Raw genomic sequence first — 72,089 nt, forward strand, 5'->3', positions numbered from 1 at the left:
CACCTTGGTGGTTTATGTAGGCTACCACTGTGGTATTGTCTGTCCAGACCAGCACATGTTTGTGCGCTAATTGCTGGCGAAAATGAGATAACACCAGATTCACTGTTTGAAGCTCTTGGGCATTTATGTGTGCTTGCTGCCAAAGTCCCTTCCACTGACCTCTTATTCATCTCCCATTCCAGATAGCTCACCAGCCCAGGTTGGAGGCGTCTGTAGTGATCACTTCCCTTCTGTGAGGGGATCCGAGGGGAGATCCGAGGCGCAGATTGCCAGGACGATTTGCCCAGGCTTGAAGCGGACGCAGCCCTAGTGGAAGGATTCTCGAGGCAGCTGCCATCAGCCCAAACAAACTTTGATATATTTTGACCTGTAGGAGAGTGTCCTCTCTGAATAAGGAGAGCATGGCCTACAACGACCAAAACCTGTCTTCTGACAGTGAGGCAAGCATGCTCACAGAGTTCAGTTTGATCCCGAGGAACACTGTGGACTGAGACTGTATGATGTTGCTCTTCTGTTGATGTACTGAGAGCCTTAACTTCGTCACATGATCTATGACCTATTTTGTGTGCGCCTCTGCACGTGCTTTGGAATGCACGCAAACTAGCCAATCGTCCAGATAGTTCAGGATCAGTGGAGCCAGTGCTGCATCTATGCACTTTGAAAATGTGTGGGGCTCCCGCGAGAGGCCAAATGACAGCACTCAGAATTCGTACGCGTACGCGTTCTATGCACGGGACCTCGTGTAGTGAAAGAGAGCAATGGCCGCTTACCAATCTCAACCAAGAGGGGACACCAGTTCTAGTCAGTAAGTGACGCGAGAATTAGATAGAAGCACTCGCAGAAATGCTCGAAAGTGTGATTCTACCATGGATAAATTCAATTTGATGGTATTAAACTGACAAATTCGGATAAAGAAAGCACAAATCAATCTGTGACCTGTCTCAGCGAAGTGAGAGAGAAAATGGCAATATGTTACTGAGAGGATGTCCCTCTTCAACAGGAGGTGGGAGGGCCTTCCCCATCACAGAAGGGCCCTGATAGGGCAGCTTTTTGATATACGCTCAGTGATTGACGGTCAGAGAGGGCTCTTTCCCATTCGATAATGGTTGTCATGCCATTGAAAGGGAACTCAATGTCATTGTTCCGCTGTCCGCTGTTTTCTTTTTATCAAACAGATTACTCATACAGCTCTATAAAAATTAGAAAACTCCAGCGAGAGAATGTTTATTTCCTTAGAAATGATTACTACACTGTGTGTAATGCAATTCACAATATTTGTATTACCCATTATTAGTATAATGGTACAGTCCGCTACTTTCTGAAGCCTTGCAAGGAAACAATTGTCTGACTTTTAAAGCGGCAGCAACAGCAGATTGATAATCTAGTGAAACCATTATACAACTGTTACACTAGGCAAAAAACTGTTTACATTTGGATAAAAAAGCAAAGGATCAGTATCATCCCTATTTCCCCCAGAAGTAAGAAATACTAATTTAATTGGCAATTTCCCCACTACAAGTCCTGATACAATTCTTTGAGACACATTTATCTCACCAACAGGGGATGCAAACGTAGTTTTAGACAATTTTTTTCATGCCACTTTGATTTCAGAGGACCAGCTCCAACTGAGCCTGCTAAAGATGCAAACCCTCTAAACCATTATGCATTTGCTGCTTCAACATATTCAAATACACAGCTAACTGCTGCGGATTTCTAGAAACACCATTAATTGCTTCTCTCATTACACTCTGCAATTTCTGATTATTAACCTATGCTTCTTGCTGTACTTCTAACTGTAATTGCTGTACATTCCATTGTACCACTTCTCTAGTTTTTTTGTTCCTTTATCAATCAGACCTTTATTATTCAAAAGATCCCTATTACCTTGCTCCACAAAAGCCAAAGTATCAATTGAAGACTGCGGTCTTAAACTTTCCAACTGCTGTTTGACCTCCTGTGAACAGGCTGGCTGTAAGGTGATGTCAGGCCAGAAAGGAGTACACATGCATACAGGCAGTACTGGTAGGTGAAAATTGTCCTGGAAGAAAACTTGCTTCCTTCTGCTCTGACAATGTTCCCCAACTCTGAGGATTGGTTTTTCCAGCAGGACAATGCTCCATGCCACACAGCCAGGTCAATCAAGGTGTGGATAGAGGACCACCAGATCAAGACCCTGTCATGGCCAGCCCAATCTCCAGACCTGAACCCCATTGAATACCTCTGGAATGTGATCAAGAGGAAACGGATGGTCACAAGCCATCAAACAAAGCCGAGCTGCTTGAATTTTTGCGCCAGGAGTGGCATAAAGTCACCCAACATCAATGTGAAAGACTGGTGGAGAGCATGCCAAGATGCATGAAAGCTGTACTCAAAAATCAGGGTTATTCCACCAAATATTGATTTCTGAACTCTTCCTAAGTTAAAACATTAGTATTGTGTTGTTTAAAAATGAATCTGAACTTATTTTCTTTGTATTATTCAAGGTCTGACAACACTGCATCGTTATTTTGACCAGTTGTCATTTTCTGCAAATAAATGCTCTAAATGACAATATTTTTATATGGAATTTGGGAGAAGTGTTGTCAGTAGTTTATAGGATAAAACAAAAATGTTCATTTTACCCAAACACACACCTATAAATAGTAAAACCAGAGAAACTGATAATTTTGCAGTGGTCTCTTAATTTTTTCCAGAGCTGTATATGAACTATCAATTTGCAAGCCAGTCAGCAAAACCAAGTACCGTAGCACCCCTTTAAATAGTCTGTGCACAGCTATTTAGTAATAATAGTGAAGTCAGTTTGATAATATATTTGACAATAGAACAGCATCTCAAAACACAATCACAAAGAGGAAGGAGAGCAAGGAGAAAATTATGAAGCGCCGTTAGGGACATAATCACAGAAATACCTTGTGCTCTACACACTGAAATACCTCGCACTCTACACACTGAAACACCTTGCGCTCTACACATTGAAACACCTCACACTCTACACACTGAAATACCTCGCACTCTACACACTGAAACACCATGCGCTCTACACACTGATATACCTCACACTCTACACACTGAAACACCTCACACTCTACACACTGATATACCTCACACTGTACACACTGATATACCTCACAATGTACACATTGCTCTACCTCACACTCTACACACTGAAATACCTCACATTGTACACACTTTTATATACCTCAAACACTACACACTGAAACACCTAACACTGTACATTGATATACCTCACATCTTACACACTGAAACTCCTCACACTCTACACACTGATATACCTTACACTCTACACACTGAAACAGTTCACACTCTACACACTGATATACCTCACACTGTACACACTTTTATATACCTCAAACTGCACATACTGAAACACCACATACTCTACACCCTGAAACACCTCACACTGTACACACTGATACGCCTCACACTGTACACACTGAAGCACCTCATACTCTACACACTGAAACACCTCACACTGTACACACTGAAACTCCTAGCACTCTACACACTGATATACCTCACACTGTACACACTGAAGCAACTCAAACTCTACATACTGAAACACCACACACTCTACACACTGATATACCTCACACTCTACACCCTGAAACACCTCTCACTCTACACATTGATATACCTCACACTGTACACACTGATGTACCTCACACTCTACACACTGAATCACCTCACACTCTACACACAGATATACCTCACACTGTACACACTGAAACACCTCACACTCTACATACTGATATACCTCACATTCTACACCCTGAAACACCTCACACTCTACACAGTGATATACCTCACACTCTACACACTGAAACACCTCACACTGTACACACTGATATACCTCACACTCTACACCCTGAAACACCTCGCTCTCTACACGCTGAAACACCTTTTACTCTACACACTGATCTACACACTGAAATATCTTGCTCTCTACACACTGAAATTGAGTAGTCCCGCCTTGCGCCCTGTGTCTGCCGGGTTAGGCTTTGACTCACCGTGACCATGTAAAAAGATTAAGCAGTTAATGATATTCCTTGTTTTTATAATTGGCTGATTACTTTTTAAATGCAAAAAGAAAATCTATGTTGATGTATATAAAACGATCTTAAACAAAATGTGCTTACAATTTTGTAATTGGGTATAACTTAATTAATCTAAATTCAAGTTCAATATAAAGAAAGTTTCAAAGTTTAAAAAAAAAAAAAAAACTTTAATTATAAAACAGGTGTGCTTAATTTGAAAAAAAAAAATTGGCTCATATATTCTAAATGGTTTTATTATCAAATGCAAATTTGTTACATTTAAAGATAATGGGAGAGCAATCTTTTATTGAAACTTTTACAGCTGGTTTGACAGACCTCAATTAGCACTAGTCATGGACTTCCTTACCTAAATTAATATTGAGTAGTCCAGGATTAGCACCAATCCAGGTCTGTGAAACCAGCCATTAAACTTTTTTTTTTTCTATCTCATCTTTATACCTACCTGGTGTGCTGAAAGAGTATACTTTCCTTATATTGACAAAGTGTTCAAAGTGTTTTTGCATTTGTGTTGCATAAAACTTATTTTAGAAAACTTAAATAGAGTGGAATTGTTAATGTAAACTAAATTAATGCATTCTGTAAAAAATGTTTTTTATATTTATGTATAAAATGTTTACATTTTGTTAGGTGGGTGACATACAGTCAGAAGGCATGTCATATGCAGACAGGCTAAAATAATTGAATCTGTTCAGTCTTGAACAAAGAAGACTAGGCGGCGACCTAATTCAAGCATTCAAAATTCTAATTCTATTGACAGTGTCGACCCAAGGGACTTTTTTGACCTGAAAAAAGAAACAAGGAGATTAGACAAAGGGGCATTCAGAACAGAAAATAAGAGGCACTTTTTTACACAGAGAATTGTGAGGGTCTGGAATCAACTCCTCAGTAATGTTGTTGAAGCTGACACCCTGGGATCTTTCAAGAAGCTGCTTGATGTGATTCTGGGATCAATAAGCTACTAACAACAAAACGAGCAAGATGGGCCGAATGGCTTCCTCTCATTTGTAAACTTTCTTATGTTCTTATGTTGTTATGTTCTTAAGATGATGAAAAGAACCAGAAAATCTGAAGGTTTCCATTGAAGATGAACCTAATGCTCTAATACTGATGGAAGATGCTGAAATAAACTTTGAAGAAAAACAAGTAATTGAAATAATAATGAATTAAACTGCAAATATTTTGCTAGTAGTCTAAAAAAATATATATATATATATATATATTCATATATATTAATAATTTATATATTAAATTAAACTAATATATTGACGTTTTATAAAATCTGTCTTGTCATAATTCATATATATAATATTTATATATATATATATATATAGTTATACATATATATTTATCATATATAATAATTATACTGTTAGTGACAATACAACTAAGTAATATTCACATTGTACAAATACACATGTGTAGCAACTCGTCATGACATTACATGTAAAGTACAACTTACAGACAAATAATTAAAACATTTTGAAAACCCGTTAAGTCAAATCTTTACGTACATGTAACAATTATTGTTATTATTTCATTTAAATAATCTTAATATCACAGATTATTATATATGAAATAGTATTATATATTATATATTATTATACATTTTCAGATATCCAAATCATTATACAGAATTGTATTTATTACATTTCAGAAACCTTTTTTTTTTCCTGTGGTGGTTGATCCAAATATCTCGTATCTAATTCAGGTAAAAACTGACAAGACTTGAAAGATGCGTCTGACAGATAGAAGAGAGAAGCAGCGACGGCAAATCCAATATGGATGCAAGAAGGTATTAGGTAAAACACCAGAAAAGGCAAGCCCGAAATCAAAGGTACTATAAGGGACATAAAGAACAGCATGCACAGAAACAAAAAGAGATTTAAAAAAACAACAACACAAAACATGGGCAGACAAAGCACTGGATAGCAGGGCACTACTACAACTGCTCTACGTAGGAAGACAAGAACAGCAGTGGAGAATTATACTTTACAACAGTTTGGCATTTCAAAGCAATACATCAAAAGGCATTTGCTGCCAGTATAGTGACAAGGATTATGCTCTGTGAAAAGAAAAAAAAAAATGTCTCTGATCCAAAGAAAGCTGTCACTTTCAAGATTAGTAGTAAAAGTACTAGTTATTAGAAAAGACTATTTATGCATTTAAAGAAAGAAATTATTGATTTGGTAAAGTTTATTTCACAGGTAATGGAAAAACTTGGTAGCCATAATAATGTTAGTACAGACAATTTCTGTACCATAATTGGTGGTGAATGGCTCCATACAAATGGAATGAAGGAATACTTTTGGGAGGAGAGCTATTATGTGTTGTCTGGCACAACAGTAGCAATAGATGAGAGTGGGTTGATACATCACATATTACAAGTTACACCTACTGAACACCTGAACAATGAAATACCACCAGAAGATATGGTGCAGGGAGGCAGGATTTCAAGAGAACAATGGCAATGCCATCCTCTCTATAACATTAAAGAGGAATCATTAAGAGCAGTAGTGCAATTCTTATGAAAGTTCAGCTGTTGTAGTTTACAACAACACATTAAATTGCTACAGAGAATGGACACATGTCCAGTTCGGGAACTTTCCCAGTTACAGCGACATTCAATGGCTTTTTTGGGAGCCTGCAGGTGCAACAGTAGTTTTCACCACTTCCACATGATAGCAGTGCACAACACGTGCATGAGAAACATAGTACGTCAACTTTAAAGTGTCAAGTCACCAGCCCTTGCATTAGAACAATTTGAAAACATTTTATGTACTGAAACTGGCTGGGATTATAACATTTTCCCAAAGAGTAGAGTCAAAATACCTTACAGAAATTATTAACCACAGATATGCCACTCGTTATTCTTGGTTGTGGTATTGAACATTCAGAGGAGAAAATAATACAAATACATGGAAAAGAAATTGCCAAGTTTGAACTTGCAAAACAAGAAAGAGCCAACCATATGTGCCATTCCTGTCACCAGATGTTCTACAAACATAAGTGCGACACAAGGATGGCATTGGAGATTAATTTGGACTGCATTCTGGCCAAAATGCATGGTACACGTGAGTACTGGTACAGGTGAAATTCTGATGTCATGTGCTTGTTGCATAACTTTGGACCTCCAACAGCTGGGAAGAACTGATTGAGCTGTTGAAATGGGCAAACAATTATCTTCTAGGATTAGCTCACGTGACAGTTGGAGAATTTTGCTCTATGAATCCTGTCACTGAGGCCAAGAATTTCCATTACAGATTTCATGCAATACTGAAATGTATTCGGTGCAAGAACAATCCCCCACCTTGGAGAGGTGGTTCAATTCTTCTGGAGAATAGAGCATCAGTGTCGTGGTGCACCACACATTCACATGCTCCTATGGGTGAAAGATGTTTCAAAACTAAATTTGTCAGACAATGCAACCGTCCTGGCTTTCATCACGAAGTATGTGACATGCTCCATACCCAGTGAGACAGAGAGTCCAAATTTACAGTCTCCGGTAGATTCATTCTAAACTCGCAAATGCAACAAATACTGCCGCCACACTGTGAAGAGCCGTGACAAGTTCTACACCAGATCTCGCTTTGGTTTCCCAAGGAAGGTGAGCAAAACAGGACATGTGAATGACCTGTTCTCTGCAATTAGGCACCATCTGAAGGCCAAGTCCTCTAAACATGTATATGAGTTGCCACATACAAAAGAGGAACAATACATACTATGGTAAATCATGCTCTGTGAACTACCTTAATATCAACTTAAAAAAAATAGGCAAGGAGTGATGAAAGCTTATACTGACATAGAATTGTTGGCAGAGAACAATCCAGACAGTACTGATCTGTTAAAAAACAATCTCATTGACTCCTATTATCCCAAAAGATCAGCATACTTGGAAGACTTAAGTCTATACGATATGGCACAGTGGTTTGACTACAGCTTAACAGCCCAGCCTGATCCAAGCAAAGGAAAGTATGAGGTTAATGGATGTGGTGAGTGTCTGGTGCGGCGATCAAAATCATTGCTAATTAATCATGCAAAACTCACTTGTCGGAACCCAGAAAAAAAGAACAGTTTTACTTTGCCCTGCTTCTCCTTTTCAAACCATGGAGGAATGAGAACTCTTTGATAGGTGAGTTTGCATCCTATGAGGACAGCTTTCAATCAAGTTCATCTGCTATAACCAACAACAAATTCAAAGATTATTTAGATATGCTGGAAATAGGGAAATAGAGCAAGAGGAAAATATAGCTGCTGAAGTAGCAAAGGATACTCCAGAGGGAAGCCAGTGATCTAATGAGGATATTGCATGTCCCATTGGTGATTCATTGATGGTCAATGAGGCAGAATTAGCAACGGCAGATGTGATAGCAGCAATGGACCAAGCAGATGACACCATATTGCAGCTACCCGAACTTGTTGCACAGCTGAACAGTGATCAGCTAGATGTATACAAACTGATTATTTCTCACGGAATTCAGCATGAACAGAAAGCCTGCACATGCAAAGATTACAAACCATTACTGCTGTACTTGAGTGGTCAAGCAGGGATAGGAAAGAGCTTTTTGATTAAAGTAATCTCAAAATTAACATTTCAACAGTTCCAATCATCCTTATCATGTATAATTTGTGCTCCTACTGGAATTGCTGCTTATAATGTATGTGGCATGACACTGCATCACCTACTTATGCTTCCTGTTGAGCATGGTAAAAAAAATAGATTATAGAGCACTTAATGGGGAAGCTGCCATAGAATTGCATAGTGTTTTTCAGAAAGTGCAGGTTCTTGTTGTGGACGAGGTCAGCATGGTATCCAGTCTTATGTTTGCATTCATCCACCTACAACTTGAGGAGGTCCAATGTACTGATGATGATGTCCTATTTGGAGGAAATCACATAATTGTCTTGGGAGATCTCTTGCAACTCACACCAGTACAAGAGAAACCAGTGTTTTCAACACTTACAAGTGCAGAAGCCAGGAAGACAATTGGCTGTATTAGCAATGCCAATTTGTGGCGTACACAAAGCTACAAGGAGCTAACACAGAACATACTGCAAGCAAAGTATGAGGAGTATGGTAAAACCCTTGATGAGATACAGATCGGTGTGGTTACGGAAGCTTCTCTATCAAGGCTGAGTGAAAGACTAATAGCGAATGGCTGTGCCCTTTCTTTGAGCCCTGCTGAACAGTTTGAGCAGTTATCAGCAAAAGGATTATCTCTGGTGTGTTTAATGTCAACACTGGCTGCTTTTGAGGCTTTCAACACAGAGATGCTTAGGAAACAAGGACAGGAAATAATTTATTTACCAGCAATAGACAAACTGGATGGGACAAACCTAACAACAAAAATTCTCCAGGGGGCAGCTGGCAGGAGAAATTGGCTCACATGCAACACAAAATATCACAAACAGCAGGTCTGGAGAGTACATTAAAACTATGTAAAAATAGCAGAGTAATGTTGCGCGGTAACATTGCAGTTGAGTATGGCCTTGTTAATGGTGCCATGGGAACAGTTTTAAATTTTGTCATAGACTCTCTTACAAACATTGTAGCTGAAGTGGTGGTGAAGTTTGACAAGATTGACAAAGCTCAGCCCGTTACCATAAGTACGGTTACATTTAAATTGTTCAAAGACATCTATGTATGCAAACAGCAGTTCCCACTGTGTGCTGCATATGCTGTTACAATTCACAAATCGTAGGGCTGAGTCTTGATGTAGGACTTGTGGATATTGGAGAAAACATCTTAAAGGAGGAAATGACTTATGTAGCACTCTCGTGTACATACTTTGAATGGCCTGTATCTGACTGATCTATGCGCAAAAAAAATAAACGCAGACAAAGGTTGTATAACAGAGTACAACAGACTTCATTCTACCTTTGCATCACATTTGCCACAAATTCCAATGTTTATAAAACGTATTAAAAAGACAAGAGGAAAACCAACATGCCAACCAAAAAAGGATACATGAGCAACCAATTACAGGTATTGCACAGCTAGTGTGTACTTCTAGTAGTGCAATACATTTAAATGCCCCCCTGGGTTTCTAGAAGTCCACTGGTGTGAATTGCTATGCCAGTGCTGTCGTACAAGCAATACTAAGTATGCTTAGATTATCTTCCATATTAAAACTAGGATCTGATCACCTTGTACGAAAGACTATTTCTGATATACTACACTGTGTGAGTGAATATGCAGGACAAGTGCATTCTTGCACTAAACTACTTGCAGGATGGACAGCCACACCGGAGTGCCAATGTAGTCTCTAGCAACAGGATGCCTCTGAATTCTTCATGCAGCTAATTAATTGCCTACAAGAAGATGGTGCACCCACAAGATCTTTGTTTGGACAAACAAATGTGCTTCTTGTCAGGCTTCACATAGTAGCAGAAAAACTATCATCAAAAAAAGCCAATCAAATATCGATCATTTTGCACATCCCTGTTGTCCAGAGTGTGAAGTTTATAGAATTGTACTCTGGAACAGCCATGCAGGACACATGCACACTTTGTGGTGGACTTCAGAAATCCACTATAACAATAGACCTATCTCCACGGTATCTGGTTGTCGTTTTGTCTAGGTTCAATTGTGATGGTGGAAAAAATTAATACAGCACTTGTCAATTTCAAGTATGACAGAGTTGTAATTGATAGGAAGATATTTTCAGCTCGGGCAATTGTGTTCCACAAAGGGAAAACCATCAGACATGGTCACAATGTTGCTTGGGTGCGAAAAGATGAGCAATGGTTTGAATGTCATACATCATATTTCTAGAAAGAGTGGATAGAGCCACACAACATGAAGAATAACTGCTCCCCGGCAGTACAGTTCAAATAATGTCATCAGCTCTTCAGCCTCAGGTACAGCCCTTGCTTTCCCCACCTCTCCAGCCTCAGATAGAGCCTTTGCTGTCCCCACCTCTCCAACCTCAGGTACAGTCCTTGCTGTCGCCATATCTGCAACCTCTCTGGCAGCCGTTGCTGTCAAAACCTCTCCAGCCTCATGTATAACCATTGCTGCTTCCAACTCTTCAGCCTCCAAGGCAGCGGTTGCTGTCCCCACCTTTCCAGCCTCATGTACAGCCATTGCTGCTTCCACGTCCTCAGCCTCAGGTACAGTTCTTGCTGTCCCCACCTTTCCAGCCACCAGGGCAGCCATTTCTGTCCCCACCTCTCCAGCCTCCAGGGATAGTCTGCTTTCCCCCCTCCTTTAGCCTCGGGGGCAGGGATTAACAACATTTGATTTTGCATCAATAAAATTGGCTTTTAAAAAAAATCTTTACATACTTGTTATTGGTTGTTTGATTTTCCAAGATGCCTTCTGCAAAACTATTGAAATTCAATGCCAAAAACTTAGTTAAAGTAACGTTAAGGTTTGTTTAGAAATGTCCAAAAGGTTAGGAAATTGCAAGTTAAGGTAGCCACGCAACCTTAACTCTGCACCCTTATGTTTATGTTTCCTGTCACACCTAACATCACATATGACATCATCAATGACATGGGCAATGACATCACTAGCACATGACAAATTTCCAAAGACTGGCCATACGGACTTTAACCAACAGCAGATTTCCATCTACTCAGAAATGTGTAATTCATGTTGAGGTGCAGTACTGTGCAAAAGTTTTAGGCAGGTGTGAAAAAATGCTGTAAAGTAAGAATGTAAAGTCCTATGATTTTTGTTCCCATCTCTTCCGGCCAAGTTCTAATTAATTTTTGTGATATATATAGAGAAATGTTTATTTTAATATAAACTCCTGTTATCCGAAAGGTACTGTTATCTGAAAGACCACTCATTTAGAAAGCATTTTGGCTGTCAGAAAAAATCGTTGCTATCAGCCAAAGTAATGACTCATCTATAGAAATGTTTATTTTAATATAAACTCCTGTTATCCGAAAGGTACTTCGTTTGTTAATATTAACAAGACCACTCATTATAGAAAGGATTTTGGCTGACCATCAGAAAAAATCGTTGCTTCATCAGCCAAAACCAATGAGTCATCTTCAGCACTGCCTGTACTACAAACATTTAAGAACAAGGTTCCAACATTAGTTGTATTTCTTCAGCAAATTTATTGTTAAAGTTACAGTTTATACTATTTTTATTGTAATATATATATCTATATTTATATATTATATATATATATAGATTATATATATATATCTATATATATATATATATCCATATATATATATATATATAGTTGTCGAAAGAGGTCTTTGAACTGATCTGGATACCCTTTCTGAGTAGTATGATCTTACACGATTGCGAAAAGGACCGTGAATTAAGTTTCTAAACGGAAGTAGATATGTGTAACGGTTCTCCAAGAGTAGGACTGGCCTTGGACGTACGCAAAAGTACAGTCTGACACGTGAGACTGCACATAACAGCTACCTAATATTTTCTACTGGGTATACAGGTCTATCGAAAAGAGTACATACAGTATTACTATAATTACTGACAGCAAAACAATTCATGTTTAACAAATCTGCACATTCCCAACAAGATTCGAACTCTGCTCCAGGCTCAGCTCGGACTAGTTCTGCAAACACCACGAAAGGCCTTTTCATCCAGTTCCTTACATTGCTAATGTGGGCAACCAGAGTCTTTACTTGATACCTGCAAGACACTTGTACACATTTGGCAGGAACACCCTCCTCGCATTCTAGCTTACCTAAAAGAGCCCATGTCACTGGACGACCACTGTCAAAACCCACACATTCAATTCTCTTTACATCCCGTGGGTCTACATTCATGTGTGAAAATAACATCCCTTCAGGACTATTACATTCAAACAGAGTTATGCAGTGTCTGACTAAGTGACTACATACAGGCTGGGCAGGGTTTGGACCTGGTCAGTGGTGATTCACCTCAGCACTTATCACATCCACACATTAAAAAAAAGGATTGTTTTCAAATGTTCTGCTCAGAGTCAGTTCTGTCCTATTAACAATAGTCCTGGATCTATAACTATTTCCTTGAATCATTTCATATTGTTCACAGAGGAATCCAAAATCCAAATCCAAAATACAGGAGTGGTCCAGAATTCACTATTTTTCACATCACTTGGTTGCCAACCTTTTTTCTCTTGCATATCATCAGTGGGCAGACTCATTGTAACTGAATCTGGATCCATTATAGAACCGATCACCCTAGCAACTGAGACCTGCCATGCAAAGGGTTCCAGTGACTTATAGCACAAAAGGTCTATGCCAAGGCTACGTGTGACAGTAGGCTACTATTTACATTTACCCTATCCAAATGGTGCAATATATTGCCTCAATATAGGTTGAACAATTTTGCTATTCCTGTAATGTGTGTTTGTGTGTTATTAGCCATTAAGTGAAAAAAGAAGTGATATCAGAAACAAAAACACTGGAAAAACCATCAAGTTATCAAAAGTCCCCAGCCATTTAAAGTGGAGATATCAAAAACACAAGCCAAGTTTCAAGAAACCATTAGGGCAACCTTGCCCAGCACAAAGCAAATAGACACAACTATAATATCGATGGGGGCCACAGTTGCCCCAATTGTTTCTATTAACTTGGCTAGTATATTTTTCAGGCACAATAAAAGCGGATTAAACTTCCATAAAAAAATACAAGCCAAGTTAGTAGACATCGAAGGAGAGGAGATGGTTAACCCCTTCACAGAACAGAAAATTGAGCAAGTAATAAAAACACTTAAAAATAATAAAACACCTGGTACAGATGGCTACCCAAATAAGTTTTACAACATATTTACATCTGATCTGGTCCCCCTTTTACTAAATGTTTACCAACACTCATTACCAGAGGGAAAGATACTGTACACATGGTCTGAGGCAATCATTTCAATTATTCATAAAGGGTTTTTCCCTTCTTTAAACTGTGCATTGTTCAGACCAATTTCACTTTTGACTCTGATGTTAAGATTAATGGCAAATACAATTATTAATAAATTAATCCATCCTGATCAAACTGGATTCATGCCTGGAACAAACAATATTAGAAGAGTCTTAAATATAATCTCCTTGTCCCAGAGAAACAAAAACCCCTTAATGCTTCTCAGCCTTGATGCTGAGAAAGCTTTTGGTAGGGTATGTTGGACTTTTCTGTGACAAGTCCTAGAGAATGAGGGATTTCATGTCTAATTCATAAGTGGATAGAAATGTTATATTCAAACCCTATATCCAGAGTAAGGGTGAATGGCGGTGTATTAAGTTTTTTTCATTTAAAAAGAGGCACCAGACAGAGATGCCCATTACGTCCCCTGCTATTTGCAATTAGCATTGAACCACTAGCAGAGCTTATTAGAACACATCCTAATATAAGGGGCATGTCCTCTGAGATACATAAAATCTCTCTTTAGGCAGATGACATTATGCTATACATCAATGAACCCATAACCTCGATCCCAGTGTTAAAACAGTTCTTAAATGATTTTGGGGAGATCTCAGGATATAAAGTAAATGAACCAAAATCACAGGCGATGATGCTGTCGGGGGAATTGCCTTCTGCGCTAAACAAATCTGCAACTTTTAACTGTTCAGAAAGGGGTTTCAGGTGTCTTGGTGTACGGTTACCCCAGTTATGTCAAATCTATTTAGAGCAATAAATGTTATAAAGATGATTTGGATAGATGGAATCTTCTGCCTTTGTCTCTACTTGGTAGAACAGAAACTGTGCATATGAATATCTTGCCTAGACTCTATTTCTGTTCCATTGTCTTCCCATTACAGTCCCTCAGACCACATTTGAAATATTATATAAATTAATCTCGATTGATATGACAAGGCAAAAAAAAAAAGACCCAGAATAAGATACAAACTTCTGCAAACCTCTAAAGACAAGGGTGGTTTAAATATACCAAATCTTAAATTATACTATTGGGCAAACCAATTAAATTTCATGGTGTCATGATTACAGAATAATAATGATACAGGATGGACACAGATAGAACAAGAGACAAGTTTCCCTACTACCCTTGATATTTTACCATTTACAAAAATAAACAATACTGGAAAAATCAAGATTAAAAATAGAGGGCTAGCTTATACACTCAAAGTCTGGTCTGAAATAAGAACAAAACTAGCACTACCTCAGAATATATCAAGAGTAATAAAAATTGCAACAAATAAAAACTTCTCCCCCAAACGTTTTAACCCCTTGAGTAGTATGAACGTACCGGTAAGTTTTGCAACTTTAAACTTGAATTACTGAGCCTATAAAACTCCTGATAACATGATATTGTAACACTAGATTTCTGTAACACCTTTTATTGGTCTCTTGCACCCTCTCCCAGATATTGACTGAATTACATACAATAAACCGTCACAAAAATGTCAACAATATCCGTAAACCAGTGTTTGTTTTAGTTAACTGTAACGATAACGAAAATGTCTATTAACGAACATAAATAGTATCTGTTAATAGTAACTATAACTATAGCAAAAAAAAATTATGTAGAACGATAAAGAAAAACCCAAAACATTTTGTTATAGTTAGGCTTGCTACTTTTCAATTGTAATCGGTAAAGCTTGTTAAACATCGAATTTCCCCAAAAAACATGATTTTGACTGAAATAAATGTATACAGGATAAATGTGTGTAAAAACACTCACTACTTTTTATTTTCTTACCAAAAATAATCATTTAGAAATCATCTCTAGTTTGTGTAGTTTTTATACTTGCTGTCTGTCCCATCTCCGTTCTGCTCTGAATGGCTGGATGTTGCCGTCAGTCAACGTCAGTGATCCCTTAATAGTCTACTGTAGTTTCACTGTCAGTCATTTCATCCTGTTATGTAGAAATTAGCGGGTTAAGGTGTAGATAAGCTTTTGCTATAGGTATATGGTAACAGTTTGTTTTGAAAATGGGGCGCAAGAGAAAAATACTTAACAGAGGCGTAGCATACATTGAGACAGCAGAGGTGGCGGCCTCTGTAAAAATCAGCATTACATTAAACAAAAAAAGTACAAAAATATATAAAGATTTTTATTTTTAAATAATGTGCCCACTTAAATTTTTAAGACTGGCATACAATCAACATGTTTTCGTATTGTTATTTTTTATTTGTCATTTCTTCGTAACATTATTGAGATCTTAGGCTGTATAGAAATTTGACAGCCGGGGTATTGAAACCTCTCGCCAAACAGACATTTCTGCTTCTCATTCTCATTGGTCGGTTTACCTAGTTACACCGCGTGCATTTCCAGAATTGGATCCAACATCTCTTTATGATCCAACGAATTCAGACCCGACCCCGATTTTTGTTCTCGTTAGCAGCGGGTGGTCCCGTATATTATGTTATTTAGTGGATGGTTCAGTACTGTGCATACTCAAAGATGAAACACATAAACCAATCTGTAATGTATTTCTTTCAGAAGAATCCAACTCTGGGTACGAATGTTTAGTGATTGTATAATATTGTTTTTCTGATAACAGTCCTGTGCAATGTGATGTTTAGCTGCGATACGTTTTCACAAATCTGTGTTTGTCTTGCACAATGGCAACGCCTCTCCCGATATAACGATTCATAGCTGTAGTACTTTTCATGTATTGTATTTGATGTCTGACCTAAAAAAATTGGAGGTAATTCTATTTATAAATTCACTGTTTGCCCCGCACCAGGTGTAAGACAAAAAATTATCCTACAGCATAGAGACAATCCATCTTTTCCACAGCAAACAGATTCCTAAGGTCCCTGTTCATGACGAGAAAGAGTTTGAGTGCATCCTTTCAGTATGTTTGATTCGTCTCACAGCAGTATGGGTACAAATAGAATGAATGGCCTTGCCCTGCTCTGCTATATGACCACAGAGACATGTCCCAGGAAGAAATGTTACAGTGTTTCGATAGATCAGACCATAGGAGGATTGGCAAACTCTTTAAAGTAAAGCCTTCTAAATCAGTGTTTTTAATCATGGCATCATACAGTCTCAGCCGTCTGATCAGTCTTAGCACTAGTATCAGAAATCTTACCAGTCCCAGCAATGGCAGTACCAATCTTACCAGTCTCAGCAGTAGCAGCACCAGTCTTACCAGTTCCAGTTGTAGCATGTGCTGTGTCACCAGTTTCAGCATTAATTTCAGTAGCAGTGAACCAAACGCATGTCTCAATGAAGGTATAAACCCCTCTACTTATACATATTTATAAGTTAGATTTTTCTTTTCCTTTTAATATCACATATTTCTAACAGTGTGAATAGAGTAATTTTAGGTTGGTGTTGTTTTTGCTGGGATATTTGTTTAAAAAAATGTGTTTTTTAAAATGTCAAACATCATCCAAGGTGGGTCACTATGTAAAAAGAGTTAGCAACTTATATTGCTTTGCAGTTTGCATTAATAGTCTCCAGGCTTTGTGAACAGGATATGCCTGGTAAAAATCTATTCTTAGCCACGCCATTGCTTAATGAGTATTGTGCCCAATACCTTGACCGACGGGTGAAGTCTCTATGGCAGGATGAAGCAGGCCCTTCTGCCTTGCTTGCAGTGACTCTGAGTCCAGCTGTGCTGAAGCAGGAGAGGGGCACACCTCAGTCTGAATAATAAGTGCAAGTTAGTTCTGTTCAATTATCTCTAGTTTTGTTCTATACATATTATTTTTACATATAAATGTATGCTGCAAACATTTGCATAAAACTGTGGTTTCTGCGGTTTGAGACCATTTTTAAATGTGTATAGGATCTTTATCTATATATATATATATATATATATATATATATATATATATATATATATATATATATATATATATATATATATATATATATATATATATATATATATCCATATATATAGCTCCACTGTGACCAAACGTTATTTCAATTAGAATATGGTAACCATGGTTTTCTTGCATGTTGAATATGATAAAGGGGTTTTGCTAAATTAGACATTTCTGAATGGCATAAAAAGTCCGTTTTTTTTAAAGCATAAAGGTTGATTTCACCCATTCTCTGCTTGAATGGAAAAAATAAAGATTGAAAAAAACCTGGTAAATTCTTTAATCAAAGTTAATCAAACAAAACGAGTGGTATATTACATGTATGGAATGAACATTTATCTTGCAAAAAAGATGTTATCAGAATATGGAATGGTAATGTAAGCCTGTAGAACATGTACAAAACTAAGCATTTGAACTGCCTATAGGGACTGTTAAATTAGCACATGAAAGATTTATCTGACACAACAACTTAAGTGTTATTTTCCAATAAGGAAAAAAAGTAAATACTTTATAAATATGGCCCTACTGTATGTTTTCTCTATATCTCTTAGAAAGCCTGTGAGCCAGGAACGTTTTGTATTGTACAAAAAAAGGCAAATGTTTTATTTTTATTTTTTATTCCCTTTTTTTTTTTTTTTTTTTTTTTACCATTGACTCAGGCAAGGTGCTTATATATTTAACCCCTCTAATGCCTTCTTTTCTTCAGGTTCTACTTAAACATTTACAACTGCTAATTAAATGGTTTAATTATTTTTCCTCAAGTTAGTTTAATGTAAAAATCTAAATATAGCTTTTGTAAATTGTTAAGTAAAAATCAAGCTGAAATAAACTGCCTGCTTTTTACTACTTGTTTCCAGCACACAGAATCTATCTAGTATCAAAGTGTGTGGAGGGCTGTACAGCAAGACTTGGATAATAAATGTCTCTGATCAATATATTTTTGTGAATGGCAATCCTAAGGAATGTACTGTGAAGAGGTGTAGAGCGTGGCATTACACAAGTTATTTTTACATCGACAGATTTCAAGGCCATCACCACTCTCTTAAGAGTAATAATAGCTAAAAAATAACAAATATTTAGTTAACTGTAATAATAACTTTAACTAAAACTAAACTAATAACTATAACTAACTATAACTATAACTAAAACGTAACTAAACGTAACTAAAAAAACACTGCTGTAAACTGGCGAAAATTGCTCAGTTAGAAAGTATTAGAAATACTACTGAATTCAGATTCCGATTTTTGAATTAAAATACATACAATTCTTCCACTGAATCAGATGAAGACATATGAATATTTACCATCAACATCAAGTGACAGGTGTCCAGCAAAGAGGAGGCGCCAAGCTCTGTCGTTGCTCGATGCTTCAAGGAATATCGTATGCTGGTTACCCAGATATGATTTAGCCGTGTCTCTCTCTTGCTCTCTTTTTTGTTAAGATATGTTGTTGTGGTTGTTTCACTCTGTTGTTTATTGTTTATTGCCTACCTGTTATTTTTTAGTCAAAACCTTTCCCTATGACAAAATTAAAAAAAGTATTTGTTTTATTTATTTATGGTAAAAATTATTTGTCTGTATTTTCTCAGTATTCATTACATATATACAAGCAATATACCTCTCAGCTTGTTTGTACGCTGTACTCCAAATAATCAAGCGCATGCAGAAAACAAGCATTTTAGAACTCACTACTCAAAGGGTTAACACTAGTTATAAAAGGGGCCAAACATAGCCTAATTACAATAAACCAACTATTTCAAGGAGGGGAACTGAAATCATTCCAACAGTTACAAAAATAATTTGATTTACCCACAAGCGATTCTTTTAGGTTTTTGCAACTAACACATTATTTGTCAATGCTTACTGACTGGCAGTTAATAAAGAACAAGCCATCCATGTTAGATAAGTACTTAATTGATGTCATTGAGAAACAAACACCTGGAAGAGCAATCTGACGTCTTTACAATATTCTACAACAATCTGCAATGTGTGGCTCCTATGACATTAAGGGGAAATGGGAATTAGAATTAAACATAATTATTACAGATGAGTCATGGGATCATACATGGAAGGAGTTTAATTGGAAAGTAATTATGTCACCCTCAATCCAAAAACACACCAATAGAGAAGCTTCTACTAAATGTTGGAGGAAGTGTGGAATGGTGGGGGATCACACATTTGAAAAATACTGTGGTGGCAGCATGTTACTTTGGTTACTTTGGCGCTGAAAAGGCCATTTATTCAGAGAATGGATTGGCACTTATAAGGATCGTTGGTTTAGAGAATGGATTGGCGCTTATAAGTGACGTTTATTTAGCTGAAGAAATGGTCTTTAGCTCCTGCTGTGGTCCTCTCTCAGCACGCTCTGCTGTCAGCGCGTAGGTTGTGGCTTTATATAATGCACATCACTGGCCATATCGAATAATTAGAAGAAGAAAACACAGGCACCCCATCTGTGTAAAAAGTAAGAGTCATATTAAGGCCATTATTTTGAATCTGCTGTAGTCTAGTGTTGTTGTACATGCTGCCTGAAGCAACATCACAAGACACGGTCTTTTCAGGCCCAAAATACTTAGCTACATCAATATTATCAAAAATATCTCTCAACTGGGGGGTGAGTGGCATAGTCAGGATATAGTTCTGATCTTTAAGATACTGATCCCTGTTAAAAAGAGTTCCCCAATCAGAACAGGTATCATCAGGATGGTCTCCAAAGTATGAAGTCCACCCCTTACAATAAAAATGGAGAACATTTTTTTTGAAAGATTGAAAAGAAAAGCTTGTCTATTTAATATCTAGTTGTGGGAACACAACCAGACACTACAGTATTTAACAAGGTTAGTAAGTCTGACAGACAAACACCGCTGATATGATGGCCTAGTGCAGTGTTTCCCAACCGGGGGTACGCGTACCCCTAGGAGTACATGGGCAGTCCCCAGGGGGTAGGTGGGAAGATTTTCCAAAATGTGCAAAAAAAAAAAATAAAATATTGGGAAAAATATTTCCAAACATTTCATATGTTCAATTTATTTCAATCTCAACAGGCAGGAAAACATTTATTGAGGTCACTGGTGTGAAATCTCTAGTTTATTTTGTATTTATAGGACAATTTTTTGCTTTAGTTTCGGTGTGTATTTTTTATTCACCCTGGCTACTTCCCACCAGTTGACCCATGGCTCGCTCCTCCGCATCCACGCGCCAGAGTCACTCACGATTTCAGGTAACAGGCAGCTAGCTTTGAGTAGAATAAAGACACTAGCTATGGATCAATGGCTGAAAAAACACACTGTTCCAAGCAGCAGCAATGCTAGCGACAGGTCACGTGAACACGTGGAGAAAAGAAAGAAAGTTGACAAGTCAAAGTACCGTCAATTTCATGAACAGTATGTCCTCTTCAGTTTCACATCCACACCTACGGAGCCGCCTCAGCCACTGTGTTTCCTCTGCGGCGATGTGCTCTCAAATAATAGCATGAAACCAGTCCATTTACAACAGCACCTCAGTAACAAGCATCTTTCCTGTGTGGGTAAGACAGCAGAGTTTTTCCATAGAAAGCTGTCGGAATTTAAGGGAAGTCAAGAGAAATTAAAAAAAAGCAACTGCAGTATCAACCAAAGCATTGGAAGCCTCATATACTATGTCGCTACTTGTGGCTAAGTCCAAAAAGCTGTTTACTATAGCTGAGGAGCTAATTTTGCCTGCTGCTGTTATTCTCGCAGAAACAATGATTGATAAGAAAGCAGCTGATGCACTGAAGACTGTACCATTGTCAAATAACATGGTGTGCTGCTGGATCGATGACATGGGCATTGATATTGTTGATCAATTGGTGGAAAAGTTAAAACATTCTGGTTCATTTGCTCTGCAGTTGGATGAATCGACCGAAGTCAGCGGGGAAGCCCAGTTGATTCCATTTGTGCGATACAGAGACATTTCGGAAATTAATGAGCACATTCTGTCATGCAAGAAACTAACGAGGAGAACTCCGTGTGAGGATGTGTTTCACATTATTGACAGCTTTTTCTCAGAGCACAATCTGGATTGGAAATCCTGTAATCATTTGAGCACGGATGGTGCGGCATCAATGACTGGGAGGGTGAAAGGATTATTTGCCCAAATAAAGAAGGTCAACCCCGATGTTGAGTGGAATCACTGTATCATTCACAGGAAGGTACTGGCCAGCAAGAGAATGAGTCCTGAGTTACATGATGTTTTGAATGACACAGTGAAAGTGATTAACTTTATCTGAGTCCAGGCCTCTGAATCACAGACTGTTTAAAAGGCTCTGTCATGACAGTGGGACTGAGCACCAGCAGCTACTGCTTCACACCGACGTACGCTGGCTATCGAGATGGAAAACACTACAGAGCCTTTTTAAGCTGCATGACAAAGTGTTTTTCTGCCAGAGCACTCACACATCCTTGTGGTTGTGTTCGAGGACACAGACTGGGTAGCCCGCCTTGCCTATCTTGCTGATGTGTTCAGCAAACTGAACAACCTGAATCTAACTCTGCAAGGTAAAGACACACACATTCTAAACATGTATGACAAAGTGTGTTGATTCATGAAGAAGATCAAACTCTGGGAGAGGAAATGTGAAGATGGGGACATAAGTTGTTTCCAGCAGCTTGACACCTACCTTGCTACAGGTGATGTTTGATGAGCTCCTATGGTGCAACTAGTAAGCACACATTTATCCAAACTCAACAATGAATTCAACTCCTAATTCCCTGACATTGAAAACAAGTCTGCCAAACCTGATGGCATGCGTAATCCTTTCATGACTGAAAGTACAAACAACAAAGTTCCTACCAGACTGCAGGAAAATCTGCTGGATGTGTCCTCAGACCGTGGCTTGAAGATGAGGTACTCAGAGACAACACTGTCACAGTTCTGGTATGATGTGGAGAAGGAATATCCCGATTTGGGGAAACATGCACTGAATGAACTGCTGCCATTTGGATCTACATATTTATGTGAAGTGACATTTTCATCCATGACCATAATCAAGACCAAGCACAGGAACAGACTCAACTTGGAGAAAAGCCTGATAAATGCTGTTGCCACACTGTTCCTGAGACTGACAAAGCTTAGGAGTGAGAGCCAGGGTCAAGTTTCTTATTGATTGGTGAGTCCTCATGTGTGATACACAAGTCTATACATATGGGTGATATTGAGAGTAGGCTGCTACTATGTGTATAAAATTTGATCTTTGTTTTTGTATAACTGGTCTGGACTCTTGAAGATGAGTGTGTATAAAATATTAAACTGCTAAAAGTATGAGTATTATTATAGTAATACATTATCATTATTCACAGGTAAATGACAGACAGACAAATAATATTGATATTAAACCTAATTTAGTCAAATTTACACCTAATCTAGGAATCACACTGGTCACACACGCATAAGGGGGTACTTCAGGCAGGTGAAAGTGTTTTGGGGGTACAGTACCCAAAAAAGGTTGGGAACCACTGGCCTAGTGTAAATGCCATGACCAGAGCCAAGGCTCAAGCTTTGTCCACCCTTGATCCTGGGTAGATCCCGTCACTTACGCCACTTCTGGGATGAAATGGACAACATGTGTTAATATCAAGTGTAACATGTTTTTTATTTATTAAATTAATTAGAAATGAGATTTCTCTTCTGCCTTTTTTCTATCATATTTCTGAACTGTCCTATTTAGTCTGCTTGTATGTTTTTCTTTTTTTCAATTTTATTTGTTTACTTATTTGCTGTACTTTAGTGTTCACTCTTGTGTGTGTCTGAGTTTGTTATAGTGAAGTTGAGGTTGTTATGCTGTAAGTGTTTTTATAGTACATTGTATTTTATTGTTTGACAGACCCTGTAAGTCGCCTTGGATAAAGGTGTCTGCTAAATAATAATAATAATAATATAATAATAATAGTCAGACTTCTTCTGACTCAAGGACCATGTTGTCTTTCGTATCCACACCTGGGTTTTCATCCTACAAGAACAAATGTATGAACATTAATAGAAAATATTTAATAGAACAATATACATGTTATTATTAACAATTTTTTCTGATGCCTTTGTTTACGGTGACACAGTTAAAGCAAAATGTCATCATATTTAGGCCTATGATGTCAGGTACATTAAACTATAATAAATGTTCACCATTTGTTGTTGTTGTTGCTGTTTTTAGATGTATGGATATAACTCCTTAACACAAGGGGTGACATGCAAGTGCTTTATATCAAATGAAAAGGCACAACATGTGATTTCATTTTAAAAATATAACTCTAGACTGAAAGTTTATGTGTTTGTTTTTAAAGTATTCGAGGCATTTTAGCTGTCACCGCGAGCTGTTTGTGAAACTCAGAAGTAGTGTATGAAACTACGAGGGGTAACACCAGCTAAAGAAGGACCATATTACAAAAGGCAGTAGACTCGAATTCAACTGTTTTTTTTCTAAAGCCGAGGGGACACTTGTCTACATGTTGCTAGAAGATGTAGAATTAAATCTGTTGCTTCTACATTGTTGCTTCAGATTTCGGGACACTATTTTACAGTATGATATTTCCTATCAAAGAGTGTATTAGTGTTTTTTAGTGTCCACATAATTTTCAGCAACATTTCAATACAATAAAATAAACTTTATTCTTAAATATGCATGCCGACTAGTTTCCCCTCGGCTCACAACTTACTCGGCTGTGAACGCAAAAACAGGGTTTAACCGAGCACAGTATGTCATAAAAAAATTGGGCAGAGACCACAAGTAAAGCAAAACACTGTACAGGATGCACATATTCACCAGTATATTGTACAACACTCACCAAGTCTGTTCTTTCCTCCTCCATTCTTAACTCCTCGTTGCTGGCCGTATGGTCCTCTTTTAAAGCCCATGACAAGATAGTCATCTGAGGGATATCTACATTTTCATCTTGTAGATATCGTTTGTATGTGCCTCTTGAATTTCTTCTCCCATCTCCACCACTTTTGTAAGCCATGTTATCAAACTCAATTTTCCAACTGTCAGTACTACAGTTTCAAGATTAATGTTTGTGAAGTCGCTTAGAATCTTCAACATAGGCAAAAAAGGTTTTATTTTTAATTCCCAAATTGGTTTGAGGTAAATAAACCACACATAACTACATAGCTATTTAAATAAAGAAGGAAACTTTTTCACTTCATTAAATTGAAAAAACTGCTTCATTACATAATAAATAATACCCCCTACATAAAGTGGAATACTCCCTTTTTTAATTTAATTTGCTCGCGTGCTGACCGTTGAGTGTGAGGTATTACCGGTTATTTTGACTACAGAAAGTTATAGATTCTAGTAGATAGCTCATTATTTTTTTTATTTTTTTTGTATTAAAATAAGATGGAGGAAGGTGGCCTTGAAAGCCCTGAATTATAGGTGAGCCAATGTACATCACATTTGTGTGGCAAATTAAGCATGTGATTAAATAACAAAAGTTTATTTCTGTATTTATTTATTTAAAAAATGAATTGTTCCTCGACCTACGGGTCTACTGTGTACTGGAAAAAACTGTCTGAAGTCTATTCAAAGAAATACATTTTTGGAGATTACCTGGGGTTAGGGTTAAGGTTAAGGGAAGAAATGGGCAAGGTTTAAATTCAGTCAGCTGTACTAACCAATCAGAATGCAAATTTAAATTATATCCATTGTAATATATTAATATGGTTAAATGTATCGAAGATGGATATAATTCACAGGTGCTTGTTAGATGGCCAGTTTTGAAGGAAGGGAGGTTGAAGAAAGGCTACAAAAAGTAGTTGCTAAAATATTGCAAGTGGGAGATAATCATACTTATTCATCGCTTCATAATACTAAAAAATAAATCCATGTTTGGTATATCATCAGACATGAAATGTTGTAGTAAATTACAAAAAAATATGTATGCAAATAATGTATTGACTCAAAAAAAAAAAATTATAGCTAAATAATTGTAGATAAATAATTGCATTCATGTGTAAAGATACATTTACAAGTAAAGCAGTATATCTGTGTAATGTAGACATAAGTGATGTTTTGCTGTTGCGTATAGAAAATGAAATTGTCCTTTGTATGTAGATGATGAGAAAGTCCTAGGAGAAGTAATGAATCAAATCCAGGAGGGAATATCCATAAGTGAGGCAATGAAGACCCCAGACCGGGACAGGGGATGCAGAAAAATCAAGCCCCCAAGGAGTCTAATGAATATAGAGGAAGATGAAGACCTTGATGAAGATATGGAGCCAGCAGAGACAAGTATATCCCTTCCATTTTGTAGTACACGAGATGTTACTAAACCAGAAGACATTACAATTTTGAGAAACATTGCTTTGCTATATGTTTAATTTAATTTTTTTTATTTTTTTTTTTATTTTTTAAGTGAATCTTTTTGTTTTTGCAAAAAACACTCAACCTGTCTTGGTGTTCCTTTTAATTTTGTCAACAATTTTACAATTATACTCATTTTATGGATTTCAGTTGATTTTTTGGCAAAAAACACATAATCTGTCTTGTTGTTCCTTTGGCAGCAATTTTACAATTATACTTGTTTTATTGATTTTAGTCTAATTACTTTAATACTAGTGGAACACTATGTTCTTGTTATACAAATTGTTACTATAATGTGACATATTCATTTTGGTACATGTAGGCAGATGCTTCACATAAACGAAAAATGGCTGGACGCGGTATAAAAAAAAACAAAAAAAAAACAAGAAAACCTGCTGTGTCTGCTTGTCAATAAAATAGGTACAGTATGTCTGTTAAGAAACGCATAATAGCAAATCAAAGCAGTGTGTTTTGTACGCTACTGAACATTTGGTCCTTCATCGAAAATATACTCTTGTTGAAATACAAAGTCAAAGTTTGAATTGTTGAAATATGTGTACAAAAAAAATGCCACTTAGTCAAGTTGAAAAGCAGTTTGTTTTTTTGTTTTTTTAAATCATAATATTAAAGTAGGACATTATATGTATTGTAAATTGCCATGCATGTTTTATCTGTATTTATGAATTAAATTGAGCATAAAAGTATATATATAAAGTAATGTTAACATATTTGATTTACTTTTAGAATAATTATAACTTGACATTATATTAATAGAAGATTATGAGTTAAACATCTTTTTTTAAAAAAAAATTATCACAGGACCACAAAAGTGAGGAGACTGCGACATGCACCATCATTATGGAAGAGAAGTTGGCAGCTCTTGACAGTGAATATTTTTTGTAACGTGTGCAATGCATACTTGATTTAGGGACAACTGCTCAAAAAAAAAAGAAAATACAATATTAGGGAATAGTGTTATGTAGTAACATTTAAATACACATTTTGACCAACAGATGGGCTGGTGATATAGCACAGAGAAGGTTGTTAACCAACTGGAATTGCAGGCAAATAATCAGGAGCCAGTTAAGCCAGTAACAATCAGGCCAACCTTCTCTGGTCTTGCCAACCCTGCCCAGCACCCCCAACCACCCAAATAGGAAGGCATCTGCCACAAAGTCCAACACCCCTGTAGCAGATCCAAGCTGTGGCAGCAAGGTAAGTTCTCCCAAAAAATGGTATATATAATTCACATTTTGATAATGAAGTTTAATATATATAGACATAAATATAAATAGGTCATATTCTGATATATATATATATATATATATATATATATATATATATATATATATATATATATATATCTATATATATATATGTGTGTGTGTGTGTGTGTATAACACCCACTCCCACACAATGACTGGACACTAACGTATTAAGACAGCTCAGTGGGTCCTAATGAATATGTTTGTAGTGTATTTTATTTATTCATTTTTAATAAAACATTACTGACACAAAGTAATTTACTTAATATTAATGTTTTAATTAAGCACTAGGTTGGAAAACTGAGGTCCCAAAAGGTCCCATTTGACCAAATAGATCAACAGTCAATGAAGTCTCAAATTTAGTTTACCTGGATATGGCAAAGGGCATACCCACTCCCTATATCCTTTTGTTAAAATAGAAAACATTTTTATAGCACAATTTAAATTAACTATGGGGCCTTTAGTGTCATTTCACATCCCATATTATACATTTTGCTGGAAAAACTTGTTATCTGTTTATGACTATGAACCACAGGGCTGGGAGTTTGGATCCCCCCCCCCCCCCCCCCCCCCCCTCCCCCCCTATTTTATTATTATTATTATTATTATTATTATTATTATTATTATTATTATTATTATTATTATTATTATATTGTATTATAATAATAATAATAATAATAATAATAATAATAATAATAATAATAATAGAATAATAATTCTTGATTATAATAATTAGTAAATGTTAATATCTATGATATACTGTGACTTGGAGAAATGTAACATTGTTCATTATGAGGAGCCAAATTGTTTTCAGGTAGATGGGATAGTATGATTTAAAATAATGCCTTAATATATAATATAGTTATTTTAATAAATCCATTTTGACATTTACACAGGTTATACCAGCCCATGTGCTGCAAAGGTCTAGGGGGAGTACAACTCGCAAACTGGTAAATGATTTACTGCATGGCTTGTATTCTGAAGAATACCTTACTTGCCATGCAGTATGGCAGTGCAACCAAAGAAACCTTTCCTGCTGAGGTGATAGCAGAAATCATTTTGTAAATACATTTTATAATCTGTGATATTCATTTCTGGCCTTGGAGGGTTGCAGTCCTGACAGTTTTATAGATAACTTTTTTTTATATATAATTTAAAATCCTCAATGACTAAATACCTCAAAATATTGGTAATTTAGACTGATTAATTCAATAATTGGTTCAATTAAGTCATTAAGAGCTTTGGTGGAGTAAAATCCAGAAGACTGTGCGGCCCTCCAAGACCACGAGTTAATATTATTGGTTTATATAATTGGGGTCACAGATGCAACAGTCTAAGGCTATTATAATTATTTAGCAGATAATATAGTATATTTTATGTTTTTGCTAACATGACAACTATGTTCTTCTGTAGGTTTTGATATTTCTATTTATTTGCAAATGTATAATTTTATTGTTAAAAAATAAACTTAATCAACGGTGACTTACTATATTGTCTTAATGCTGGATCTGAGGATCAGCACTTAACCACATCAGCAGACAAAACTGAATGTACTGGACTATTGGTTTTAATCAAGTTTATTAATTTCTGTTGGGTCCCTCTAGCATATGTTTTAAGCCTATTAACAAGAATCCTACTGGCACACTATGTGCAAATTGTTAATCATTTCAGATAATGATTTTATTTATATTATACATACAGTACAAGTAGCTGTCAAGTAATTCTTCACTACTTATTCTACTCAGCTTTTTGTCCAGGCCTTGTCTATGTCCAACTCTCTTCTGGCTGGCCTTGTGCTTCTACCATTCGCCTTCTGCAGCTTATGCAAAATTCTGCTGCTCGCCTTATATTTTCTCTGCCTCACTTCTCTAATGCTACTTCTCTGTTTCATGTGCTATACTGGCTTCCTGTCCCTGCCCGTATCCAGTTTAAGACCCTTGTCCTTACCCACCGCTCTCTTCACTGTTCCTGCGCCTTCCTACCTCCAAACACTTCTCTCCCTATGTCCCCTCTCGCCCTCTCCATTCCTCCTCTGCAGACCAACTCATCATGCCTTCCCTTAGGTATTCTACTGCCAGTGCTCTCCTTTTTCTCTCTTGCCCCCTAATGGTGGAACCAGCTGCCTGTGAGCATCAGGACTACATTCCGACGCCTCAAAACTCACTTGTTTAGATTACTCTTATAGATCCTGCAAAACTTCCCTTCTCACTTCGCAAGTGCTTATAAGTTAATCATTTTTACGATTCTGCAGCTGAAACACCGTATGGTTATTTAATTCAAATATTTAGTAACACTTATGCACGGACATGCATGAGATATTCACATAAGCAGAGATATTTAAATTTGAATTGCAAAAGCCGTTCAAAAAGCGGCTATGGCGGTGCTAGTGTTAAGGTAAAGCAAATATATTAAGTCTAACAAAACCAAACTAAAACTGGTTAATAATGCAGTAATTTTAGCCAACTGTGAATGTGTTAGAAATATCTAGTAGAATTACTTTAACATTAAAGTTCTAATTCAGGAATAAACTTGTTTTTACCTAAAGACTGATTGCTGTAAGGGCAGTGAGAAAACATCAAGTTTCACAGTCTCTTCATCCATCAGTCTGATTAGACTTGGCAGTCTCATTAAATGAATAGTGCCTTTGCGCGTTAGGAATAAGATAACAACAGGACTGTTGTATAACACACAGGATATTGCCAATGTAATGGTAATCATTTTCTGCAATTAACTGAACCATCCAACAGACTTAATTGGGTGGTATTCAGCAAGTTATTTATGTTAACTTGCCAATTAAATTAAATTTTAACTGTTATTAGTTTTATGATAAGAAAAATTGAATACTTAAAGGAATAGCAAGGAAAATCAAATTCTTTCATATGCATGAGTATTTTTAATATATTGTCTCAGTGTGATGATCTTCCTTGTGCATGTAAATTGACTGAGGGCTGATGATTATTATTTTTTTTTTTTTTCAAACCTTATCTATATTATCCTGGTGCCTGTTTTGTCATTGTTCTCAGAGGAGACACAGGGACAGTCTAAACTAGCATATTCTTACTTGAACCCCTGTATTTATAACTGTTTAGAAGAAGAAGAAGAAGAAGAAGAAGAAGAAGAAGAAGAAGAAGAAGAAGAAGAAGAAGAATGGTAACCCCCTTTTATTTCGTGTTTGGTCTAAAATGTGTTAGATGTTCTTAATGTTTCTTAATTATAGCATATGAGTAAATAAAACTTTATCACAGCAGCTTTGCGTTTCACAGTAATTTATTCAGAATGTTAATATGTACTCCTGTGGATTGGAGAAGCTGTACGTATAAGTATATGTATTACCATTACAGTTCCTGGGAGACCAACTAGTGTGTCATATTCAGTGTTACACTAATTAATGCAACTTGTAAAATGATTTTATGAATAGCAAATAAGATTATGTTGAAAAGAATCAGGATATTCAGAATGTAGGCTTAATTAATTTTGTAATTTACAGGTAGAAGAGCAGAATAGAAAACAAATGGCACTGCTTGTTGAGCTAACTTGTAGGTTTAGTCTTTAGGGAACAAATAACCACAAATGGCACTTAAATTTAAACACACTTCAATGTTCTGTTTATATGCTGATCATCAATATAAACTTCTAATTAAAATAAATGCAGTGGCGCCAAATCTAAGTAATACGGTATTTAACACAGGCCAACAGCAATGGCTGAATTTTTTTTATTTTTTATGAAATAATGGACATGATAATGAAAATGAATGTTTTGGTGGTTCTATTTCAGTATTAAAAACATTTGCAATATGGATGTCATGTTGGTGCATTTTTTGGAGAAACATTCTCAATGATGCCAAGGTCATGAGGGCTGCATGTGTAAATAGTGGTGTAAATTGTACATTAGTATGAAGACAAAAAATGATGATACTTTTATAGACCTTGAAATACTCACTCACATGCCATTCTGAAACAATACTACAGATTCCACAGATGCCTAAAACTTTTCTTGGGCCTACCAAGTTCCTTTCTGATAAATTGTTATCAATAAAGCATAATAGTTTATATCATCTAGCACGTCTCTGTCATCAGTAATATTGTGAAATCTGCCAGTTTCTGTGCTGTGGTGAAGTCTGTTAAGATGCCCATGTGACCTATACATCTGTACATAATAATACTGTAAACTCTGTGAGTGCTAATAGAATCTGTAAGGCTGTAAGCAGCTACTACTGATTATAAACCTATTGTACAAAACCATGGTTTCAGCAATTCTGAACCTTATTTTAGTCTACGAACTGAGGTAAAATATCAGCATTTTAGGTTAATGATATACAAATTATCCATTTTAAATATTCAGTACAGTACATTTTAAAAATACTGGTAGTATATATTTTTGTTATCTCACTGATGTGGGAAACTTGAGTGGGATAACATGCTTACCAGGATTAGTTTCAAATGTGTCTTTGTTTACATTTCAAGATGGAGCTGTGCTTCGGTAGTTAAAACAATATTGCCAGCTATACTTGTTTTATAACAACTTTACAATGCATGAAATAATTTCTAATTTCTGTTGTTGTTTTGATTTGGACTCTGATTTCCTTGAGAACGAGTTTAGTCAAGAAATGCCAGTTACCTATCCAATGGCAGCAGCAGGATTTAGTTCCTGGCTGGGCCCCAAATTTTCACAGACGGACCGTTTATGACTTAATGACATAAACGTAATGACCTAATTACCAATATGTGTACTGAGGACACTCTATACTGTCAGAAATGGCACCATATTCTCCAAGAACGCACACTCTACCAAAACATTTGGACAGTCAGACATCCGATTTACCACCAACAGGCATAACAGCACAAATTCCATAACGTTAGCGAGCTGCAAGTCACTACCACACATAAAGAAAATGATAAAAGATCTCAAACATGTATTTGACTTCCCAAAGTGATCTTAAATTTAAAAAGCTGTCATACAGTGACTAAAAGTGAATGTCAGTGCTTCTCTTTGAGCTTTAGAAAAGTGTCAGTTATATGGGAATGTGGCAGAGCAAAGCTCTGCCCTTTAAAATTGGCAGGGATGGGGTTAACTTCCCCTGCCTGCCTGGGTTTATTATGTTCAGGTGGCTGGGGTTTAGTTGATTAGGTTGATTAACGATCAATCAGCGCCCAGCCACCTGATATAAAAGGAGGCCTCTGCTTCTCATTTGGGGAGAGGGAGCTGAGGAAGCAGGTTGGTTTTTTTTTTTTGGTTGTGTAGAAAGTTTGAATCCAGTGAAGGCATTGCCCAGCCTGGAAACTTTATTTTTGTGAGTTTTGTTTTTGCTTTATTTGTGTTTGAGTATCTGTTATTTTGCCCTTGTGCACTTTATTTTTGTTTATTTATAATAAAATTGTTATTTTTTTGAACTGCAGACTGTCTCTGGGCCTCTATCCACTCGCCAGCCTGCCACATTTGGTGTCAGAAGTGGGATAGCGCCACCTAGAGGCTCAGAGCAGTATTTATTTATTTATTTTTTTTTTTTTTGAAAAAAAAAAATGGGAAAGAAGAGCAGACAGTGGAAAAGGCAGGACAAGCAGCAGCAGCTGAAGAAATGTAAGCTGCTGCAGCCACCGCTGGAGGACCCGGCCAGCCTCTTCCCCTGGTGTTCCTGGTGCGGGAAGGAGGACCATCGTTGGCGGTCCTGCCCAGATGTGCCACCGGCAAACTGGTGTGGCCGGTGTGAGGAGGACGGCCACAACTGGGCAGGATGCCCCTACAACCAGGCCCAGGAAGAGGTGCAGTATTCACCCCGGGCATCAGGGGCCACCCCACTACCTCCAGCACCACCACCTTCACCACCGTCCCAGGAGATCTGGAACTGGTTGATGCACCCTGAGGCAGACCTCGTCCACGATCTCCCCATAGTTATCAACACGCTGTGGCGTCGGGATGGGGAGAGGTGGGAACAGTGGGAGGAACAACACCACCCAATGTCCTTCCCAGAGGTTGCTCTCATGGTGGTTAATTACCTGGCGGTAGACATGGGAGATGCCCCGGTCCCAGAGCCAAGAGGGGTGAGCCGCCGTCGCCCCAGAGCCAGAGAGGGGTGAGGAGCTGCCGTCGCTCCCAGAGCCAGAGAGGGGTGAGGAGCTGCCGTCGCTCCCAGAGCCAGAGAGGGGTGAGGAGCTGCCGTCGCTCCCAGAGCCAGAGAGGGGTGAGGAGCTGCCGTCGCTCCCAGAGCCAGAGAGGGAGGAGGAGCTGCCGTCGCTCCCAGAGCCAGAGAGGGAGGAGGAGCTGCCGTCGCTCCCAGAGCCAGAGAGGGAGGAGGAGCTGCCGTCGCTCCCAGAGCCAGAGAGGGGTGAGGAGCTGCCGTCGCTCCCAGAGCCAGAGAGGGGTGAGGAGCTGCCGTCGCCCCAGAGCCAGAGAGGGGTGAGGAGCTGCCGTCGCTCCCAGAGCCAGAGAGGGGTGAGGAGCTGCCGTCGCTCCCAGAGCCAGAGAGGGAGGAGGAGCTGCCGTCGCTCCCAGAGCCAGAGAGGGGTGAGGAGCCGCCGTCCCCGCCTCCGCCACACCGTCGCTCCCAGAGCCAGAGAGGGAGGAGGAGCCGCCGTCGCTCCCAGAGAGGGAGCCGGAGCCGCCGCCGCCTCCCAGAGCCAGAGAGGGCCGGAGGGCCGCCGCTCCCAGAGCCAGAGAGGGAGGAGGAGCCGCCGCCGCTCCCAGAGCCCGAGAGGGAGGAGGCGCGCCTCCGCCACCAGAGGGAGCCGGCCGCCGCCGCCGCCTCCGCCACCAGAGGGAGCCGGGCCGCCGCCGCCTCCGCCACCAGAGGGAGCCGGGCCGCCGCCGCCGCCTCCGCCACCAGAGGGAGCCGGGCCGCCGCCGCCTCCGCCACCAGAGGGAGCCGGGCCGCCGCCGCCTCCGCCACCAGAGGGAGCCGACCAGAGGGAGCCGGGCCGCCGCCGCCGCCTCCGCCACCAGAGGGAGCCGGGCCGCCCGCCGCCTCCGCCACCAGAGGGAGCCGGGCCGCCGCCTCCGCCACCAGAGGGAGCCGGGCCCGCCGCCTCCGCCACCAGAGGGAGCCGGGCCGCCGCCGCCTCCGCCACCAGAGGGAGCCGGGCCGCCGCCGAGGGAGCCGGGCCGTCGCCGCCTCCGCCACCAGAGGGAGCCGGGCCGCCGTCGCCGCCTCCGCCACCAGAGGGAGCCGGGCCGCCGTCGCCGCCTCCGCCACCAGAGGGAGCCGGGCCGCCGTCGCCATGCTACCTTGGAGATTCGGGGCCCCCCCAACCAAAGAAGGCTTGGGGGCTCCGACATCAACCCCGCCCACCACCACCCACCATAACAGCCCACCCAAGGGACATAATTGGACTCTTGGGGGGAGGGGGGGGGGGGGAAGGGGGGAGTTGGCCGATTGCGGCCGGTGTACGTTGTACATGGGGGGAGGTGTGTGGCAGAGCAAAGCTCTGCCCTTTAAATTGGCAGGGATGGGGTTAACTTCCCCTACCTGCCTGGGTTTATTATGTTCAGGTGGCTGGGGTTGATTAGTTGATTAGGTTGATTAACGATCAATCAGCGCCCAGCCACCTGATATAAAAGGAGGCCTCTGCTTCTCATTTGGGGAGAGGGAGCTGAGGAAGCAGGTTGGTTTTTTTTTGGTTGTGTAGAAAGTTTGAATCCAGTGAAGGCATTGCCCAGCCTGGAAACTTTATTTTTGTGAGTTTTGTTTTTGCTTTATTTGTGTTTGAGTATCTGTTATTTTGCCCTTGTGCACTTTATTTTTGTTTATTTATAATAAAATTGTTATTTTTTTGAACTGCAGACTGTCTCTGGGCCTCTATCCACTCGCCAGCCTGCCACATGGGAACAAAAACAAAACAGGAATAGAGGCATGAGTTGAGCATAACATACATCTCAGCTGCATCAGTCAACTGAATTCAAATTGATAAAATTAAATGTAGGTACTTACATTACTGGCGCATTTGTTGATCGTCGGTTTGTTTTCTTTTTAAAAAAATTGTCAGGACATAGCTAATGCGTAAGACACAAATATAGCTCCAGTTTACTGCAAAGTTGGCCAAACATTCTGTATTATTATATTTCTTAGCAGACACCCTTACCCAGGGCGACTTACAATTGTTACAATATATAACATTATTTTGTACACACAATTACCCATTTATACAGTATAAATAACTAAACAGCAGCTGCACAAGCTTGTTGCTTGCATGGTTGCAGACCATTGAGAAATGTGTGGGTTCTGGTTTTTTCCCTAAATCTAGGCTACTATTTGTACATAGACAACTTCTACACAAGAATCCCTATGTTAAGGGCCTTCTACATATCCCAAACATTGGACTGTGGCACCATAAGACCAAACAGGAAGGGATTTCCTCAACAACTGGTAGCCAAGAAGCAGAAGCATGGTGAAACCAGTGCTCTGCGCTGCAATGAACTGCTGGCAATGAAATACACACCTCCTCATTACCATCCATGATGAGACAACTATACCAGTTCCTATGTGAGGTCAAGCCCAAGTGTGTCGCGGACTACAATAAAAATATGGGAGGCGTGGGTAAGTCGGATCAGATGCTGGAACCATACAATGCTGCTAGGAAGACCATAGCATGGTGCAAAAAACGTGCCAAGTACATGGTCCAGATTTCTTTTTATAATAGCCATGTGGTGCACAGTATAGCTCCAGAGAATCAGCTCACTTTTCTGGACCTCTGTGATCTCCAGTCTCCTGTTTGATGAACAACAAATGCCAAGTCCGAAAGATTGGAAACAGTAGCAAGATTGACTGAACGACATTTTATACAGACACTGCCACCATCCGAGAAAAAAGCCAAACCACAAAAAAAAGTGTCGTGTGTGTTCCCGCAAGGGCATGACACCTTAAAATGTATACTGAGCATCAAAAGAAACTTATCACTTATATTTGAGCTTCAAAAGAAATATATCACTTATATTTGAGCATCAAAAGAAACTTAAAACTTATATTTGGATAAAATTCAATAGATGTGATCGTAAAATGACAAACTCTGTTTAAGAGAAGGTGCAGTGGCTTTTTGTTGTGCTGATTAAGAATTGACATCACGAAGATGCTGCAAAATGATCTGTCGATCTTGGGCAGGTGTTATGACTCTTGGTCTCCCAGTTGGTGGCCTGTCATTGACAGAGTGTGTCTGGTTATGCCATCTAGCCAGGTTTGAAATTGCTGGCTGTGAGCACCCAAGACTGCGAGCCACAGTACACTGCTCTAGTCCAGCCTCCAACACGCTGATTGCACAAAGGCGCTGCTCTCAGACGTGGCATTTTTTTTTTTTTTTCCTGTGATTTTCTTTATTGCTTTTATACAAGCTTGCAATTCAACAGCTGAAATCACTCCATATCCAGTGTCCAATCAACTGTCTCACTAGTTGGGTGATTACATGCATATGCTTCAGTCATCATCACTCAAGTGTGTCATGATCAAGATGAATGATCGAGTGATTAAAAAGAAAACAAATACATTTCGTCAATGTCCATCATTTATATACTTTTTTTTTTTAAATGTGTTATAATAGTGATAATTTTCTTTTGATGGACATATATATTTTAATGTTGGGGTAACATTTACATTACAAATTAATCAGTTATTCATGTGATGGGCATCGCATTTACACAAAAAGTGCGTGTGATACACATGTCAGGTGTACAGTTTTTTTCGACAATGTGATCAATTGCAAACTGGGATACAGATGTCTTAATTTTGTCTGACCTTAACAAACATGAATAACATCTTTGAATGATAATTGCTTTCTGCCTGCTCAGTCAATCACATGGTTCAGCTCCAGTGCACAACTGAAGTTCCTACTTTGTTTAATAGTAGTTCCTAATAAAGTGGCTTTTTTAATGTTTATTGCTTGCAACACAATTATTGGCTAAGTCTTAACAAGCACAGCATGACATGAAATGAAATGACCTATTAAAAGGGCAAATAATATTTTATGTGTAAACAAATCCTACTCATAACCGCCTGAGTGTCAGATTTATTCTGAATATTGGCATGTGATATTTGGAACAGTCATGTAACATTAAAAAATGATAAGCTAGAAGAGTCACATTGAAGAATCCCAATGAACTATATTACATTAATTAACACCTGTCTTTCAGGTTACTTCTGAAGCAATGAGGTGTGAAGCGAGATGTGTCCTGGACATACATAATTAGGCAGGGGGCCTTGGAAAATTAATTCTTAAGTTTTGCTTTGTTTTTTATGTTTGTTTGGCGCTCAACTCAAAAAGTATTGATGCCTGGGTCGTGACGTTGGCCATTAATGATTTCTTTAATGTAGTTCTCTGTGCATGTTGTACAGTGATTCAGGTATTTACAAGTGAATTACACTCATGTATATAATTGTTGTTATGTACAGTACACAAGTATTTTTCATGTTATGTGTATTCTGGGGAAAAACACTATGTAAAAAAATACATTGAATCAGCTTCTGGTTCCAATAGGGCAGTGACAACTGTCAATCTCAAGTCTAGAGACAGAGCCAATCCAGGGTGGAGGAGAAGTCACCATAGGTACAGCAGTCTCTGAACTAAGCAAAACAACAGTCCTCTATTATAGTTAAGTCAAATCTTTACATCCTCTGTCCGTATATAAAATAAGAAATGCCTCATTGGAAGTTGACGGAAAGCTGCAACTATCCATTGTCTGATTAAGGAGAATTTTTAGTGGTTGTCCAAAGTTATAACAAAAGTACTTAACATGCTCTTTTTCAAGAAATCCTACCCCCAAAAGTGTACATATAAATAATGACATCACAAGCAGGACCTAGATTTTCAAAATGTAATTACTCACGATAGAGAAAGTGAAAAACATATTCTTTTGACTGGTTTACTGTATCCTATATTATTATTAATAGGCTTCCAAGCAGAGTGGCTGAAAGCCTATTGTTCTTCAAAAGATTATTATTATTATTATTATTATTATTATTATTATTATTATTATTATTATTATTATTATCTTTCCTTCTGCCGCAATGTTAAATTTTTAACAGCCCATAAAATGAAAACCGTTGCAGGTAGAGACTCACGGTTTGGAACATCGGTAGATACCTATGGGAAGTTGACCCTAAAGCAAAAGCATGCAGGTCACATGGTTTGGCAGCAATGTTGGATTTTTGCAAAATTTTGGTCATTTTCAAAACTCTTCTTCTCCGAAACTGCTTATGCTAGAGCTTTGAAACTTGATGTGCATGTTTATGAATGGTCAATCTTTAAAAGTTATTCCAAAAAAAAGTTTTCATCAATGGCGACCACGTTTATGACATCAGAGGTCAAAAGTGAAAGTAGTCGATAACTCCTTATAGAATGCATATAGGGCCACTATTACAATGGAACACATATAGGGACCCATATGTGTTCTATCAAAAAGAGTCATTGCCCGTGACCTTAGACCTCTGTTATGATTATCACTGTTGTTATTTCTTATCATCTGCCAAGGACTTTAACAGCCCATGAAACAAAAACCTTTGCACGAAATCGCTCACAGTTTAGTATGGTGGTACATGACTATGGCTAGTTGACCCTGAAAAAAAATGGAGCAAATAGGTTGCATGGTTTGGCAGCCATATTGGATTTTTTTTATTTTTGGTAACTCATTTTGAAGACACTAAAACAATAAAAACATTGCTGCTATTGCCCTCAATCTTCTCACATATGTTGAGCAGGGGTGTGCAATTACACATATCACATGACATGACACGTAGCCACCATTTATGGATTCTGCATTTTAGTTTTAAAATGCAACTCCTCCAGAACCGCTGTACTGATTGAGCTGAAACTTTCCAGGGATCTTATTAAACATGAGAGCATCAAAAGTTATTAAAATGGTGAGTTTTTGTCAATCCAAGATGGCCGACATGGACCAATCTCACTTATAACTACTTATGGAGTGCAGATAGGGTCATGGTTACTATGTAAGACATATAGCAAGCCATACATGCTCTATGAAAATATGTCCATGCCAGTGACCTCTGACCTCTCCTAAAGTTCAAATGCAAAACTTGATTATAACTACTTATAGAGTGCAGTAAGGGCCATGTTTACTATGGAACACATTATAATGCTTTGCTAGTGCCTTGGAAGCCTTATAGTTGCTGGCAACTCTAGTTATTATTATTATTATTATTATTATTATTATTATTATTATTATTATTATTATTATTATTATTATTATTATTATTATTAGCAGACACCCTTATATAAAGGACCTTATCAAGTTCATGGTACAGTTTCTTTTATTTTACGTCAAGGAAGTGAACTGGGTGACCAGGGGGGGGTAGAGAACAATAGGAAGCAGGTGACAGAGAGTGCAATTCAACCTGTAGTCGGCATCTACACACTCCTCAGTTACAACTGAGAAACAGGCTAATAGTAAAATTGGTTTAATTTATGGGGTTTTGTTGTGAAACAACTATATGGTCTTCTAAATTGTATTTCATTACTTTTTAATTTAAAAGCAGAATGAAGAAACTGAATGCAAACGAGAGCGTAACATTTTTATAGTGACTAATCTTGAATCAAAAAAGATTCTTGCTGTCTCCCAAAATAAAGTGATGATTGTTGAAAATGCTTTAGGCATATTTGCTGTCCGGTGCCACATATTCTATCAGAAGATTACAATTGTTGAGGCTGCATGTCTTCACAGCTGTCTCCAGAAGACAGGTGAGACGAACCAAGCACAGCTGGTTGAGGCAGAGGAGAACTGGCATGGAAATCTTCAATCGTTATCACACCTGGGAGGAAACTGGGCAGCACAGGAAGCTTTTACAGTGTGAGATGGTTTTTGTGCATATTTCCAAACAGAACTAGGTTGTGTGCCCTGGCAACAAAGCAAAGTTATCATAATAAATATATCTAAATGAAAATGTACATAAAGTGTAAGATGACTTATTAAAATAAATGTTAGCTACAGGGGAACAATGCATACATATAGTTCTATAGGCTACTGTGCACAAGAATGTTTTCAGCTCAGCAGTTCAGAGGCAAGACAATATAGGCTACAAAAATACTATGTTGAATAAAAATAACAATACATCTAGAATATCCACTTATTTCATTAAATTGTATTGCTTACAACAATGTTACATATATGATTCGGTTTGCTTTGCTAGAATTTATACAAAAAAAAATAAATAATAATAATTGCATCTCATTGCTATTGATTCATTCAATGCACTCACAAGACTGTAAGGAATTTTGTAATAGTTTTTATATTGGAACTAATTATACTTTAGTTTAATACTATACTTTATACTATACTTTTATTTTCTGTAACAAATTGAACTGATTATCTGGGTGTGGTATTGATCTCAATAATGTAAGGGTAATGCTATGTACACACACACTGCAGTTGGCTCGACAATCGTATTTACAAATGGCACTCTCTGCGGTTGTTTGTTGAACCCGCACACCTTTTGTTTAATCTCCCTGTTTAAAGAAAGCACTGAAATCAGGTCATCACTACAAGCCGATCGTGAGGTTTTGGGTGAGAACATGGAGGCTGTGTTTTTATTTATGCTTTTGGAAGAAAATACTGTACGTAATCGATTGAGAGCTCGTCAAGCACAGCTGTGCTTTTTTTATGCAGAACCAGTGGAGATGCCATTTTGCTTTTTCTGCACTGCTAAATACAGTGCAATGATCTGCAGTACCATGACTGTAGATCGAAACATTTGGGCGATCTTCCAACCAGAATGCTGGTGGGAATGACTCTAGTGGTTTCCAAATGACTGGATTAAAAATGTACGTATGTCTAAGGAGTCGTGTATGCATCTTTGTCATTTACTGAGACATTTCCTGAAGTGCCAAAACACACAAATGAGATGTTCGGTATTGGTAATGGTTCCATATTGTTTTATTTAAGTTGGAAAACAAAATATATATTTTTTTCTTACAACAAAATATTCTACAACTGTACTTTGATTAAATAATTTTTTTTTTTTTTTTATTATATGTATGCACTAACTCATTGTTATGACTTTACTATTCATCAATATTACAAAATTAACTTGACTCATTAGGCACACACACACACATACATATATATATATATATATATATATATATATATATATATATATATATATATATATATATATATATATATAGTGGCAGTGCGATTGCCCTGCACAGTGGTAAATTAGTGTTGGTGTGATTTATGTGGGAATGGGTTTATTGTGTATTGTTTTGGAGTTGATTAGTTTGATTGTATTATTGTTTACAGATGGGCGCTCGATTGAGACTTGCTGCCTGCTATGCTTGGTTGAGGGAAGGGCAGCAAGTGATTGGCTGTGCTGGTCCTCAATCAGCACGTGGGCGGGTCTCGACTGAGTGTCCGTCAGTTTAAAAACATCCACGGGAGATTGCTCGGGGCTGCTGCAAGGCCTGCCGTTTTCACGGCACCTTTTGAGTTATAGTTTGGGGTATTGTGTTTTATTTTGCACTTTTTGTACAGTTTGCTGTATTTGTCTTCTGTGTGCTACCATCGCTGGTAACGTCACATGACCGCCTTTATTTTACTTTTGGTTTCTGTTTTTGTTAATAAATCCTGCGCGCCTGTGCCGGCGTTTCAACACCAACCTCTGTCTCTCTGTATGCTTGAACAGCGGCGACCCACACGCGTGACCCGAGGAAGACCCTGTCACATATATATATATATATATATATATATATATATATATATATATATATATATATATATATATAGGCCATGTTTATCACACGGAAATGTCTGATAAACAATGACATAATTAGTTGCGCAGAATAATAAGAAGCAGGTGAGGACTTTCTTAGGGATTACAGGATATTACAGGTCTTTTATTCCTAGCTTTGCCACAATTGTAGATCTCCTAACAGACAACAAAAGCGAGAGGTCCCATTATCATGGTATGCTAAGGCTGAGGCAGCTTTTAAATCCTTAAAAGAAGCATTGTGTGAACACAGCATGTTGGTTGCCCCAGACTTTAAAAAGTAGTTTATAGCACAAACTCATGCATCTGAAGTGGGGTTGGAAGCTGTTTTGTCACAAGAAATAGACGGCAAAGAACATCCTGCGCTCTTCCTTAGCAGGAAACTTTCTCAGCAGGAGAAAAATTATGCAGTGTCTGAGAAAGAATGTCTTGCCATTAAGTGGGCATTGGAGGCCTTAAGATATTATTTTCTATGAAGGAAGTTCAAATTGGTGACAGATCATGCTCCACTCATGTGAATGCATCAACATAGGAAGAAAATTGCTAGGGTAACCAGTAGCATTTCTTGCAGCAGCGCCATGCACTCAAGCAGTGGCGACGCTGGACACTCCAACAGTGGCAACACTGGCAGTGCCGCACCATTGACAATGGTGATGCTGGCAGCGTCACTGGGCACTGCAGCACTGCATGTGTGGCTGGCTTTCGCTATGCTCTCCGTGACTGGAGTCAGTGGAGACCCTTCCTGCACTGGAGACAACAGTGGCTCCTCCCCATTTGGAATTGGAGATGGCAGAGACTCCTCCACTTTCAGCTCTGGAAATGGCAGTGGGTCCTCCCCCTTTGGCAGCAGAGACAATAACGGCTCTTCCCCTTCCGGCTCTGGAGATGACAGCTGCTTCTCCCACTTTGGCAGTGGAGAAAGCAGTGGCTGTTGGGCGACAACCACACATCATCCTGAGAACACCATCCCTACCGTGAAGCATGGTGGTAGCAGCATCGTGCTATGGGGATGCTTCTCTTCATCACGGCCTGGAAAGCTTGTCAAGATAGAGGGCAAAATGGATGCAAAGAAATTTGAGAAACAGGAATACTGGAGGAAAACCTGCTGAAGTCTGCAAGAGACCTGGGACTTGGGAGAAGATTTATCTTCCAGCAGGACAATGACCCCAAACATACAGCCAAAGCCACACTGGAGTGGCTTAAAACAAAAAGGTCAATGTCCTGGAGTTACCCAGTCAAAGCTTGGACCTCAATCCAATTAAGAATATGTGGAAAGAGTTGAAAATGCTGTTCACCAAAGGTCCCCATCCAACTTGACGGAGCTTGAGCAATTCTTCAAAGAAGAATGGGCAAAAATTGCAGTGTCCAGATGTACAAAGCTGGTAGAGGCTTATCCAAATAGCCTCTGTATTGCTGTAATTTTTGCCAAAGGTGCCTCTACCAAATACTGACTCAAGGGGGTAAATACTTATGCAATTAATTATTTTCTGGTTGATGTTGTGATTAATTTAGAAAAAAATTGTAGATTTTATTTTTCACTTTGACAATATGGACTTTTATTTGTGTTGCTCAGTGGCAAAAACTCCTAATTAAATCAATTTTGATTCCATGTTGTAACACAATAAGATGTGGAAAAGTCCAAGGGGGTGAATACTTTCAAGAGCCACTGTAGCTGCCTGGTACAAGACAGGGAAAATTTAGTTAGAGCTCCAAAGAGAGCTAAGAGTTATTTTGTGTTTAATGTTTTGAATGGTTTAATTGGATCCTTCTGGCTCTGGAGACAATAGTGGCTCCTCCCCATTTGGAACTGGAGATGGTAGAGACTCCTCCCCTTTCGGCTCTGGAAATGGCAGTGGGTCCTCCCCCTTTGGCAGCAGAGACAGTAATGGCTCTTCCCCTTCCGGCTCTGGAGATAACAGCTGCTCCTCCCCCTTTGGCAATGGAGACGGCAGTGGCTGTTGGGCAACCCTATAGAATTAACAATTTTTGCTTCATAAAGTCTAATGAAACCTGATAAATAATGTTACGTTAACATATTGCATTACATACCACTTTGTAGTTTTCCATATACTTAACGAAAAACTGATAAAAACAGAAACATTTGACATTGACACGTAACATGAAATACTGTACTACTATTACATTTTCCAGAGGCTTTTGTGATTTCGTTTTGTAGTTCCTTTGATTACAAAATGTTAAATAAAATATTTAAATTATGTTCCTATATATATATATATATATATATATATATATATATATATATATATATATATATATATATATATATATATATATATATATTACCAGTCAAAAGTTTTAGAACACCTCCATTTTTCCAGTTTTTATTGAAATTTACGCAATTTAATGTCTCAATGTACTCTGAAATTAAAGCATAGAACAAATAAACAATTGGAGATAAAAAAAGAAATCATGGAATTGCTTTGTTTAACAAAATTTAATCTAAATTTTTTACTCATCAATGTAGCTACCTTTTGCACATATAACAGCCGAACACACTCGTGGCATTTTTTCTACAATGGAAATCAAATATTGTTCGGAAAGTTCTTCCCAACACTGTTGCAGAAGTTCCCACAAATGTGTTGCACTTGTAGGTTGCTTTGCTTTCACCCTTCTGTCCAGTTCATCCCAAACCAGCTCGATGAGGTTTAAGTCTGGAGACTGTGCTGGCCATTCCATAATTTGAAGCCTACCATCTTGTTCTTTTCTTCTAAGGTATTTCTGACATAGCCTGGAGGTATGTTTTGGGTCATTATCTTGCTATAGGATGAACCCCTGAACAATTAGGCGTATACCAGAGGGTATTGCATGGCCCTGCAAAATCTTCAGTAGTCCACTGGCGGTGCTTCATGGCCCAGGCAAGCCTCTTTTTCTTATTTTGCCATCTTACCAATGGCTTTCTTACTGCCACTCGACCGGTCAAACCTACAGCTCGAAGTCTTCTGTTCACAGTTGAAACTGAGACTTGCTTACTTCAAACAGAGTTAAGCTGATCTTGAAGCTGTTGTCCTGTGAGCCGCCTATCACGCAAGCTATTGACTCTCAGAAACTTGTCTTTTGATTCTGTTGTGGCTTTGGGTCTGCCAGACGTCTTCCTGTCAGAGTTTCCTCCAGTTTCTAAGTGTCTCTTGATGGTGTAGGAAACTGTACTCACTGACACCTTGGCTTTCTTTGCAATTTCTCTAAAGGAAAGACCTACACTTTTAAGGGTTATAATGGTCTGTCTGTCTTCCTTTGTTAATTGCCTTTTTCTCACCATTATGATAGCAATATACTACTTCCTGCTGTATAATACTGTTCAAATGATGCTTAAGAGGGTGTAGTAATACAGTCTGTTCCAACACTGCTTTTATACAGACAGAGGGTTTGTAAGTAATCAACAAAAGTTGGGAAACCTGTAGGAATTGTTAGCATCAACTTTCAAGGCTTAATTTACTTCCATTGCTGCAGAACAGCTGTAAGTTGTTAACCCATTACTTGTTCCAGCAGGAGCACCACTTCTCCCTCGTGCTGTGTAGAGGGCGGCTTCCTTTTCTGGGGCTCCGCTCTTCTTGCACACCTGGCACCAACTCGAGGCCTCCACCAGGTGGAAGTGGAAGTCCCAGCTGCTGCCTTCTTCTGCCATGCTTTCCCATTTCTTTTCTTTTTTTTTATAAAACACTTTTTAAAAAAAGAAGGTGTTGTTTATTCCACGCAGGACACCATATGTGGTAGTGAGGGCTGCAGTGGTGATGTCAGACCAGGGAAATGAAACCAAAACACAAACGTATGGGGCAAAACTGAGGCTCTACGGCACTCAGTGTTTTGTTAATTAAACAAAAATAAACTGTTTAAACAAAACACAAAGAAATGGGCACATTGGCCAAAACAAAATAAACACTAACAGATAATCCTTTTTAAAATGAGTACCTTGGTTCACTGGATAACTGATTTGGTTTAATTATCCATTAAACAATGACCTTATTAAGGCTCCAGCCACAATCCCTCAAGCTTTACTGGGATGGGGATTTAAACCCATCCATGTGGACTACATTTTACAGGACCGGCTTTTAGACGGTCTCAAATAAAAACAATAATGTCGGGAGGCTTACAACTATAATAATGCAATATAAATAATACAAATGAAAATACATACATATAATACATTCATATCCACAAGGGGTGGGTACCCTGTCACAGTAGTATAAAATAACAGGTATCTTTCCATGAGTTATTAGTCTGGGATTTATTACATTGCTAACTGCCATTCACCCTAGTGTAAAAGTATTAATTATTTCTCTTTTTATTTGCAGTTGTCTGATATTTCTAGTTACATTTTCTTGTCACTCACAGTCATTTTTTTCATTTTCTCTGTACTCTCAAAGCTTCCTGATCTATATATGCTCCATCATACTTGGATTCTTAAGATCATTTTGTAAACCACTAGGGTCTTTTGTAAATCCTCATGGAACATCTGCCAGATGGTTGCATCGCTAGTTGTACTTTGATTTGTCATCCATGAAAGCTACATTCAAGACATAAAACTGCAATCACTTTTCCATCACACACTGATTTACATAATTTTCCAAAATGGTCTTACAGTATTTCTCAATCTTAACTGCTGCATATCCAGTGTCTCAATTAATTGCCTCAGTAGATAACCTTTTTAATTGTACATTGTCTATTTGTAGCACCACAGGAGACAGTGACCAATGGATAGCAGGGGAAAAGAAACAAACGGTGGCAATTGAGGATGAACATGCCAGTTCAGAAGCAGCAGGAAGGTAAGTGAAGTCAACATAAGGGAAAAGACTAGAAAAGTCTGTAACACAGAACCGGCAGTCAGACATGACAGCCATCCAAAAGCAACAGCTTTGAACCTTAACCGCTCCCCACCTGTCCAGGTTAACCCTTTCATAAGGTGTTAGTAATCCCCACTAAAGGTAGCAGCAAGCCCCATTATAAACTCTAGTTTTGTCTGTAATGTTAAATATTGTTTGACCTCTATACACAATAGTTTTGTCTGTGCACAGTGCTTTTCAATTCATTAACACTTGTTTAACAAGATCAGTAGTAGAAAACACTACAATCCTCGATTGCACCACCCCCCTCTGCAACAGCCGCGATCGGACCTGTCTAGATTCAGATGTCTTGTGAGGCCAATGTTTCGCGCATTGGTTCAGGTATGACTCAAATAAAAGGACAGTGGAAATGCTGCAGCAGTTGAGGGACCTGTTTATGATGTGAAAATGGTGTAGATAAGACTTTTTTGGACATCAGCAGTCAAAGCAAACAACAGAGAATATAGATCACTTTGGATAAAAATAATTGAACCTTAAAACATTTATATAGGGTAGTATTTTTTAATTTTTACCTGAGATCAGATATATGGTTTAATTTTATAATAGTCATACTGGTACAAGTAGACAACACTTAAGCTACGTGGTCTGTAAAATAAATGTAACTAGCTTTTAAGAAATATTTTTATGGCAAAGATATGTTCCCCAAGGAGTATAGGTGCCCCCCCAAGAGTTGTATACGTTGTTTAAAGGACCAAAAATAGCACTCAAATAATAAATAGTATGTCTTGCAGATTTGTTGTCTTCTCTGATTGATGTCATCATACTTAGCTGATCTCATCATACTTTAGATACTAGATACTGTACACTGTACAAAAAATCCGAAACTTTGAACATCCCATGGAGCACCATTAAAGCCATTATTAAAAAATGGAAAGAATATGGCACCACAACAAACCTGGCAAGAGAGGGCCGCCCACCAAAACTCACGGACCAGGCAAGGAGGGCATTAATCAGAGAGGCAACAAAGAGACCAAAGATAACCCTGAAGGAGCTGCAAAGCTCCACAGTGGAGATTGGAGTATCTGTCCATAGGACCACTTTAAGCAGTACACTCCACAGAGCTGGGCTTTATGTTAGAGTGGCCAGAAAAAAGCCATTGCTTAACGAAAAAAATAAGCAAACACGTTTGGTGTTCACCAAAAGGCATGTGGGAGACTCCCCAAACATATGGAAGAAGGTATTCTGGTCAGATGAGACTAAAATTAAGCTTTTTGGCCATCAAGGAAAACGCTATGCCTGGCGCAAATCCAACACCTCTCATCACCCCGAGAACACCATCCCCACAGTGAAGCATGGTGGTGGCAGCATCATGCTGTGGGGATGTTTTTCATTGGCAGGGACTGGGAAACTGGTCAGAATTGAAGGAATGATGGATGGCGCTAAATACAGGGAAATTCTTGAGGGAAATCTGTTTCAGTCTTCCAGAGATTTGAGACTGGAACGGAGGTTCACCTTCCAGCAGGACAATGACCCTAAGCATACTGCTAAAGCAACACTCGAGTGGTTTAAGGGGAAACATTTAAATGTCTTGGAATGGCCTAGTCAAAGCCCAGACCTCAATCCAACTGAGAATCTGTGGTATGACTTAAAGATTGCTGTACACCAGCGGAACCCATCCAACTTGAAGGAGCTGGAGCAGTTTTGCCTTGAAGAATGGGCAAAAATCCCAGTGGCTAGATGTGCCAAGCTTATAGATACATACCCCAAGAGACTTGCAGCTGTAATTGCTGCAAAAGGTGGCTCTACAAAGTATTGACTTTGGGGGGTGAAAACTTATGCACGCTCAAGTTTTCTGTTTTTTTGTCTTATTTCTTGTTTGTTTCACAATAAAAAATATTTTGCATCTTCAAAGTGGTAGGCATGTTGTGTAAATCAAATGATACAAACCCCCCAAAAATCCATTTTAATTCCAGGTTGTAAAGCAACAAAAGAGAAAAAATGCCAAGGGGGGTCAATACTTTCGCAAGCCACTGTAAATACTACAAAATAAATACATCTTGCAGATTTGCAGTCTGGTCTAAGTTGAATATTCACTCTGTATATTAATCACTACCCCAGCTGCTCTCTGCTCTCTTTATGTCCTTTCTTACTCTCCCCGCTCCTCAGGACGAGATAGGGGAACTGGATTCCTACTGTCTCCATTCTGGAACTTCTCGATCCCCTCTGCTCTCTCCTCCCTATCTGTTAGCACTTTAGAGTTTCACGCCATTGAATGACACACTTTCCTCCACACTTTGTTCATCCCAAAATAAGCGGCGCACTGCTGAGCGGAGATGGAAGAGATCCAAGCTGATCTGATTTAGACCACAAATGCTCCCTCTTCTTCTCCTTCTCAGCAGCCCTCACCCCTGCCAAACACTCTTACTAGCACCATCATCCTGTCCTCAACCAACAACTCATTGACTTTTCTCCACCTTTTCCTCCCTCCTCAAACCCCCCCCCCCAATCCTCATACTTTACAGCTGACTGTTTTGCCTCCTTCTGCTCCAAAATAGAGGTCTTTCAGAAGCGATTCTCCAGACCTGTACTCTCCAGATTGGACTACTGTAACTCTCTCCTTGCTGGTCTCCCGGCTTATGCTATCCGCCCCCTTCAGCTCATTCAAAATTCTCCTGCTCTTCTTGTTTTCCCCAAAACTCACTCTGCTTCACACTCCCCACTGGCTTCCTATCTCTGCTCACATTAAATTCAAATCCATTGTCCTTACCTACTCTCGCCCTCATATTGGCTGATTGGTCAAACCTTCCCTCCACTCTTCACCCTCCTGTGCCTGCTCCTTCTCTTCGCCCATGACTGCTCTTTCTCTCTCACTGCCTTCCTCCGCCTCCTCAAGAACCTCCCTGTTTAGACTGCACTTGTAGATCTGTTAATCTACCACTCCTAATATGCACTGGACTTGCTTGACCTAAGCACAACGTTACTGGATCTTCAGTGCACTACTATTATGTCATTGTAGATACAAGTTGTATTGATCTTAAATTATTACTTCTTATCCAATATTGTATTCTAGTAGTATTTATACTTACTGTAACTACACTGTACTTAAATATTGTTCTTGTACTGTAACATTGTACTGCCCTGTAACACTTGTAAGTCACCTGGGATAAAGGCAAATAAATAATAATAATAATAATAATAATAATAATAATAATAATAATAATAATAATAATAATGTAAATACAGTATGCAGAATTAGGTATTTGAATAATTATTTAATAATAGTATTACATCCTTGTCACAAAGACGGCTGTAGTGAGTGACGTTAGACCAGAAATTAATACACAGCACTGCGAGTAAAATAATGAATGTGCTGCTGCATGTTTTATTATTATCAGAAAATATAAGAGTTGTACAAAAACTCTGACACCAAAACAAGACACGGCACTTGCAGCCAAAATAAATAGACAAACAAAACGAGTAGACACTAAGAAATCAGGGTGGACTAACGCTACACAAAGCAAGTATGCTGCCCTATGCAAGGGCTGCTGAGGACCACCAGCATCTAGTCCTGGTCCTTCTGGTGAAGGGAGAGGCAGCTCCTGCTCCTCTCCTTGTGATAGTGGGGGAATTGATACCAGCAGGCATTCACTCTCTGCTGGTGGACGGGAACCCAGATGGCATTCACCCTCTGCTGGTGAAGGAGGCGGAGGCAGAGGCAGCTCCAGCTGCTCTGCTCCTGCCGGTGGAGATGGTGGAGGCAGAAGCAGCTCCTGCTGCTCTGTTCGAGGCAGTGGAAGCGGTGGAGGTGGGAGCAGTGTGTAGCCTCCTGGCGACGGAGGTGGGAGCGACGTATAGTCTCCTGGTGATGGAGGTGGGAGCAGCATGTAGTCTACCCTTGTTTCAGGGGACTGGTACAGCTCTCCCTCTTGGACGAAAGCAACAGGCATTTTTCCTCTGCTGGTGGAGGTGGAAACAGCAGGCAATCTTCCTCTGCTGGTGGAGACTTAGGCTGTGGACGCTCTGCCTTCCCCTTTTGGGGCTGTGGATGCACCGACTCCCCTTTTGTGGGCTGTAGACGCCTGTGTTCCCCCCTTCTGGGTGCTGGATGCTCAGGCTCCTCCCACTCAGACGTAGGATATTTGGCTTCCTCCCCCTCAGGCGTAGGATGAGTGGGATCCTCATCCTTCTCCTCATAACTGCGGAAGGGACAGGAGGCAAAGTAATGCTTACCCTTGCAGAGGGGGCACAATGGTGATGGCAGCCGGTCAGGTCCTGGCTCCCTAGCCCTCCGGCGGAACCACTCCTCCATGTCTTCTCCTCATCCCATCTTTTGGGAGAATGCCTGAAGATCCACATGGATGGAGCAGTGCATGGTGGGTGACAGTTTTTGCCACAGGCGAAACACCACAACCCTGCTTCCTCCTTTCCCCCTTTGTTCTGCTGTTGCTGCTTCTTCTGGCTGCTTTTTCCCTTTTCTATATTTTTTTATTTATTTTTAAACAGTCCAGTGGTTTTATAATCACCCGCAGTACTGTTTCTAGCCTGTGTCTTGAAGGAGCAGTTATCCCACCTCCTCACACCACGTGTCACAAAGACGGCTGTAGTGGGTGACGTCAGACCAGAAATGAATACACAGCACTGCAAGTAAAATAATGAATGAATGCGCTCCTGCACGGTTTATTATTATCAGAAAATAAAACAGTTGTACAAAAACACTGACACCAAAACAAGACATTGCTAAAAATCATTGAGTAGTTACAGTAAATTTGTTCGAAATCACAGAGGAAGGGGGAAATTCAACAATGTTTTTAAAATACAATATACAGTACCTACATAAACCAAAAATGAGTGTGTTTATAGAAGTAGAAAAAAGGAATATGAATCTAAATATTTCTTTCTTTCTTTCTTTATTGTGGTTTTCACAACATCGGGTTCAAGTTTTAATCCTGTAAATAGATAAACTTCACAGCATATACAACTATAAGCAAAAATGTTTGTTTTACGTAACATTTGGTGGGGTTTCTACAGGACAGCAAACAAAAACTGTAGGTTTTACATATCTTTAAAAAGTAATGTTTGAAGTTCAAAAAGTCTCTGTGTGCATCTGTTGCTTCTGCTGCGGTAGAGATACAGTTTGCAGTTATTTTACATTTTTGTTTGTTTGTTCTCATATTATTCTGATACAACGTGTTGTACCATTGATGCCTTTCTGGATCGCCGGTCATCCCGGTGTACATTTTTGTATGCAGAAAATTATTACAGAAAGAGTTGAGAATCACGTTTCCACGTTTTTCCAGAACTGTTAAATGTCGCATTTCATTTCACAGACAAATTCGTAGTGAGCACAGCATTCACGCTGTGCTACACAGTTGTCTTCAAACAGTAAAATGGCCTCAAACACTTCTTTCTCAGCTATGCTGAGATGTTTACCTTGATTTGAGTCAAAGAAGACTCGACAGGTATTGAAAAATCCAGCTGCAGGTTGACAAAATCAGTATGTTTCAGTTTTTTCAACTCTGTCAATTGATTTGAAGTGTCAATGCTATATTGCCAAGCTAAGCAACCAACATCATTAGCTAAACTGTGAAAAAAGCATATTTTTTATTTATTTGTGTTGGCAAAGTTCAATGTTCTCTACTAAAATCACAGAATCAGTGACAATCGTGACTTAATCCCAGCCTTATTGACAAGTAACCAAGTAAAAGTGCGATTGATATTGATTGCAAGGCAACATTTGCGCAGCAGTTTCTGAAGGACCCCTAATCTGGTTACAAAGAGCTTTTCATATCTAAGGTAAAATGCCACATTAAACGGTCAATGAAATATAGTATTATTTATGAAACACTAATTCATTATAAAAATTAAACAGGAAAACACACATGGTATGAAATAATATTTAATAAATGTTCAGGGATAATACATCATTTATTTATTTATGTATTTATTTATTTAATGAAAATAGTAATATTATACCTCCAACATAGTAACTGCTATGCCCAAATCGTAGCAGTTGGCATGTCTTCTAGCTCTTCTGTGGACATTTTTGTGAATATATTTACAATTCCTTCTTTGAGCAGCGTTTGATTTTTTCAGCGTACTGAGGACAATAACAAACTTAGTAAAAGCCTACTTCGAAGATTTGCAATTTTGTTTTTCAACTTCAGAATTCACCACTACATGGCAATGTATAGAAATTGTAATAATAGCAGGATGCACCATTTCTCCACTGGCTTTTACCATGGCAATGGAACTAATTATTAGGGCGTCAAATTGGGTCATGGGAGAGAACACTTGGTTTCTAGAATGCGACTGCCACCAATTAGAGCATACATGGATGACATGACAATCATGACTACAACAGTAGCTTCCACTAATTGGTTATTGGACAAACTAATCAATAGGACTGAATGGGCACGAATGCAATTCAAGGCTACTAAGTCAAGAAGCGTCTCTATAATTAAAGGTAAAGTAGTCGATAAGAGGTTCTACAATAATAGTGAGACAATACCAACAGTGTCTGAAAAGCCTGTGAAAAGTCTTGGAAAATGGTATGATGGGGACTTAAAGGAAACAGTTCATGTGGTAGAAGTGAGACAACAAGCAGTGCAAGGGTTTAAGAGCATAGGCAGCAGCACTTTACTGGGTAAACTTAACTCTGGTGCTTTCAGTTTGCTCTACTGCCAATATTTTCCTGGACCACAGTACAGAAGCTGGAAGCATTAATCAGTTCATACGTCAGAAAATGGTTAGGAGTTCCAAGCTGCCTCACCAGAGTGGGACTGTGTGGTTAAAGGATACTGCAGCTGCCAGTCTCAGCTCTAACCGAGGAGTTTAAGTTCGCCAAGGTTCGATTGGAAATGACGTTGGTAGATTTTCACATGTCAAATGCGTAAAGGAGGCAGCACCTGTGTTGAAAACTGGAAGAAAGTGGGCAGCAAAGGAAGCTATGGAAGATGCAAAGGCTTCCCTTCATATCAGCGATATCATGGGGCAAGTACAGCATGGAAGACAAGGCCTTGGTCTCAGTTCAGCACCTCCTACATGGTACAAAGCAGACCCAGCTCAACGGAGGAAGCTGTTAGTCAACAAGGTGCAAAAGCAGGAGGAGAGGATGAGGTGTGTAAAGGCAGTTTTCAAGGCAAAGCATGAAGATTGGACAAGCTGGGAGAGTGTGGAATAACGCAAGATCAGCTTGTGGGATCTACGGACAATGCAACAGAGCATTATCAGTTTCCTCATTAGGTCAACATATGATATTCTGCCATCACCACAGAACCTTAACCCTTTGCGGTCCTGTGTCGGACCAGGTCCCACATTACGATTTTCCATTTCTGGTCCAATGTTGGACCTTGTCCGACATCATTGAAAAGAAGTAAAGCACAGGTCTCTAGTCGTTTTTTCTCAGGAAAAAGCCGAGAGAACCATTCAATGGCCGAATGAAACCGAAAAAAGGGGGCGTGTGAGCAATAGCCCTAGCAGCTGCTCCATACAGAGACAAGCAGACATAAACAAAGGAGATAGCTGCTTCTGCATCCAGAGCTCAAAGAATATCACAGACATTTGCAGAGCTTTTTGAGATGTTATAGTAATAAAATAATGAGTTGGATCGCATTATTGATGAGTTTGGTGATAAAACGAGTGATCAGGAGAGGATTTATCAGTATGCACGTCTATAAAGAGGTATGTGAAAAATACAGCAAACACAGGGTGGGGCTTGGCTGGAGATGCAGTAATGATGTCACTTAGCATTGCAATGGCCTTTAAACCAGTTTTACTCGGGGGGGGGATTTAAACCGTGTGTGTAAAATAAACAGTGCGTGTGAAAATAAATTGGACCTGACATGCCTGACAGGCACTGAATAAATGGACCGCGAAGGGTTAAATCTATGTGTAGGAGAGGGTCTGTGGTGTCCTTTGTGTTCATCGCCAGCTACATTAAGACACATTTTGATAGGATATAAGGTGGGTCTTAGCCAAAGACAATTTACTTGGCATCATGACCAGGTGCTCCAACGTTTGACCTTAGCATTGGAAGACAAGCACAGCATGACCAAAAGGTTGTCTCCAATGCCAGCAATATATGATACCAGAAAAACAACATTCCTCTGTCCAAGGGCGCAACTGCCAAGAAAAGATATTAAAACCAAAGCTCATCTAGGACAACTGGAATCTGCTAGAGACTGGAAATTGCTGGCAGATGTTGGACAACTGCTTATTTTCCCACCTGAGATTGCCACTACTAACATTTGACCTGATATTGTCTTGTGTTCTGATCAGCATGCCTTGTTCACCTGGTAACAGTACAATGGATACTGTGGATAAGGCTTATAAAAAGAAGAAACTTTGGTACGCTCAACTAGCTGCTGCAGCAGAAGAGCGAGGATAGAGAGTCCAGGTTTACCCAGAGGAGGTGGGCTGTGACACACTCCACAACCCAGTTCCTCAGAGACATCGGCTTCAGTAGTCAAGAGTTGCAATACATAGTGAAGAACTTATCTGAAGCGGAAGAGAGGAGTAGCAACTGGCTCTGGTTGAGACAAAACGATTCTGTTTTACAGTAAAATAAGCTATGTCATTGTCACAAAGACGGTCGGAGTGGGGGACATCCGACCAGAAACAAGAAAATAAACAAAGTGAGAGGTGGAGATTGGTTGAGCTGAGTGAATGGCTTCGCTCAGCATTTAATGAGTAAACAGAACAGACAGAAAATAAACAGTTGCATTAAACAGAAAACACAGGACACGGCACTGGTAGCCAAAATAAACAGACAAACAAAACGGACCAAACAGACAAAACACGGTGAACTTCTCCATTCTCCACTCACCGAACACACAACCCCGAGTGGGTGAAAACATGTAGCTTTTATGCAGCTGTACTGAGACTCGATTGCTAATCAATCATTCAATTGAAGTCTCGGTACAACTGCACGTGAATTAATAAAGTGCAATTCCCTGTGCTCACATATTACATTTTATCTGCACGTGAAGTGTTGTGCAATCCTCGTGCCTAAATACAAATATACATTTTAAACACTTGTGTTACACAGACCCATTTATATCCCGTGTACCAATGACTATACACCAACATTTAACACACCACACGCAACATATAACAGATAATATACACAGGGGCGGGCACTTTGTCACAGTCATAGTTGGTGCTTGTCTTGGAGATGAGTCCAATATCAGCATGAAGTTTTACCACCTACTCTCATATATTGGAAATCAATAATTTCTGACATGTCTGAGACTATGCAAGATTCATGTTTTCTTGCTATTATGTTTGCAGTTTGGTATTTTTTTTCTTCTCCCATATACTTATGAAATGTTGTATTTGCAGAGCTGGGGTAACTCACTACTTAAGTAACTTGTTACTGTAATAATATTAGTTTTGTCATTAAGAAGGTAATATAAAAAGTTAGATTTGTAATGGGAGTAATGATATTACAGTTACTTTCCGTAAAAAAAGAAACAAGTTAGTCTTGTTACCTTTTCTCTGTTACACACTTAACTAGTGTTTTTTTTTTCTTTTTTAACCTGACACAGTTCTCACTAAAAGCCTGGTGTTTCGAGTCTGATGTGTCATTTGTTTGCACAGTTATAATAAACACAATTTTTGGTAAAGTTCCAGAAAAAAAAAGTCTGGACCTGCACTCTGAACAGAAGGGATTTGAAATCAGACTTCGCACCCCATGTAAGATATTTTTCAAACGTATTTTATGTAACAAAGCAGTTAATCAAGTTTGTGATTTGTTTGCTGTTTTTTTTAGACTTGTTTTCATTGCTTAAGCTTGTAAGGTGTGTATATGTTTAAATGGTTTGCCATTACAAATAGTAGCTGATGTATTTTAGATGTATACATATGGGAAAAATTACGTACTAAACCTTGTCAAAATCTTGTAAAATGTTATCAGTATTAAGAAAACAAAAACAAAATATAAAAACTTTTTTTACTCGTTTTTATATTTTTTGCAGTGGGAGCATACTAAGTAAGCAATAATAAACAACAATTGTTTGGTGACAGTACTATTACTAATGTTTAAAACTAGGTGTTAAACTTGTTTACAATTTTACATGTACACAGTCAAAACATGTTTTTTTACACTTATTCAGGAGAAAATAGAAATAAAATAGAAATAGAACAAAATACAGTAAAACTAAGTTAAAACTATATAGATATATATCTCACACACACACACACACACAGAGTTCACGATGCAGTTATTTTATTTTCCTGAAAGCAGTTTGGCAATGTGTATTTTGCACAGCCAAATAGACAGTGTTTCAGTCCCGAAACAATAATAAACAACAGCAATGTACAGGCATGGCTCCACGTCCTTTTGCGGTGCTCCCATGCTGGTGGTGAATACACAGTTAAGTGTGAGTGGTGCAATGTTTGTAATCCAGGTTGGATGTGATGCTCCTGTGCTGGTGGTGAATACACAGTTAAGTTGAGTGGTGCATGTTTGTAATCCAGGTTGGATGTGATGCTCCTGTGCTGGTGGTGAATACACAGTTAAGAGTGAGTGGTGCAATGTTTGTAATCCAGGTTGGATGTGATGCTCCTGTGCTGGTGGTGAATACACAGTTAAGTGTGAGTGGTGCAATGTTTGTAATCCAGGTTGGATGTGATGCTCCTGTGCTGGTGGTGAATACACAGTTAAGTGTGAGTGGTGCAATGTTTGTAATCCAGGTTGGATGTGATGCTCCTGTGCTGGTGGTGAATACACAGTTAAGTGTGAGTGGTGCAATGTTTGTAATCCAGGTTGGATGTGATGCTCCTGTGCTGGTGGTGAATACACAGTTAAGAGTGACTAGTGCAGTGTTTGTAATCCCGGTTGGACGCTGGCTTAACAGCAACAGCTCCCAATTGTTAGCCATCTGATAATTACAAAACAACAGTTTTTAACAAACAAATATAAACACTCATGATTTAACTTTCACTTTGGTCCATCCTTTACACGTCTTTTGCAACCATAGCAAAGGAACAGATAGCATCGTCACATCTCCTGAAATACATTTAGTCACGCCCCCTCCGATAACTAGTCACTTAACGTACTAGGGCGATGACTTCTGGTATTGTGACTCTGCCCCCTTCCTGGATGGCCGGCTATCAACTGACCCTGGAATGAACTGCCGAACCATCCAGTATGAGGCACACTGTTCCTGTTATACCACGCCCTCATTGGTCGGGAGGGAGATTGTTGACTAGGATTAATTTGCTCTCTGTCACAATCATATACTAGTACATGTTCATTCATGTAAAATAAATATGTCCATATGTATCCATACAAAAACACACAGCTGAGAATCTGCCACACATATGTGTAATCTTAATCATAGGTTAAAGTAATAAGAGTTGAGTTCATATTTAAGAAAAAGGGAAAGGAGTAAAAAGAGAGGTATAAGTCCTGGGGAGTATAGTCTAATTAAAACTCATTCAATCTCCTCTGTTAAAATGCAATTCCATAAGGAGGAGCTGTTTGTCTAAAAATACATAATCTATTCAAGAAAAGGAATGATGGACAGGAGAGAAAAAAAAAGAATTATTTGGCTTTTGGAAACAAATATCCAGGGGTCTACACACCCATTTTGATCCATAAATGCAGACAGGTCTTTACTATTTTGGAAGGAGAGGGACAATTCGGACTGGATCTATCTAATTCCAGATCCATAACACAGTTTAGGTCATCTCCCAAGATCAGATGGTGGGTGTTTAAACTAGGGAGAGAGGAGAGCAATGTATTAGCAAAATCCACATCTTCCCAGTTAGGTGCATAAACACTGACCAAAAGTACGGGCACTTGGAAAAGGGAACCTGTAACAATAACACAGTGACCCTTTGGGTCTGATACAACCTCAGCCTGTAGACAGAAAGAAACATTAGTAACTGGACACAATCACCTTCTATATTCAAAATAGTCCCATGCAGTTGTGAAACACCAAGTACTGTTTCAGGCTCTCGCTCCCTCTACATACTTTCATAATGATTTTACCTCTCTAGTACTGTTTACTGTGTCGTTTTGAGAAATTGGATCACCCCTCATGGTAAAAGTGCATATTACTGACATACTCAATTCTCTACAGCAATCTATGCCTCTCAATTTCACCCACCCATCCTTTTCTTCAGCTACAAGGTGCAATGTTCAGTCTGTGAGTGCTCTTCTGCCTTTTTAACTCTGTTTGCTTGTGTAATCACATCTTCTATTTGAAACAGCAGTAGTCTCAGAATAAACCCTATGTTCCAGCCGTGGATCCACATCTTCTCAGCCGGAATCACACTACTAGCTTTGATTATGTTATCTAAGGTGAGTGGTGGTATACAATCTCTGAGTATTTTTCTGCACAGTATACCTCCTCCTGTAACTCTTCTAACAGTCTAAGCTGATACATTTAAATACTGTTATATGTCTGTTATTTAGTATGTGACCTCGAGTAACATTAAGTGCTTCCTCCAGGTGGGCAGTACCTGCTTTTACTCAGGCCATCCTTCCACCATGGTAGCTGTTTCTCACACTCTAGGCTGACGGTTCCATCCAAGTTCCTATTGTCATTACATCTGGTACCCTCCCCTCAAACACATCCCTGAACATATTCTGTAATGTATCCAACATGCCCTGTGCCAGTTGGCCACACTTTCTTGATCCTACTTTATTTTCTAAAAATGCTTTAATTACGCTCATAGCTTGTTGTACTTCATTTACGACTACCAATTGTTCTCTTATTTGTTTTTGTGATATCTCAGCCAGGTTATTTACTTCTGTTCCTAAGGCATTCTTCAACCGGACTTCATACTGTCTTACTAACTCTACATCTATTGTGTTTTTTTGCAGAGTTTCTGCACCAAACCACCCCGCAATCTCATCCAGAAAGCATTTCTTCCTAGTGGGATGCTGGTTTTTAATATCCTGTGTTAGGGTGCAGTGTGTCTTTGTGTGTTTTTGTGGTGTTTAGAGTGGATGTGAGTCTGTTGTGTGGATTGAATGACTGTGTGAGGAATGTGTGAAAGGTGCTGCAGCTGATGAGGTGTGAATTGCCCAATTAGCTGCAGCACCTGTATAAAAGGAAGTGTTTGTGAGTGAGAAGACCTGTGTGAGAGAGCAAGTGGTTTACTGGTGTGTATTTTGTGTTTAGAACTTGTTGTTAATAGTGTTTTGTGTTTGTTCTTTTTATTTGGCCATCGTCCCTTTTGTTTTGTGTATTTTGTTTAATTAAAGTCTTTTATTTTCCCTGCACTTCCTGACTCTGAGTCTCCTTACCCCGACTAGCCTGTCACAGTTGGTGTCAGAGTGGGAGAGCACCTCTGGAGACTCGGAGCAGAAGTGCAGGATTTTATTTTTGTTTGTTTTGTTTAAAAAAAAAATAGAAAATGGAGCTGGCCCAAGAGGATGCAGATGACAGCTGGGAGTTTTTTTTGTTTGTTGTGCCCCGGATGTGGGGCATATGGGCACACGGTGGCCATCTGCCCCATGCATTACGAGGGGGAGGAGCCTTCGCTGCCGTCTTAAGAGCCGGAAGGGGAGGCGGCGTCGCTGCCGTCCCAAGAGTCGGAAGGGGAGGAGTCATCGTTGCCTTCCTAAGAGCCGGAAGGGGAGGAGCCGTCGCTGCTTCAGAAGGAGGTTGAAACACAGGAGTCCTCAAGGGGGCACGACGGTAGTGTGGCCACGTGAGACCCTGGTCCAACATCACAGCAGCCCAGAGTGACCCCACTCTGCCCCGGTTCTCGGGCTGGGAGCTCACGCTCCCACACTCCGCTCAAAGACCTGATTACCCCCCCCCCCCCCCCCCCCCCAGTTCCTTTGCCATCCTTGGGGCTAGTAGAGAGGGTGATGCTGAAGTAGTGCGACTTCCAGGCAGCTTAACGAGCGTTGGTTCTGCTGCCTGATATTGCTCTGCCAGCTGGATTGCCTGTTCCAAGGTGGCTGGCGCTTGTCGCTGCACCCACAAGCGCGGTCCTGGAGCCAAGCACTGCAAGAACCACTCGACTGTGATCACCTCCACCAACCAGGCAGTGGTGGTTGCTCCCGGGTTCAACCAACCCCGGGTATACTCCTGCAGGTGGTAAACGATGGTCCTGTGTTGTTACTCCACAGCAAAACTCTCCTCCCGGAATTTGCGACAGTAGCCCTCCGGAGTCGCCCTCACACAGTTGCGGATGGCAGCTTTTAGCATGGGGTAGATGCCTGCGCCTCCCCCATTAACTGTGGTAGGAGGCAGTTCACCCCCTGCTCTTGGGCCCACCCGGCAGAGATCGCCATGGCCTCAGACACCTCCAGGTAAGCGGCTGGCCAATCGACTGCCATCATTTTTGTGCTGCTGTAGCATAGGGTTGGGTGCAGCCGCTCTTGCCCCTCCCTGCACCACCTCGGTTAAGGTTTGACGCAGGAGGTCCATCATAGCGGCAAATTGCTGCAGGTCCATCCTGCCTCTCTGCTAATGCACTGCTTTAAGTGGGCAGTGCCAGTTAGTCCCACTGCTGACACCAATTGTGGAAGGGTGGTGGGTAATTCACTGACATGGGAGACAGAACAGGTGTACTTGAAACACCACACAGGTGCCCAGTTTTATTTTGACGTAATGATTTCTTTTGGCCCGCAGTGGGCGCGGTTGTCTGTGGCCTATCTATCAACGATGACAGACAGAACCACGGGAATACCAAGGCTGGTAAAAAAATTGAATGTGGGCATACTCGCAGGTGCTAAAAATAATAATGAAAACAGAAGGCGAAAGAAAAAGGGGAAAATAAAACACAGTAACAAAAACTATAAATGAAAGGTGCTACACTTGGCAGCATTACCCCGGTCGTCGCTACCCGCACAACCCAGATCCCTGACCTGCTCTGTCCATTCTACATAATACACAAGGGGTCTGCCCACAGTTTCCCCACTATCATTAAGTCCCGGTCATTTCTCAGCTCTTGTCCCGAGCTTCCGTACTTCCTGGTACATCTTAAAAGGGCAGACCTGAGAAACAGTAGAGCATTATTTTATAGAGCTAATAATCCCCCCAAGACCTGCCTCTCAGCCACTCAGAGAGGGAAAGTCCACACACCCCCTTTCCCACCTCTCCGTGTCACTGTCATGACCCACAGTCGGGTATTCGGCAACCGTCTTCCTGCAGCACTATGAACATGCCAGAAGAGTCAGCACAGATCTCCCTCTGCTACAGTGAGGAATGTGTGAAAGGTGCTGCAGCTAGTGAGGTGCGAATTGCCCAATTAGCTGCAGCACCTGTGATAAAAGGAAGTGGTTGGGAGTGTTAGTTGGTGTTTGTGAGAGTGAGAAGACCTGTGTGAGAGAATGAGTGGTTTGTTGGTGTGTACTTTGTGTTTAGAACTTGTTAAATGTCTTGTGTTTGTTCTTTTTATTTGGCAATCATACCTCTTGTTGTGTATTTTGTTTAATTAAAGTTTTTTATTTTCCCTGCACTTCCTGACTGAGTCTCCTTACCCCGACCAGCCTGTCGCATACCCATATAGCTATATAAAGCCATCTATATGGTGTATGCAAACTGTGTGTTAGTTTTATTACAATATTTGTTATACATTCCAACTGTTAGTCAAATTTGTTTCTATTGTAATTAAAAAAATAGTGCTATTATCTAACAAGGTGTGGCACTTTCTTTACAACAATTCCGCACTGCAGACCAGGGTCTGGGTACTTCATGTGGTCTCCATGCCATTCCTACTCGTACGTTTCCCAGCAGGGTTATCACCAGCAGGACAGTAGCGAACATTGTCCAGATCCTTTTCAGTTGCACCATTGTCAGTGTCAATGCTGTGTTGGTTGGTACCTCTGATTTCCCTTTCTCCAGTTTCTCCTTACTCCTGTTTCCGAAGCACCCCTATGGTTAGGTGTCTAAATCACAAGAAAAAGACCAAGTGTTATAAAGTATATATGCTTGTACAGTTTTTCTGTTAGTATTTAACTTTGCTTTTTCATACATTTTGCATTGATCCCCATAAAGCCAAAAGTATTAAATCAATCTCCCTCGGTTTGTATTGACAATTTCAAAATACAGCATCCAAGAGTTTTCCTGGATGTTTATTCCTGTTGACCGATGTTTTGCATATGACTCAGGAAGGGCTGTTGTGTTTCTATGGCAGAGTGACAGGAAATGGCTGAGCGGTGACTTCGGGCCAGAATGAGGAACAACAAACCAGGTAACTGAAGTTCAAAAGATCTGAAGTTCAAAATGGCGTGGTGCGCCATTTTATTTACAACAAAAATAAATAAAATATTTAAACAAAAACACTGCTTACAGAGCAAAACAAAAAGATGAACAAAAACAAATCCTGAACACAATAATAACACGTAAGGTCCGGCTGGGCAGTAGCCTTCACAGATCCTTTAAATTTCAGTTTCGTTTTTAGTTTTAGTTTTCTCTCTCCTCGCGCTCACCCGTTCTCCATTTCTGAACACCCACCATGAACATGGAGAGCTGCAGGCTTTTTATACAGGTGACCATCTCCCGATTTAGCAACAAATTATTCACTTAATTAATTTGGGAGATGTCCACCAACTGCACAAGGTTTTCAATCATTCCTGGCAGAGGACAAGTTTACTAACCTCGCTTCTTCCAGAACATGTTTCAACAAATAAAACAAAACACACGGCGCTTCGCCATCATATATACAAAATATACACAAACACGCCATCAAATACAATAAATACACTAAATAAACACAAAAACAATAACCGCTGTTTTCACTGTCATAAATAATAACAAATACAATAAATAAATCATTATACATAAATACAAAATAACACAGGGGAGGAGGAGGAGACCGTTCTAAAAATAAACCAACAATACATTCAAACAGCAGGGCTTTCCTACCGCCCTGCTACAGGCAGTGATAACCTTTAGTATTTCAGGATCTAATGCCTGACCCTGTGGTGTGTGCAAAATCAATTTACCAAACCTGCATATGTAGTCAGTGTGTGTTACTAACAGTGTGTGTTACTTGAAAGCAGGTTGACAGCTCGAGAAGAAACTAAACTTAAAAAAAAAAAAAAAAAAAAAAACCCTCAACATGGTCTTCAAGCCAGTAATCTGTGACACCTGCTTGATGTGGAAAATCCAAGAAAACCCAGCGGAGCTAAACCAAGTGTGCGTAAAGTGTTGCGCAATCCAGGATTTGCATAAACTTGTAAATATGCTAGAAATGGAGCTGGAAGAAGTGCAACAGCAACAGGATCTTGAGGAACTGGCACACCCACAATTCATGAGACTGAAAGCCACCAGGGAGATAGAAGGTCAGAACAGCTGGGTTCAGGTAAGCAGAAGCAGGGAAAAAAAGAAACTTCGTCAAACACAACCACCAGAAATCGAAACAACCAACAGATTTGAGTCACTTCAGAATTTTGATGAGCAGAACCAACAACAAGAGAATGAAACGAACAACATCCAGGACCCTATTGACAGTGGTGACCAGACAGCAAAAAGAAGGGAGGTCATGATTGTTGGGGACTCCATATTGAGAAACACAGCAAGTTCAATTTGCAGTTTGGACCCCCTTACTACAACAGTCAAGCACATCACTGAGAACGTGGACAGGCTCCTAGAAAGAACAGGAGACGAACCGGTAGTAGTCGTCCACATCGGTACAAACAACATTGGAAGAGACAGACCAAAATCCCTGCAAAACAAATTCAGAGAGCTAGGAAGAAAACCAAAACTGTGGTATTTTTTGGTATAAACTACCGGCACCTTGCAAAGGACCATATGGACAGCTGGAAATAATTAATCAAAATGCATGGCTAAAGACGTGGTGCACACGAGAAGGCTTCACCTATCTTGATTATTGGACCACATTCTACAATGAGGACTATCTGTATAGACGGGACGGACTGCACTTAAATAACAAGTGAACCAGTCTACTTGGATTAAAAATCCTCGAGCAGGTTCAGAAGCATTTAAACTAGAAAGGAAGGGGGGAGAAATCAACAAAAAAACAGAAGGGAGACCGCATCAAAACAAGAACAACAACTCAGGTAAGACAACCATTAAATGTATTTATCTAAATGCTAGAAGTATCAGAAACAAAATTCTAGAACTTGAAGCTACTGCACTAACAAGTAACTATGATGTGATAGGTGTTACTGAAACTTGGTTGTATGAGAGTGATGGGGACGAATATAATATTTGTGGGTATACACTGTATAGGAAAGACAGGCAGGACAGAAGAGGAGGAGGGGTAGCGCTATACATAAGAAACAGTCTTGAAGCCCAGGTGTTAAACCTGGACAAAGAAAATAAAGCCGAATCAATATGGGTCAGAATAACGGACAAAAATTCAAAGGGCATAATAATAGGAGCATGCTATAGACCGCCCAATAAGCACAATAATCTGTTATACAATGACATTAGAAATGCGTGTAGCAAAGGAGAAGCCATACTAACCAACTTCCCCCATATAAAATGGGAAAACCCGGTGGGTAGCACGAAGGATGAAATTGAAATGGTGGAAATGGCAAATGACTGCTTCCTAACACAATTTGTCACGGCACCGACTAGAGGGGAGGCATGCCTTGATTTAGTCTTTTCAAATAACGAAGACAGAATAACAAAAACAGAGGTCAGAGAACCACTGGCAAACTCAGACCACAACATGGTCTCATTTGAAGTGTTTTTTAAAACCCCAAAAGTAAAGACTAAAGCTAAGGTTTACAATTTTAGAAAAGCAAACTATGAAGGTATGAAACAGAGACTAACAAAAGTAGATTGGAGTAAAATAGAGAAAACACCCACAGAAGAAGGATGATTGTTCTTCAAAAATGTAGTACTAGAGGCGCAAAACAATTACATCCCTAAAGTAGACAAATCTAAATGTAAAACTAAATTGCCAAAATGGATTAATAGATCAATAAAAAAAAATATTCAGTGAAAAAAGGCACTTTATAGAGCATTAAAAAAAGGACCAAAAAGAAAGTACGCAGAAAGAGTACACAGAACTGCAAACGCAAGTCAAAAAGGAAGTTAGAAAGGCCAAAAGAGAAATAGAAATGAACATTGTTAAGGGAGCTAAAACCAATTCCAAAATGTTTTTCCAATATTACAACAGCAAGAGAACATTCAAAGAGGAGATTAAATGTTTAAGAGATACAAATGGCAAAATCATAGATGAAGAAAAAAAAATAGCAAATATATTAAATGATTACTTTTCACAAGTTTTTACAAAGGAAGATACTGACAACATGCCCCACATGTCATCCAGTTCCTATCCAGTTTTAAATAACTTTAGCATAACTGAGGCAGAAGTGTTAAAGGGACTAGGAGCTCTTAAAATAAACAAATCCCCTGGGCCGGATGAGATCCTCCCAGTAGTACTCAAAGAAATGAAAGAAGTTATTTACAAACCGCTAACCAAGATCATGCAGCAGTCTCTTGACACAGGGGTGGTACCGACAGACTGGAAAATTGCAAACGTAATACCGATCCACAAAAAGGGAAACAAAACTGAACCAGGTAACTACAGACCAGTAAGCCTGACTTCTATTATATGCAAACTTATGGAAACTATAATAAGATCCAAAATGGAAAATTACCTATATGGTAACAGGGTCCTGGGAGACAGTCAACATGGTTTTAGGAAAGGGAGATCTTGTCTAACTAACTTGCTTGATTTTTTTTGAGGATGCAACATCGATAATGGATAATTGCAAAGCATATGACATGGTTTATTTAGATTTCCAGAAAGCTTTTGACAAAGTCCCGCACAAAAGATTAATTCTCAAACTGAACGCAGTTGGGATTCAAGGAAACACATGTAAATGGATTAGGGAGTGGTTAACATGTAGAAAACAGAAAGTACTGATTAGAGGAGAAACCTCAGAATGGAGTGTGGTAACCAGTGGTGTACCACAGGGATCAGTATTAGGTCCTCTGCTATTCCTAATCTACATTAATGATTTAGATTCTGGTATAGTAAGCAAACTTGTTAAATTTGCAGACGACACAAAAGTAGGAGGAGTGGCAAACACTGTTGTAGCAGCAAAGGTCATTCAAAATGATCTAGACAAGATTCAGAACTGGGCAGACACATGGCAAATGACATTCAATAGAGAAAAGCGTAAGGTACTGCACGCAGGAAATAAAAATGAACATTATAAATATCATATGGGAGATACTGAAATTGGAGAAGGAATCTATGAAAAAGTCCTAGGAGTTTTTGTTGACTCAGAAATGTCTTCATCTAGACAATGTGGGGAAGCTATAAAAAAGGCTAACAAGATGCTCGGATACATTGTGAAAAGTGTTGAATTTAAATCAAGGGAAGTAATGTTAAAACTGTACAATGCACTAGTAAGACCTCATCTTGAATATTGTGTGCAGTTCTGGTCACCTCGCTATAAAAAAAGATATTGCTGCTCTAGAAAGAGTACAAAGAAGAGCGACCAGAATTATTCCGGGCTTAAAAGGCATCTCATATGCAGACTAAAAGAACTGAATCTGTTCAGTCTTGAACAAAGAAGACTACATGGCGACCTAATTCAAGCATTCAAAATTCTAAAAGGTATTGACAGTGACCCAAGGGACTTTTTCAGCCTGAAAAAAGAAACAAGGACCAGGGGTCACAAATGGAGATTAGACAAAGGGTCATTCAGAACAGAAAATAGGAGACACTTTTTTACACAGAGAATCGTGAGGGTCTGGAATCAACTCCCCAGTAATGTTGTTGAAGCTGACACCCTGGCATCCTTCAAGAAGCTGCTTGATGAGATTCTGGGATCAATAAGCTACTAACAACCAAACGAGCAAGATGGGCAGAATGGCCTCCTCTCGTTTGTAAACTTTCTTATGTTCTTATGTTCTATCCAATGTACTGCCAGAATTTGTTTAGTGCATTGGTCAAAGGGCCTTTCCACGGGTGTAATCATGTGCGAAAAATACCCAACTGAGATGCAACTCCCATGCACCTCTTGCATTAGTACTGCAGAATTTTTTTTTTTTATTTTTTTTTTTGATGCAGCTACCTCAATGATGAATGGATGTGTGCTATTAGGGCTGTGTAACGCTGGTGCAGTAATCTGTGTCTTTTTAAGGGCCTCAAATGCTGCATGTGACTCCCCATCCCATGCTAGTGTGTCCTCTTTCCCAGGGTTCCCTTTTAGTTGTTCATACAAGGGAGCAGCTCGCTCACTGTACCCCTCTACGAATCATGACAAAACCCTACAATGCCCAAGAGTGATCTGAGTGCAGATTCTTAATCAACTAAATCTTTTCTGGGTCAGGTGTGCGTCCTCCAGCTTCCACCTGTACTCCTAAGAAACAAACAGATGACTTCATTGATCCATCTTTCTTTAGCTTTAATTTTAGGGCATGAGATCCAGGACCTCCTCTAGTAACAGGTAGTGCTTCTCCGTAGTTCACTTTGCAACAGTTTTCGTCCACATACTATATGATGTTACCTGGTTGAGAGCAGTTCTGCAAGATGTTAGCCATACAATGATCTCTCCCTTCTTGGCAAGACAACCATATCACAATAACAGTAGAAAAGAAAGTTACAAAGCAGCAGCCCTAATGACTCCCTGTGCATCATTCATTTGCCCTTTCAAATAAACATTCTCCATTTCATTAATTCTCTTCAACATAAGGGCTGAGCCTGTGTTTAACAGCCTGCATTAATTAATCTATTCCCTTTGCTTGGGTCACCTCATTTTTAAATGTCAAATGAGTATCAGTATTTAATGCTGGCTCTAAGAGATTCATTTCTATTCCCTCAAGATTTTTAACATTGTCTTGTAACCGGTTATTTTGTTGTTTAATCTTGCATGCATTCTCTTGACATAAAGTTAACTTTTCTATCTTTTATCTGCACTTTTTTATCTTCCCTTTTTTCTCTCAAATTAAAATGGAGCCTAATTGCTCAGATTTTTTATGTGCCTAAAAGAACATTTTTCGTCTTCATTTATTTTCCAAGTTTCTCAATACACTTTTGCTATAATTTTTCCCATTTTCCCCAATGGCAAAGAATAGCCTCTTCAAAATATATTGTTACTATTTTACTGGTTTATGCTTAGTTCACTACATAATAAAAATCTGTTCCATATTACAGTACTTATGTTATTGCAATGCAACTGGCAAGTGTTTTGTTCATGCCAGCTCATTTTCCTAATAAATCTATTGTACTTTAACGACAGCGGAATCTAAACCTTAAAATAACCCGACACAATATAAAAGACCTTGCTTTCATTATTGCCAATTTGCAATGTAAAGCTTACTATGCAAGTCATGCAACACCACCAGAATAAAAGCACATCTGGCTTCACTCATAATCATTAGAGTTGCCAGTATACTTTGAGACATTTCCTTAAATTGTTTTAAACAGAATTATGCAAAATTATACTGTAAATTTTTATAGTATAATGTGTACTCTCCTCCTTTGAAGGAAAGCCGAAATTACTACAATGCACAATAATGATTAATATTAGCAAAAACATTGTGACAGTCAGAAATGCATACAGCATCACTTTTGGTTGCTTTCCCCTGTCCTTTTTAGCTAAATCAATAAGGTTCTGAGGTTTCAAATATTTGTTCATGATTCATAGGTGATTCTTAAACTCATCTGTGTCTTAATAACATAAAACTCACACACAAACAAACAAACACTTAACATTTATTCACAAAAATATTTGTAATAAAATATTCCTGGGCCATATTTCTTAATTTTTCACAGGTTTGTCCCTATCTCTACCAGTCTTACTCTCCCTGTGTCTTTTTCTTTACTCCCCTCGGTACCTTCACTGCCTGTCTGTCTCTCTCCTAAGACCTTCCATAATTTTTAATAGACTTTCTGAGCCTTTTTCAAATTGCTCTCTACTTTGGCTGTTTTATTTAGCTGTGTTTTGATTGTGCTGCATTCTCTTTGCTCAACTCCATTTGCTGGGTTTGCGGTCAGCTGTCTCTCAGCCATCGATGCCCCAGTAACACTTTCCAATCTTTTTACTTCCTCTCTCAATATTTTACTCTCTGCCTTAACTTTCTTACAGTGTTCTCTAGTTTGTTCATATCGTATTTTAGTTCCTCCACTGTTTGACTAATGGCCATCACACAAATAGCCTGCTTCATTTTCCTATCTTTCTCATTCTTGTTTCTTTTAAAAAGAAATTTGTCACTGGTTCATTACTATTCTTTATACAGTATTTTGTGGTCAAGTCTACCACCTATGTAGCTCAGTCATTACTCCTGGCTACCACCGATTCTTTGTCTTTAGACATTTTTGGAGCTGATCAATTTTCCACTCTTTTTTTTTCCTTAAATACGAGCGTCCCTCTCGTGGTACTTGAAGTAACCTGTGTAATTAGCCTAACAGAATCACAATTCCTCCTCTGAGGTTATACTGTTAGCACTTTATAACAGACAATTTCAACAGACAACTGCATATGTAGATATAAACAAAATGTTTTTAAACTCACAGATGTATGTGGTCCGATCTCTAGTTTCGATCCGTGTTTTCTTCAACACCAGCTGGTCAATTTGTCTGCTGATGTATGTCCGTTTCATGGTCCTGTGTGCAGTGGAAGCAGCGTTGTGTGTATAAAACCTAGTGCTAACTTTATAAAGTGTAGTGCTAAGTGCATAAAATCTAGTGCTAAGTGCATAAAATCTAGTGCTATGTGCAGAAAAATCTTGCTGGTTTGAACTGGGACCTTATCTTATTGACTGTTCTCCCTGTAAGTGCTCACATTCTGTATATCTCCTTGAGGTGCTTAGGCCGTCATCAAAGGCTTTGTCCACATTTGAGCAAAAAAATCGACAAAAAAGTTCAAAACCAATTGATCTGAACCCTAGCCCAACAGTGTTAGAGTGTCCAGATTGCTGTGAATAAGTTAGTTTAACCCAGCTGTTGTTGAAAAAAACACTTTGCTGGATGACTATCCCAGAAACCACTGTAATGTATACACGTTCTTCTTTCTTTTTTTCCCCCTCATAAATGTTGTTTATTTTCATTGAAAATGGGAGCAAAACGGAGGAGCTACGAGAAAGTGCCTAAGTAATCAAACGGGGAATAATTCATACATTCATACATTGTGTTAAAACAAACAAAAAAAAACTCTGCAGTACCAGAAATCCCTTTCAGTTTACCATGTTCATCTGATACGCTGTTCACCTTAACTGGAGCTGGAGTGAGGGGGATGCAACACTTTTCAAAGGCGGTAGTATACACTGCTTAAAGAATGAATCCGCATCTGCTGGTGAAGTGAAGAAAAAATGTTCTCCTTCATCAGAAACACGCAGACGAGCCTAGTGAAGTAAGATGAATTTGACTCCATTCTTGTAAAGGCCGGATTTTATGTCTTTGAATATGGTGAGTTGCCTGGCAAGTTGCACTTTGTCATGGAAAAATAAATATTTTCTTGTCACAAAAATGAATGGACCGTGCTCCCTTGCCAGCTTGAGAATTCATTCTTTGGTCTGGTAGTGGTGGAAATAAACAATCAAGGCTCTGGGTCGCTTGCCCTGGCCTGTTCTGGCTGAACTGTCTATTTCCGGCGCTGTGCCAATAGCCTCGCTGCCTGGCACCCCCATAAAGAAATCAGACATGAATTCAACCGGGTGTTGGCCCTCTATCCCGTCTGGTAGCCCAATAATGTATAAATTCAGCCGTCGGGAGTATTTTCTGAGGTCATCAGGCTTACTTTATTGATTCATTTTCCGCTGCCAATGTCACACAAGTTGTTTCTAGTGTTGAGATTCTGTCACCATTGTCTAGTAGAGAGTGCTTCATACTGTTAAGGCACTACCATAAGAATTAACCGTGAGGCGAATGGTACCCAGAGATGATTGTGTTATAGTCAGTGAACTTTTAAATTTGCAGTCAGCTCTGCAGTAAGGCTGCTAATATAAGATTAAGAGAGGTTGAGTTTGTGCAGTCGCCATTATTGTTGATTCCTCTCTCCAAGCACTGGAAGGATCCCAGCTGGTGGGATCTGTAATTTGTCTGCATTTCGGTTTTCAATTGGGCATATTAACAAGCACTTAGATGTTTAACCAGTGTATGAAAACAAATACAACAAAATAATCTTGTAGAATATGGGGAAAAAATGTAAGTTGTTCGGGAGCTGTTTTTACCTGTGTCTGATCAGTAACATCGCCCAACCGGAAGTTCAATTTAGACTATTTTAATCAAATTAAATACACAGGGACAATCAAAATGTATGCAATTCTGAAAAATCGAGCCTCAGGTCTTGTTGTAAAATAACCAATCATGTTCTGCATGTCCATGACTGAGGGAATG

The sequence above is a fragment of the Polyodon spathula genome, chromosome 3, assembly GCF_017654505.1.
Source record: "Polyodon spathula isolate WHYD16114869_AA chromosome 3, ASM1765450v1, whole genome shotgun sequence".
In the NCBI taxonomy this organism is placed as follows: domain Eukaryota; kingdom Metazoa; phylum Chordata; class Actinopteri; order Acipenseriformes; family Polyodontidae; genus Polyodon; species Polyodon spathula.